Genomic DNA, 72089 nt, shown 5'->3' with positions numbered 1-72089 from the left:
GTGTCATTGGCAATGTATGTCACATGTCCTTGCCCTATAAGACCCAGCCATTTTCCACGTCACCATCATTTTCTCACTGCTGCAGCTGCGTGTTAGACGGCACCGCTGTTGCTGTGTGCGCTATACCTTGTTAATTTCAAGCCAATTTTCGCACAAATCTACAGATAGCTTAGGAGTAGGGAATAGTTGTGATTGCAGTCCTTTTAAGGACTAGGTTACAGCATTTCCTATGACTTTTATCAGGCAGGTCTGTGATCTTAAATAGATAGGTTGGGAGTAAAGACTAACTGTAATTGCAGTCCTTTTCAGGACTAAGTTAGATCAGTTCCTATCAGTTTTTGCCAGGCAGGTCTGTGCCAGTGCTGTGCAAGTTTTTTTCACAGCATTTGGCTAAATCTAGCAAAGCTAATCCTTTTTGGCCTATTGCAGAGTGTGTTAGTCAGTGGAGTAGCCTATCTGTGTTGCAAGCTACACCACCTGTGTATAGAATACCAATTTTTTTACTGCACCTAGTGAAGTAAAACCTTTTGGGCATAGCATCATTCTATTAGTCCATCTATACTGACCTGCATAAGGTTGCAAATTGAATATAATTTTTTTCTGCATCTACCTCTGAAAAAATATTTGGCCTTCTAGCAGTGTGTGGGACTTGTTCTATTAGTCCATCTATATTGACCTCCATCAGGTTGCAAATTGAATATAATATTTTTCTGCATCTAGGTCTGAAAAAATATTTGGCCTTCTAGCAGTGTGTGGGACTTGTTCTATTTCTCCATCTATACTGACCTCCATCACGTTGCAAACTGAATATAATTTTTTTCTGCATCTAGCTCTGAAAAAATATTTGGGCTTCTAGCTGTGTGTGGGACTTGTTCTATTAGTCCATCTATACTGACCTCCATCAGGCTGCAAACTGAATATAATTTTTTTCTGCATCTACCTCTGAAAAAATATTTGGGCTTCTAGCTGTGTGAGGTACTTGTTCTATTAGTCCATCTATACTGACCTCCATCAGGTTGCAAATTGAATATAATATTTTTCTGCATCTAGCTCTGAAAAAATTTTTGGGCTTCTAGCTGTGTGTGGGACTTGTTCTATTAGTCCATCTATACTGACCTCCATCAGGTTGCAAATTGAATAAAATATTCTTCTGCATCTAGCTCCGAAAAAATATTTGGCCTTCTCGCAGTGTGTGGGACTTGTTCTATTAGTCCATCTATTCTGACCTCCATCAGGTTGCAAATTGAATATAATATTTTTCTGCATCTAGCTCTGAAAAAATATTTGGCCTTCTAGCAGTGTGTGGGACTTGTTCTATTAGTCCATCTATACTGACCTCCATCAGGTTGCAAATTGAATATAATATTGTTCTGCATCTAGCTCTGAAAAAAATATTTGGCCTTCTAGCAGTGTGTGGGACTTGCTCTATTAGTTCATCTATACTGACCTCCATCAGGTTGCAAATTGAATATAATTTTTTTCTGCATCTAGCTCTGAAAAAATATTTGGCCTTCTAGAAGTGTGTGAGACTTGTTCTATTTGTCCATCTATACTGACCTCCATCAGGTTGCAAATTGAATATAATTTTTTTCTCCATCTAGCTCTGAAAAAATATTTGGCCTTCTAGCAGTGTGTGGGACTTGTTCTATTAGTCCATCTATACTGACCTCCATCAGGTTGCAAATTGAATATAATTTTTTTCTGCATCTACCTCTGAAAAAATATTTGGGCTTCTAGCTGTGTGTGGGACTTGTTCTATTAGTCCATCTATACTGACCTCCATCAGGTTGCAAATTGAATATAATTTTTTTCTGCATCTAGCTCTGAAAAAATATTTGCCTTCTAGCAGTGTGTGGGACTTGTTCTATTAGTCCATCCATACCGACCTCCATCAGGTTGCAAATTGAATATAATTTTTTTCTGCATCTACCTCTGAAAAAATATTTGGGCTTTTAGCTGTGTGTGGGACTTGTTCTATTAGTCCATCTATACTGACCTCCATCAGGTTGCAAATTGAATATAATATTTTTCTGCATCTAGCTCTGAAAAAATATTTGGCCTTCTAGCAGTGTGTGGGACTTGTTATATTAGTCCATCTATACTGACCTCCATCACGTTGCAAATTGAATATAATTTTTTTCTGCATCTAGCTGTGAAAAAATATTTGGGCTTCTAGCTGTGTGTGGGGCTTGTTCTAGTAGTCCATCTATACTGACCTCCATCAGGTTGCAAACTGAATATAATTTTTTTCTGCATCTACCTCTGAAAAAATATTTGGGCTTTTAGCTGTGTGTGGGACTTGTTCTATTAGTCCATCTATACTGATCTCCATCAGGTTGCAAATTGAATATAATATTTTTCTGCATCTAGCTCTGAAAAAATATTTGGCCTTCTAGCAGTGTTTGGGACTTGTTCTATTAGTCCATCTATACTGACCTCCATCAGGTTGCAAATTGAATATAATATTTTTATGCATCTAGCTCTGAAAAAATATTTGTCCTTCTAGCAGTGTGTGGGACTTGTTCTATTAGTCCATCTATACTGACCTCCATCAGGTTGCAAACTGAATATAATTTTTTTCTGCATCTAACCCTTACAATAGTTTTGGCCTAATACCACAGTTTGGCCACTCAGCTCTACTCGGTTCCCATCCATTGTTTTTTTGTGCAAACAACTCCAGAGTTGTGAATTAGTTAACCACCAAAATGAGTGGAAAAAGGCCTGCTGCTGGTGGAAAGGGGAATAGGCGTTTTGGGAAGGGGAAAAAAGGTTGTGTCCGTGGAGTAGGTGTTAAAGCAACAGTAACATCTGCAGAAGAAAGACCATCTTCCAGCCAAACTAAAATGTCTACTTCTTTTAGCGGACAATGTGATAAGATCCCATTCTTACGGCCACGCCAATCACTACAAATTCCAGATGAGGCACATAAACAGCAGGTGCTTCAACGAATATCAAGTGCTCCTTTAAGTGGGCTCTCCTCCACATCAACTTCAACATCACAAATACTCCAGTCCTCAGAGGTGTCACCCCAATCGCACTTGCTTCTTCACAGCTCCCAAATCTCCAGCTGCCTGTCTGAGTATGAGGTAGAACAGATGGTTGAGTCTGCAGAGCTGTTTACTCATACTATAGCCTGGGAATCAGAGGTCGGCTCCAGCGCTTCTGTGAATCCAGACGAGGAAATGATCTGCACTGATGCCCAGAATCTTTATGAGTCGGATCCAGGACCAGACGCAGAAGGTTCTGACCATAATGTAGACCCTCATTTCCAAACTGTAACTCCTGTTGGTGGAGACAATGAGGAAGACAATGATGAGACTCAAATACATGATTGGAGCGACAACTTTAGTTTTTTGTCAGGGCAGGAACAGGTTGGCTCTGAGGACGACGGGTGTGATAACACACAGGGTGATGGTGATGAGGTTGGAGATCCCACTTACTGTCAACCCACAGTCAGTCAAGAGATGAGGTCAGCAGAGGAGGTGGAGGAGGATGCTAGTGACGACGAGGTCAGGTTGCGCCTTCCTAGACAGAGACGTAGTAATGGAAGCACGTCAACAACTGCAACCTCAAACACAACTCTGCCTCTGACCACAAGTCGTGGTGGCTCTTCAGGTCGCACGGGTGCTAAGCCTTGCATAGCCTGAGCATTTTTTCAGATCGATAAAGATGATCCAACTCGTGTTATCTGTAACATTTGTCAACAAAAGCTAAGTAGAGGCCAAAAAATACATAGTTTGAGTACTTCATGCATGAACCGGCACATGGACATGAAGCATAAGTTGCAGTGGGAAGCTCACTGTGCTACAATGCGGCCTAGCCGGCCGGGCCAACCACAGTCTGCCCCATCTTGTGCATCTGCGGCCTCTTCATACTCTGTGACTGGGAGGACAGCAGTCACACCTGTTTTGGGACGCAGACCTGCCACCTCTTTACCCGCAACAGCCAGCGTGATTGGCAGGTCATCATTTTCTTTGGAGGTGGTAACACCAGCTGGTGTTGAGCGCTGTCCGACATCGATAGCACCACCTTTGGATCAAGGCAACCTAACATGTCCGCCTGCATCTTCCTCACAGACCGGCAGTTTGCCGGGGACACCCTTATCAACCCAGCCTAAGCACAACAGCCAGCCCTCAGTCCCTCAGATGTGGACAAGAAAAAGACCATTTCCTCCTAGCCATGAGAAAGCTAAGAGGTTAAATTTCACCATCTTCAAGCTCTTGGCTACAGAAATGCTGCCTTTCCGCCTGGTGGACAAAGAGGATTTTTGAGACCTTATGTCCGTCGCAGTGCCCCAGTACCAGATGCCCAGTCGGCACTACTTCTCAAAGAAAGGTGTGCCTGCGCTCCACCAGCATGTCGCACACAACATCACCGCTCCTTTGAGAAACTCTGTGTGTGACAGGGTGCATTTCACCACAGACACTTGGACAAGTAGGCATGGACAGGGGCGTTAAATGTCACTGACTGGGCACTGGGTAACTATGGTGACAGCAGGACAAGGGGCTGCTGTCAAAGTCTTGCCGTCCCCACGAGTTGCGCGTCAATCCTCTTTGTGTCAAAGTTCCTCCACTGCTTCTGCCTCCTCAACCTCCTCTCGATCCTCCACCTGCACCCAAAGCCTGTCTGGTCATGCCACAAGCTTTCTAACTGCGCAGAAGGGATCCTGCACACCTCCTTAGTATGCTGGCAGTAGGGCTCAATGTCAACGGGCGGTTTTTACATTGAAATGTCTGGGAAATGTGAGTCACACAGCTGAGGAGTTGTGGTCAGCTCTGGAGAACCAATTTCATGAATGGTTGTCTCCACTGGACCTGAAACCAGGGAAGGCCGTGTGCGACAATGCTGCAAACCTTGGTGCGGCCCTTCGCCGGGGCAATGTCACACACGTGCCTTGTATGGCTCACGTGTTGAACCTGGTTGTACAGCAATTTTTAGCCCACTATCCCGGACTAGATGGTCTTCTGCAGAGGGCACAGTCGCTGTGTGCTCACTTCCGCCGTTCGCATCCCGCAGCTCAGCGACTTACATCTCTACAGAAGTCGTTGGGCCTGCCACTTCACCGGCTAAAATGCGATGTGCCTACCCGGTGGAATTCAACTCTGCACATGTTGCAGCGACTGTGGCAGCACCGACAAGCCCTAGTGCAATACGTTCTGACGTATAGCCTGGGCCAACGAGATCCAGAGGTGGGGCAAATCACGCTGGAGGAGTGGTCTCAGATCAGGGACCAATGCACCCTTCTGCACAGTTTTGAAATGGCGAATAAGATGTTTAGTGGTGACGATGCCATTATCAGCATGACTATTCCGGTGATTTACATGCTGGAGCACATGTTAAACAGAATTCGGAGTCATGTGGTGGCACAAGAGGAGGTGGAGGAAGTAGAGGAGGAGGAGTTGTATGCGGAAGGGCTAACATCTGCAAGGTCCAGACGGTCGGCAGCACCAAGGCGGCAGGCATGTGAGGGTAGGGGAGATGGTTTTACCAGGGCGCATGGTAGCAGCCAAACTAGTGAGGAAGGTGCAGGAGCCCAGGAAGAGGTGGAGGACGAACTGATGGAAGACTCATCAGATGAGGGAGACCTTGATCACATTTCTGTTGTGCGAGGTTGGGGGGAGAGGACAGAGGAAGGAAGCATGATTGTTACCTCGCCACCAACACAACAGGGACTTGGTGCTCCTGGATGCGCAAGACACATGAATGCCTAATTGCTGCACTACCTGCAACATGACCCTCGAATTGGGAGAATTAGAAATAATCCAGACTACTGGGTTGCCACACTGTTAGATCCCCGGTACAAAAGTAAATTTGCAGAAATAATTCCTGCCATAGAAAGGGATGCACGCATGCAGGAGTATCAGCAGAGACTGTTGCAGAATCTTACATGTGCTTTTCCACAAAACACCAGTGGTGCACGTAGTGAATCTCACAGTTCCAACTTGCCAACCGTGGGACCGTCGAGTGTTCAGTAGTGTTGAGCCACCCCCGTAGTGTTCGAGTTCGGTTCGTCGAACACCCGTGTGTTCGCCGAACTGTTCGTCGAACTGTTCGTCGAACACCTTCGAACACCGTTAAAACCAATGGCAGGCAAACAAAAACACATAGAAACACATAGAAAACACCTTCAAAGGTGTCCAAAAGCTGACAAACTGCTCAGAAGACACAACTAACACATGGAAAAGTGACAAGTACATATAGTCATGCGAAAATAAAAGAGGTGGAGGAGTAAAAGGAGGGGGAGACACAGATATAGGCATGTCATGCCCTTCTAAAATCCAAAAAGTGAGAAGCCGACACAGCCAGTCCGCTCCTGCCCGTGCCACCTCCGTGTCGCCGGGTTTGTGCCAGAGCCGCGGTGAACCCTGATGGCCAGCCCCCCTCTCCCAATACTGGTGCCTGTCCGCTGGTGGGTCGAGCGAGCCCCCCTGTGGTGGAGGCAGCTCTAAGCTTTTTAATTTAAATTGTCCCTCTAATTTGAATGAATACACTTTAAATCCATTTACAAGGATCTATTGGAGGGCAAGTCTCATGCCAGCAGCCCCGTAATTCCAGCTCCAGTAGCGTCCACTAAAGCTGCTGCAGTTAAAAAGCTTTTATAAGGATCGAGCTCGGCTGTCCACCGCAAGGCATCCTACTGCCAGTCCCAGCCCCTATGCCTTGGGGTGCCTCCTGATGCTCTTCACTGAGTATCCCATGGTCCCGAAGCATTTACTTTGAAAAAATTAAGTGTCTAAACTACAGGTGGTGTAGCTTGCTTAACAGCCGGGATAATCCGCTGACTAGCAGACACTGCTACTAGGCACAAAGTATTTCCTGGGCTAGATGCAGTTAAAAATTTGTAATTAGATACTCTCGTTGGATGCTGAGAAAGCATTCCATAGAGTCTCCTGGCACGCCATATATGATTCTCTTAAAAAGCTTGGGGTAGGGGTCTAGGGGACCCTTTTATAGCCAAAATCACGGCCCTGTATCGCAATACGTCACCTAGGCTGAAGATAAATGGAACTGTAGCACCCTGAGGGCTCGGTTGCTACAGACGTACTGCACCTCACCCAGAGGTGTGATATCTCACTCTCAGGTAAGGATGGAGTGTGGATCAGGACCCGACACCTGCATGCATTACACCACATTGCCGTGGGGCAGGGCGACCAATATGCCCCTGAGATGGGCACGACAGTCCCTGTCCCTGGCTGGAGTGGGGGGAGGGAACACTGAGGAAGGGGAACCCTGTAGTGCAGGAGCAGGGAGGAAGCAGTTCCTGGGTGCATTGAGAAGGGAGTATAAAAGGTGGGCACCATCTTAGTTCAGTGCAGAGAAGTCTGAGCAGAAGTGGCAGGGAGCAGGGGCTCTGCATGAGTTCTGCTCCGGAGGCGGGCCTAGTAACAGAGGCCCAGGCCTGGAAGAGGGAGAAGGAAGGAAGAGGAGCGGAGAAGGCTCCAGGAACGAGGAATGAAGGGATCCCAGGGGTGCGGACGGGCGAGTCGCCACCGCACGCCCGAATCCACCTGCGTGGAGGGGTCAGGCCAAAGGGGGAGACCGGTCCCCGAACTAGTGGAGGCAGGAAACGACCCTCAGCTAGAAACCGGAGGCTCTGACATTTTATGTGGCGCAGCCCCTCGCTACACCCGCTAGGAAGGCACCACATAGGGTCAGGGAAACTGGCGCCAAGTTTACCAAGAGGAGGCCCGAGGCAGCCGGACAGAAGTGTTGGTAAGAAAGGCCAGACAAAGGACACACAAAGGGGGTCCTGTGAAGTGCTCCAAAGTTATCTGGGAGTTGTCTGAGCCCCTCACCTGGTGAGCACAGTACGACGTGGGCAGCCGTTACCTGCAGACGTGGTCTGGATAATAAGAACTGTGAGTAAAGGCCCTGGACTGCATCACTGACTCCGTGTCGTTACTGCTGCTGCCCTGCACCATCACCCCCATCCTCCGCATACACTGCCCTGAGGCTATACTCCTCCCGTGGGGAGTTATGCTACGCTCTGCTGCACCCACAACACCAGCCTCAGCGGTCTGCCCTGTAGCGGCGGTTCACTCTGACCGCAATCCACGGGTGGCGTAGTCGGACATTTAAACATCAAAACCACATAAATAGTTCCGCCACTGGTTTGACCGCCCTGAGCCACGGAACCGGGTCGCCGCCACGAAGACTACAACCACCAGCATCCACCAAAAAGGGTCCGGCTCCGGGTGTCCCAAGGCCCAGGGGGTGCGTCAGAACATTTTCATCACCTTTCACAATCACCAATGGGACAAGGCAGGGATGTCCTCTGTCCCCTCTCTTATACATCCTAGTGACGGAGCACCTGCTCTCATCAATTCGCCATAACCCCAATATTAGGTGGATTGAGGTGGGAGGCACCGAGTACAAGTGCTCTCTATTTGCTGATGATGTCCTAGTATATATCACTCAATCACATATATCCATCCATGCTGTTATGGCTGAAATAGATCACTTTGTTACATGGTAAAATTTTAAAATCAATGCAGCGAAGTCTGAGGCCCTCGATGTCTCCCTCCCCAAATCCATATAGGATTCCATCCAGTCCAACTTTCCCCTTGCCTGGCCCTCACAGGGTATCAAATACTTAGGAATTCCTATTCATAGAGACCTCTCCCATCTATGTTATCTTAATTTTGGGCCCTTTATTGAACAATTCCATACAGACCACGGTTGGCAAGTTAGAACTGTAAGATTCACTACGTGAACCGCTGGTGTTTTGTGGAAAAGCACATGTACACCGCGTTCCAAATTATTATGCAAAAAGTGTTTAGGAGTGATAAGGGAAGAATTTGTTTATTTGTCAGTTAAACTCATTGATGGTGATGTGTGTCAGGGCTCTTTATATCACTGTAAGCAATTGCAGACACCTGTGCTAATTAGTTTGGCAGGTGTGTCCAATGAAAGGCAAGACTACATTATTAAGCAGCCTACATTTTCTGCCAAAATGGGAAAGAAAAAGGATGTGTCGGCTGCTGAGAAGCAACAAATTGTGGAGTGTTTAGGTGAAGGCATGACTACAATCAACATTGTGCGATGATCAGGATGAAGTGTCTTGGCAATCAAGAAGTATGTAGCTGATTCACAGTACACACGTGTGCGTGCTGATAAGGGCAAATTGAGGACTCTTTCCTACAGGCAATTACGTCAGGTTGAAAGAGCAGCGGCAAAAAAGCCTTGTTATAGCAGCAGACAAGTTTTTGAAGCTGCTTGTGCCTCCAACGTCCCCCGAACAACAAGATGCAGGGTCCTTCAGAGGTTTGCAGCTGTGCATACGCCATCCTGTCGACCTCCTCTATCCACTTCACACAAGCAGAAACGGCTCCAGTGGGCCAAACATTACATGAAGACTGATTTCAAAACTGTTTTGTTCACGGATGAGTGCCGTGCAGCGCTCGATGGTCCAGATGGATGGAGTGGAGGATGGCTGGTTGATGGACACCCCACGCAAACACGGCTACAGCGCCAACAAGGAGGAGGTGGAGTAATGTTTTGGGCTGGAATCATGGGGAGAGAGATTGTCGGCCCCTTTAGGATCCCTGAAGGCGCTAAAGATGAACTCCATAATGTATGTGGATTTTCTCAAACAGCACTTCCTGCCATGGTTCAAGAAGAAGAACCGTGTATTTCACAGCAAGATCATTTTTCTGCATGATAATGCACCATCTCATGCTGCACATAAAACATCTGCATCTCTGGCTGATATGGGCATAAAAGGGGACAAACTTATGGTGTGACCCCCATGCTCCCCTGACCTCTACCCCATTCAGAACCTTTGGAGCATCATTAAAAGGAGTGTCTATGATGGCGGGAGGCAGTTCACATCTAAGCAACAGCTCTGGGAGGGTATTCTGTCCTCATGCAAAACAATTGAAGCAGAAACCATCCAAAACCTGACAAATTCAATGGACGAGAGAGTTCAGAAGCTCCTTTCGAACAAGGGGTCCTATGTGAAAATGTAACATCACCTAGAATAAAGTTTTGAGTTGAAAACTGTTTGATTTCAGTTTCTAACAACCTGCTAATGCTTATAATTTCAAAAATGACCATTTTTTTGGTCTTTATTAAAATGAAAAGGTTGATCGAAAAGTTTGGGGGATCTAAGAGTGTGGCAACCCAGTAGTCATGATTACTTCGAATTCTGACAATATGAGGGTCATGCTGCAGGTAGTGCAGCAAGAAGGCACTTATGTGTCTTGCGCATCTCGGAGCCCCAAAATTATTTTCCGGGCTAGATGCAGCTAAAAATTATTTTTAATTTTAAATCTGGTGGAGCTTATTATAGATGGCCTAATAGGATCAGTGCTGCACACTGCTACAAAGCCCAAATTATTTTCCAGTCAAGATACAGATAAACATGATTAGTAATTTGAAAGCTTAAAACGTTTGGTAGGGTGATTTTAACCAATCATCAAGCTTTTACTCTCCCCAGGATGACACAGGGGTAGAAAAGTCATTTCGGATCCATGATTTGTTCATCTTTATGAACGTGAGTCTGTCTACATTATCAGTGGAGAGCCGCGTGCGCTTATCTGTCAGCACACCACCAGCAGCGCTGAACACACGTTCAGACAGAACGCTGGCTGCGGGGCATGACAAGATCTCCAAGGCGTAAGTGGCTAGCTCCGGCCATTTATCCAGATTGGAAGCCCAAAAAGAGCAAGGGTCCAGTGACACAGTCGTGGCTTCAATGTTTACTTGGAGATACTCCTGTACCATCGTCTCTAGGCGTTGACTATGTGTCAGACTTCTTGTCTCCTGTGGCCTTGCAAAGGATGGGCTAAAAAAGTGGTGAAATGATTCCGCAAAATTGATGTTACCAGCAGATACTGTGGTTCTGTTACGGTTTGAGTGCTGAACACTTGACGGTCCCACGGTTGGCAAGTTGGAACTGTGAGATTCACTACGTGCACCACTGGTATTTTGTGGAAAAGCACATGTAAGATTCTGCAACAGTCTCTGCTGATACTCCTGCATGCGTGCATCCCTTTCTATGGCAGGAATAATATCTGCAAATTTACTTTTGTACCGGGGATCTAACAGTGTGGCAACCCAGTAGTCAGGATTATTTCTAATTCTCACAATTTGAGGGTCATGTTGCAGGTAGTGCAGCAAGAAGGCACTCATGTGTGTTGCGCATCCAGGAGCACCAAGTCCCTGTTGTGTTGGTGGCGAGGTAACAATCATGCTTCCTTCCTCTGTCCTCTCCCCCCAACCTCGCACAACAGAAATGTGATCAAGGTCTCCCTCATCTGATGAGTCTTCCATCAGTTCGTCCTCCACTTCTTCCTGGGCTCCTGCACCTTCCTCACTAGTTTGGCTGCTACCATGCGCCCTGGTAAAACCATCTCCCCCACCCTCACATGCCTGCCGCCTTGGTGCTGCCGACCTTCTGGACCTTGCAGATGTTAGCCCTTCCGCATACAACTCCTCCTCCTCTACTTCCTCCACCTCCTCTTGTGCCACCACCTGACTCCGAATTCTGTTTAACATGTGCTCCAGCATGTAAATCACCGGAATAGTCATGCTGATAATGGCATCGTCAGCACTAAACATCTTCGTCGCCATTTCAAAACTGTGCAGAAGGGTGCATAGGTCCCTGATCTGAGACCACTCCTCCAGCGTGATTTGCCCCACCTCTGAATCTCGTTGGCCCAGGCTATACGTCAGAACGTATTGCACCAGGGCTTGTCGGTGCTGCCACAGTCGCTGCAACATGTGCAGAGTTGAATTCCACCGGGTAGGCACATCGCATTTTAGCCGGTGAAGTGGCAGGCCCAACGACTTCTGTAGAGATGTAAGTCGCTGAGCTGCGGGATGCGAACGGCGGAAGTGAGCACACAGCGACCGTGCCCTCTGCAGAAGGCCATCTAGTCTGGGATAGTGGGCTAAAAATTGCTGGACAACCAGGTTCAACACGTGAGCCATACAAGGCACGTGTGTGATATTGCCCCGGCGAAGGGCCGCACCCATGTTTGCAGCATTGTCGCACATGGCCTTCCCTGGTTTCAGGTCCAGTGGAGACAACCATTCATGAAATTGGTTCTCCAGAGCTGACCACAACTCCTCAGCTGTGTGACTCACATTTCCCAGACATTTCAATGTAAAAACCGCCTGATGACGTTGAGCCCTACTGCCAGCATAGTAAGGAGGTGTGCAGGATCCCTTCTGCGCAGTTAGAAAGCTTGTGGCATGACCAGACAGGCTTTGGGTGCAGGTGGAAGACCGAGAGGAGGTTGAGGAGGCAGAAGCAGTGGAGGAACTTTGACATAAAGAGGATTGACGCACAACTCGTGGGGACGGCAAGACTTGGACAGCAGCCCCTTGTCCTGCTGTCACCATAGTTACCCAGTGCCCAGTCAGCGACATGTAACGCCCCTGTCCATGCCTACTCGTCCAAGTGTCTGTGGTGAAATGCACCCTGTCACACACAGAGTTTCTCAAAGAAGCGGTGATGTTGTGTGCGACATGCTGGTGGAGCGCAGGCACACCTTTCTTTGAGAAGTAGTGCCGACTGGGCATCTGGTACTGGGGCACTGCGATGGACATAAGGTCTCGAAAATCCTCTGTGTCCACCAGGCGGAAAGGCAGCATTTCTGTAGCCAAGAGCTTGCAGATGGTGAAATTCAACCTCTTAGCTTTCTCATGGCTAGGAGGAAATGGTCTTTTACTTGTCCACATCTGAGGGACCGAGGGCTGGCTATTGTGCTTAGACGTGGTTGATAAGGGTGTCCCCGGCAAACTGCCGGTCTGTGAGGAAGATGCAGGCGGACATGTTAGGTTGCCTTCATCCAAAGGTGGTGCTATCGATGTCGGACAGCGCTCAACACCAGCTGGTGTTACCACCTCCAAAGAAAATGATGACCTGCCAATCACTCTGGCTGTTGCGGGTAAAGAGGTGGCAGGTCTGCGCCCCAAAACAGGTGTGACTGCTGTCCCCCCAGTCACAGAGGATGAAGAGGCCGCGGATGCACAAGATATGGCAGACGGTGGTTGGCCCGGCCGGCTAGGCCGCATTGTAGCACACTGAGCTTCCCACTGCAACTTATGCTTCATGTCCATGTGCCGGTTCATGCATGAAGTACTCAAACTATGTATTTTTTGGCCTCTACTTAGCTTTTGCTGACAAATGTTACAGATAACACGAGTTGGGTCATCTTTATCGATCTGAAAAAATGCCCAGGCTATGCAAGGCTTAGCACCCATGCGACCTGAAGAGCCACCACGACTTGTGGTGAGAGGCAGAGTTGTGTTTGAGGATGCAGTTGTTGACGTGCTTCCAGTACTACGTCTCTGTCCAGGAAGGCGCAACCTGACCTCGTCGTCACTAGCATCTTCCTCCACCTCCTCTGCTGACCTCATCTCTTGGCTGACTGTGGGTTGACAGTAAGTGGGATCTCCGACCTCATCATCATCACCCTGTGCGTTATCACACCCGTCGTCCTCAGAGCCAACCTGTTCCTGCCCTGACAAAAAACTAAAGTTGTCGCTCCAATCAGGTATTTGAGTCTTATCATAGTCTTCCTCATTGTCTCCACCAACAGGAGTTACAGTTTGGGAATGAGGGTCTACATTATGGTCAGAACCTTCTGCGTCTGGTCCTGGATCCGACTCATAAAGATTCTGGGCATCAGTGCAGATCATTTCCTCGTCTGGATTCACAGAAGCGCTGGAGTCGACCTCTGATTCCCAGGCTATAGTATGAGTAAACAGCTCTGCAGACTCAACCATCTGTTCTACCTCATACTCAGACGGGCAGCTGGAGATTTGGGAGCTGTGAGGAAGCAAGTGCGATTTGGGTGACACCTTTGAGGACTGGAGTATTTGTGATGTTGAAGTTGATGTGGAGGAGAGCCCACTTAAAGGAGCACTTGATATCCGTTGAAGCACCTGCTGTTTTTGTGCCTCATCTGGAATTTGTAGCGATTGGCGTGGCCGTAAGAAAGGGATCTTATCACATTGTCCGCTAAAAGAAGTAGACATTTTAGTTTGGCTGGAAGATGGTCTTTCTTCTGCAGATGTTACTGTTGCTTTAACACCTACCCCACGGACACAACCTTTTTTCCCCTTCCCAACACGCCTATTCCCCTTTCCACCAGCAGCAGGCCTTTTTCCATTCATTTTGGTGGTTAACTAATTCACAACTCTGGAGTTGTTTGCACAAAAAAACAATGGATGGTAACCGAGCAGAGCTGAGTGGCCAAACTGTGGTATTAGGCCAAAACTATTGGCTGGGTTAGATGCAGAAAAAAATTATTTTGAATTTGCAACCTAATGGAGGTCAGTATAGATGGACTAATAGAGAAAGTCCGACACACTAATAGAAGGAAAAAATATTTTTTCAGAGGTAGATGCAGAAAAAAATATATTCAGTTTGCAACCTGATGGAGGTCAGTATAGATGGATTAATAGAACAAGACCCACACACAGCTAGAAGCCCAATATTTTTTCAGAGGTAGATGCAGAAAAAACTATATTCAGTTTGCAACCTGATGGAGGTCAGTATAGATGGACTAATAGAACAAGTCCCACACACTGCTAGAAGCCCAAATATTTTTTCAGAGGTACTGTAGATGCAGATAAAAATTAGTTTTAATTTACAACCTGATGGAGGTCAGTATAGATGGACTAATAGAGAAAGTCCGACACACTACTAGAAGGCCAAATATTTTTTCAGAGGTAGATGCAGAAAAAAATATATTCAGTTTGCAACCTGATGGAGGTCAGTATAGATGGACTAATACAACAAGTCCCGCACACAGCTAGAAGCCCAAATATTTTTTCAGAGGTACTGTAGATGCAGATAAAAATTATTTTTAATTTGCAACCTGATGGAGGTCAGTATAGATGGACTAATAGAGAAAGTCCGACACACTACTAGAAGGCCAAATATTTTTTCAGAGGTAGATGCAGAAAAAAATATATTCAGTTTGCAACCTGATGGAGGTCAGTATAGATGGACTAATACAACAAGTCCCACACACAGCTAGAAGCCCAATATTTTTTCAGAGGTACTGTAGATGCAGATAAAAATTACTTTTAATTTGCAACCTGATGGAGGTCAGTATAGATGGACTAATAGAGAAAGTCCGACACACTACTAGAAGGCCAAATATTTTTTCAGAGCTAGATGCAGAAAAAAATTATATTCAGTTTGCAACCTGATGGAGGTCATTATAGATGGATTAATAGAACAAGACCCACACACAGCTAGAAGCCCAATATTTTTTCAGAGGTAGATGCAGAAAAAAATATATTCAGTTTGCAACCTGATGGAGGTCAGTGTAGATGGACTAATAGAACAAGTCCCACACACTGCTAGAAGCCCAAATATTTTTTCAGAGGTACTGTAGATGCAGATAAAAATTAGTTTTAATTTGCAACCTGATGGAGGTCAGTATAGATGGACTAATAGAGAAAGTCCGACACACTACTAGAAGGCCAAATATTTTTTCAGAGCTAGATGCAGAAAAAAATTATATTCAGTTTGCAACCTGATGGAGGTCAGTATAGATGGATTAATAGAACAAGACCCACACACAGCTAGAAGCCCAATATTTTTTCAGAGGTAGATGCAGAAAAAAATATATTCAGTTTACAACCTGATGGAGGTCAGTATAGATGGACTAATAGAACAAGTCCCACACACTGCTAGAAGCCCAAATATTTTTTCAGAGGTACTGTAGATGCAGATAAAAATTAGTTTTAATTTGCAACCTGATGGAGGTCAGTATAGATGGACTAATAGAGAAAGTCCGAAACACTACTAGAAGGCCAAATATTTTTTCAGAGCTAGATGCAGAAAAAAATTATATTCAGTTTGCAACCTGATGGAGGTCAGTATAAATGGACTAATACAACAAGTCCCGCACACAGCTAGAAGCCCAAATATTTTTTTAGAGTTACTGTAGATGCAGATAAAAATTATTTTTAATTTGCAACCTGATGGAGGTCAATATAGATGGACTAATAGAGAAAATCCGACACACTACTAGAAGGCCAAATATTTTTTCAGAGGTAGATGCAGAAAAAAATATATTCAGTTTGCAACCTGATGGAGGTCAGTATAGATGGACTAATACAACAAGTCCCACACACAGCTAGAAGCCCAAATATTTTTTCAGAGGTACTGTAGATGCAGATAAAAATTAGTTTTAATTTGCAACCTGATGGAGGTCAGTATAGATGGACTAATAGAGAAAGTCCGACACACTACTAGAAGGCCAAATATTTTTTCAGAGATAGATGCAGAAAAAAATATATTCAGTTTGCAACCTGATGGAGGTCAGTATAGATGGATTAATAGAACAAGACCCACACACAGCTAGAAGCCCAATATTTTTTCAGAGGTAGATGCAGAAAAAAATATATTCAGTTTGCAACCTGATGGAGGTCAGTATAGATGGACTAATAGAACAAGTCCCACACACTGCTAGAAGCCCAAATATTTTTTCAGAGGTACTGTAGATGCAGATAAAAATTAGTTTTAATTTGCAACCTGATGGAGGTCAGTATAGATGGACTAATAGAGAAAGTCCGACACACTACTAGAAGGCCAAATATTTTTTCAGAGGTAGATGCAGAAAAAAATATATTCAGTTTGCAACCTGATGGAGGTCAGTATAGATGGATTAATAGAACAAGACCCACACACAGCTAGAAGCCCAATATTTTTTCAGAAGTAGATGCAGAAAAAAATATATTCAGTTTGCAACCTGATGGAGGTCAGTATAGATGGACTAATAGAACAAGTCCCACACACTGCTAGAAGCCCAAATATTTTTTCAGAGGTACTGTAGATGCAGATAAAAATTAGTTTTAATTTGCAACCTGATGGAGGTCAGTATAGATGGACTAATAGAATGATGCTATGCCCAAAAGATTTTACTTCACTAGGTGCAGTAAAAAAATTGGTATTCTATACACAGGTGGTATATCTTGCAACACAGATAGGCTACTCCACTGACTAACACACTCTGCAATAGGCCAAAAAGGATTAGCTTTGCTAGATTCAGCCAAATGCTGTGAAAAAAACTTGCACAGCACTGGCACATACCTGCCTGGCAAAAACTGAAAGGAACTCATGTAACCTAGTCCTGAAAAGGACTGCAATTACAATTAGTCTTTACTCCCACAACCGATCTATTTAAGAGCACAGACCTCCCTGATAAAAGTCGCAGGAAATGCTGTAACCTAGTCCTTAAAAGGACTGCAATCACAACTATTCCCTACTCCCAAGCTATCTGTATATTTGTGCGAAAATTGGCTTGAAATTAACAAGGTATAGCGCACACAGCAACAGCGGTGCCGTCTAACACGCAGCTGCAGCAGTGAGAAAATGGTGGCGACGGGGAAAATGGCTTGGTCTTATAGGGCAAGGACATGTGACATACACTGCCAATGACACATGCCCTTGCTTGTGTGAAAAAAAGCACTTCGCTCCGTGTGTGCGCTGCTGATAGGCTGACAGATTGCACCTCCCCACTGTAAATGCGGGAAAGAGAAAAAAAAATGGAGATCTTCATTGTTCCTGCAGAGATCCATCCCTTGCCCCTCCCCCCACCCCGCTGTACACTCAAACTGAGTATTAACATTAATTTTCATCATTACTGAGAAAAAATCCAGTTATGATTTTGGTGCACGAACAGTTATCGAACATAACCTCGAACAGCCGAATTTTTCTCAAATTGTTCGTGTTCGCCGAACGGCTCGAACACCGCCCAAAACAGCTCGAATTTGAGATTGGCGAACAGTTCGAGTTGAACAACGCTCATCTCTAGTGTTCAGCACTCAAACCATAACAGAAACACAGTATCTGCTGGTAAAATCAATTTTGCGAAATCATTTCACCACTTTTTTAGCTCATCCTTTGCAAGGCCACAGGAGACAAGAAGTCTGACACATAGTCAACGCCTAGAGACGATGGTACAGGAGTATCTCCAAGTAAACATTGAAGCCATGACTGTGTCACTGGACCCTTGCTCTTTTTGGGCTTCAAATCTGGATCAATGGCTGGAGCTCGCCACTTACTCCTTGGAGATCTTGTCATGCCCCGCAGCCAGCATTCTGTCTGAACGTGTGTTCATCGCTGCTGGTGGTGTGCTGACAGATAAGCGCACGCGGCTCTCCACTGATAATGTAGACAGACTCAAGTTCATAAAGATGAACAAATCATGGATCCGAAACAACTTTTCTACCCCTGTGTCATCCTGGGGAGAGTAAAAGCTTGATGATTGGTTAAAATCACCTCACCAACCGTTTTAAGCTTTCAAATTACTAATCATGTTTATCTGTATCTTGGCTGGAAAATAATTTGGGCTTTGTATCAGTGTGCAGTACTGATTCTATTAGGCCATCTATACTAAGCTCCACCAGATTTAAAATTAATAATAATTTTTAGCTGCATCTAGCCAGGAAAATAATTTTGGGGCACCGAGATGCGCAAGACACATAAGTGCCTTCTTGCTTCACTACCTGCAACATGACCCTCAGATTGTCAGAATTCGAAGTAATCCTGACTACTGGGTTGCCAGACTCTTAGATCCCCCACACTCTTCGATCAACCTTTTCTTTTTAATAAAGACCAAAAAAATGGTCATTTTTGAAATTATAAGCATTAGCAGGTTATTAGAAACTGAAATCAAACAGTTTTCAACTCAAAACTTTATTCTAGGTTATGTTACATTTGCACATAGGACCCCTTGTTCGAAAGGAGCTTCTGAACTCTCTCGTCCATTGAATTTGTCAGGATTTGGATGGTTTCTGCTTCAATTATTTGCATGAGGACAGAATACCCTCCCAGAGCTGTTGCTTAGATGTGAACTGCCTCCCGCCATCATAGACACTCCTTTTGATGATGCTCCAGAGGTTCTGAATGGGGTAGAGGTCAGGGGAGCATGGGGGTCACACCATAAGTTTGTCCCCTTTTATGCCCATATCAGCCAGAGATGCAGATGTGTTATGTGCAGCATGAGACGGTGCATTATCATGCATGAAAATGATCTTGCTGCGGAATACACGGTTCTTCTTCTTGAAGGCAGGAAGTGCTGTTTGAGAAACTCCACATACATTATGGAGTACTCTCTCCCCATGATTCCAGCCCAAAACATTACTCCACCTCCTCCTTGATGGCGCTGTAGCCGTGTTTGCGTGGGGTGTCCATCAACCAGCCATCCTCCACTCCATCCATCTGGACCATCGAGTGTTGCACGGCACTCATCCGTGAACAAAACAGTTTTGAAATCAGTCTTCATGTAATGTTTGGCCCACTGGAGCCGTTTCTGCTTGTGTGCAGTGGATAGAGGAGGTCGACAGGATGGCGTACGCACAGCTGCAAACCTCTGAAGGCCCCTGCATCTTGTTGTTCGGGGGACGTTGGAGGCACCAGCAGCTTCAAAAACTTGTCTGCTGCTATGACAAGGCTTTTTTGCCGCTGCTCTTTTAACCTGACGTAATTGCCTGTAGGAAAGAGTCTTCAATTTGCCCTTATCAGCACGCACACGTGTGTACTGTGAATCAGCTACATACTTCTTGATTGCCAAGACACTTCATCCTGATCATCGCACCATGTTGATTGTAGTCATGCCTTGACCTAAACACTCCACAATTTGTTGCTTCTCAGCAGCCGACACATCCTTTTTCTTTCCCATTTTGGCAGAAAATGTAGGCTGCTTAATAATGTGGGACAGCCTTCTTAAGTAGTCTTGTCATTCATTGGACACACCTGCCAAACTAATTAGCACAGGTGTCTGCAATTGCTTACAGTGATATAAAGAGCCCTGACACACATCACCATCAATAAGTTTAACTGACAAACAAACAAATTCTTCCCTTATCACTCCTAAACACTTTTTGCATAATAATTTGGAACACAGTGTACATGTGCTTTTCCACAAAACACCAGTGGTTCACGTAGTGAATCTTACAGTTCTAACTTGCCAACCGTGGTCTCTATGGAGTTGTTCAATAAAGGGCCCAAAATTAAGATAACATAGACGGGAGAGGTCTCTATGAATAGGAATTCCTAAGAATTTGATACCCTGTGAGGGCCAGGCAAAGGGAAAGTTGGACTGTATGGAATCCTGTATGGATTTGGGGAGGGAGACATCGAGGGCCTCAGACTTCGCTGTATTGATTTTAAAATTTGACCATGTAACAAAGTGATCTATTTCAGCCATAACAGCAGGGATGGATATATGTGATTGAGTGATGTATACTAGGACATCATCAGCAAATAGAGAGCACTTGAACTCGGTGCCTCCCACCTCAATCCACCTAATATTGGGGTTATGGCGAATTGATGAGAGCAGGGGCTCCGTCACTAGGATGTATAAGAGAGGGGACAGAGGACATCCCTGCCTTGTCCCATTGGTGATTATGAAAGGTGATGAAAATGTTCTGACGCGCCCCCTGGGCCTTTGGACATCCGGAGCCGGACCCTTTTGGTGGATGCTGGTGGTTGTAGTCTCCGTGGCGGCGACCCGATTCCGTGGCTCAGGGCGGTCAAACCAGTGGCGGAACTATTTTTGTGGTTTTGATTTTTTAATGTCCGACCACGCCACCTGTGGACTGCGGTCAGAGTGAACCGCCGCTGCAGGGCAGACCGCTGAGGCTGGTGTTGTGGGTGCAGCAGAGCGTAACATAACTCTCCACGGGAGGAGTATAGCCTCAGGGCAGTGTATGCGGAGGATGGGGGTGATGGTGCAGGGCAGCAGCAGTAAAGACACGGAGTCAGTGATGCAGTCCAGGGCCTTTACTCACAGTTCTTATTATCCAGACCACTTCTGCAGGTAACGGCTGCCCACGTCGTACTGTGCTCACCAGGTGAGGGGCTCAGACAACTCCCAGATAACTTTGGAGCGCTTCACAGGACCCCCTTTGTGTGTCCTTTGTCTGGCCTTTCTTACCAACCCTTCTGTCTGGCTGCCTCGGGCCTCCTCTTGGTAAACTTGGCGCCAGTTTCCCTGACCCTATGTGCTGCCCTCCTAGCGGGTGTAGCGAGGGGCTGTGCCACATAAAATGTCACGGCTTCCGGTTTCTAGCTGAGGGTCATTTCCCGCCTCCACTAGTTTCGGGGACGGGTCTCCCCCTTTAGCCTGACCCCTCCACGCAGGTGGATTCGGGCGTGAGGTGGCGACTCGCCCGTCCATACCCCTGGGATCCCTTCGCTCCTCATTCCTGAAGCCTTCTCCGCTCCTCTTCCTTCCTTCTCCCTCTTCCAGGCCTGGGCCTCTGTTACTAGGCCCGCCTCTGGAGCAGAGCTCATGCAGAGCCCCTGCTCCCTGTCACTTCTGCTCAGACTTCTCTGCACTGAACTAAGACGGTGCCCACCTTTTATACTCCCTTCTCGATGCACCCAGGAACTGATTCCTCCCTGCTCCTGCACTACAGGGTTCCCCTTCCTCAGTGTTCCCTCCCCCCACTCCAGCCAGGGACAGGGACTGTCGTGCCCATCTCAGGGGCATATTGGTCGCCCTGCCCCACGGCAATGTGGTGTAATGCATGCAGGTGTCGGGGCCCTGATCCACACTCCATCCTTACCTGAGAGTGAGATATCACACCTCTGGGTGAGGTGCAATACCTCTGCAGCAACCGAGCCCTCGGGGTGCTACAGTTCCATTTATCTTCAGCCTAGGTGACACATTGCGATACAGGGCAGTGATTTTGGCTAGAAAAGGGTCCCCTAGACCCCTACCCCAAGCTTTTTAAGAGAATCATATATGGCGTGCCAGGAGACTCTTTGGAATGCTTTCTCAGCATCCAACGAGAGTATCTAATTACAAATTTTTAACTGCATCTAGCCCAGGAAAAGTCTTTGTGCCTAGTAGCAGTGTCTGCTAGTCAGCGGATTATCCCGGCTGTTAAGCAAGCTACACCACCTGTAGTTTGGACACTTAATTTTTGTCAAAGGAAATGCTTCGGGACCACGGGATACTCAGTGAAGAGCATCAGGAGGCACCCCAAGGCATAGGGGCTGGGACTGGCGGTAGGACGCCTTGCGGTGGACAGCCGAGCTCGATCCTTATAAAAGCTTTTTAACTGCAGCAGCTTTAGTGGACGCTACTGGAGCTGGAATTACGCGGCTGCTGGCATGAGACTTGCCCTTCAATAGATCCTTGTAAAAGGATTTAAAGTGTATTCATTCAAATTAGAGAGACAATTTAAATTAAAAAGCTTAGAGCTGCCTCCACCACAGGGGGGCTCGCTCGACCCACCAGCAGACAGGCACCAGTATTGGGAGAGGGGGGCTGGCCGTCAGGGTCCACCGTGGCTCTGGCACAAACGGAGGTGGCACGGGCAGGAACGGACTGGCCGTGTCGGCTTCTCACTTTTTGGATTTTAGAAGGGCATGACATGCCTATATCTGTGTCTCCCCCTCCCATTACTCCTCCACCTCTTTTCTTTTCGCATGACTATATGTACTTGTCACTTTTCCATGTGTTAGTTATGTCTTCTGAGCAGTTTGTCAGCTTTTGGACACCTTTGAAGGTGTTTTCTATGTGTTTCTATTTGTTTTTGTTTGCCTGCCATTGGTTTTAACAGTGTTCGAAGGTGTTCGACGAACAGTTCGACGAACAGTTCGGCGAACACAAGGGTGTTCGACGAACCGAACCGAACTCGAACACTACGGGGGTGGCTCAACACTACTGAGGAGTGCCTGGAGGGGCGCAACTAAGTTTCAACCCGATCCGACCAAGGTTGCACGGCAGCTTAATCGACTCCGTGAACCAAGGAGGAACCGAGCAGATGGACCAGGTGCTACTCCAGGTCAGACCCCGGTCACAGTGGTTGACCCACACCGGGTAATGCAGGAACAGGCAGGTTAGACTGGAATACAGGCAGGTGGGTATTGGCAGGAACGGCTGGTATGCAGACAGGTGGATACTGGTAAGCACGGCTGGTATGCCGGCAGGTGGGCACTGGCAAGCACGACTGGTATGCAGACAGGTGGGCACTGGCAAGCACGGCTGGTATGCAGACAGGTGGACACTGGCAAGCACGGCTGGAGTGCAGACAAGGAGGTACTAGCAGGTTGGAGAGCAGGCTGGATAGGGTCCAGTACAGACTGGGAGACAGGTTCAGAGCCGCAGATGCGGTAGTCAAGCAGAGTAAAGCGAAACCGCCGTAGAGCGGAGGACAAGGCAGAGCAGAGAGGAACTGCTGGTGCGGTGAGCAAGCAGAATGGAGAGAAAACTGCAGGTGCGGTCGGCAAGGCAGAGCAGAGCGGAACCGCCAGAGCAGTGGACAAGGCAGAGCAGAGAGGAACCGCCGGAGCGGTGGACAAGGCAGAGCAGAGCGAAACCGCAGGTGCGGTGGACAAGGCAGAGCAGAGCGGAACCGCTGGAGTGGTGGGCAAGACAGAGCAGAGAGAAGCCGCCGGAGCGGTGGGTAAGGCAGAGCAAAGAGAAACCGCTGGCGCGGTGAGCAAGTCAGAGCAGAGAGAAGCCGCCGGAGCGGTGGGTAAGGCAGAGCAGAGAGATACCGCTGGCGCGGTGAGCAAGTCAGAGGAGAGGGAAGCCGCCGGAGCGGTGGGCAAGTCAGGGCAGATGGAAACCGCTGGCGTGGTGAGCAAGTCAGAGCAGAGAGAAGCCGCCAGAGCGGTGGGCAAGTCAGAGCAGAGGGAAACCGCTGGCATGGTGAGCAAGCAGAGCCGAACAGGGCTGAAGGTGCAGGCAGAGAGGACAGGGCTCTGTTCAAATGGAACAGACTGGAAAACACAGGAAGATGGCTAGAACACAGGAGGAAGATACAGAGGAAGGTAAAAGGGACAAGCAGAACCAGATACACACAAGGTACTTACTATGAAGTAGCGAGTGGACACAAAACTCACAAACAGAAGTACAGAGACAACGAGTAGGAGTTAGGTGCAGGTTCAGATACTGCAGGAAAAGGGAAGGTACGGACATAGAGACAAACAGGTAACAGGCTAGGATACAGTTCAGACAGGAACTGCTACTGCAATGAGATACAAGAATGAGCCTGGGTATACAGCCCCCAGAGTGGCAGAAACAGACTAGATGTCAGAGATAACAGGTCTGGGTATGCAGCCCCCAGAGTGGCAGAAACAGACAAGATACAGGACAGGACCTGGCAATTCAGTTGCAAAGACAAAATGAGTGAAGGTGTTGCCCAGGCACCTCCTTCTGGGTGGAGGGTGTTAAATATCCAGTGACGCACAGCAATAGGCTGGAGATGCATTAGGGGTGCGCCCACAGCCGCTATAAGAATCAGGAAGTAAACGGGCCGTCGCCCTAAGCAGTCAGTCAAGAGACATGCACACAGCATGAACTGGAGCAAGGTTTGCAGGCTGTACTGACAGGTAAGATTGCGGTCTTGCAAGCACGCCACCAGGGATGTTACAAAAACATTAGCCGTGCCCTCAACAATGCAGTTACTGGAAAAGTCCAACTAACCATGGACACGTGGACAAGTGTTTGTGGGCAGGGACGGTATATCTCGCTGATGGCACACTGGGTTAATATAGTGGAAGCTGGGACCCAGTCGGACCTTGGGATGGAACACGTCCTCCCGACACCAAGGATTGCGGGCCATAGGTCAATTAGGGTTGCCCCCGCAGTCTACAGCTCCTGCACCTCATCCTCCTCAGCCGCCTCCTCCTCTTCTGCCTCCATCTCCAAAATGACCACATCAGTCACAAGCTGGAAACAAAGCAGCACTGCCTTGGCCAAGCGACAACAGGCTGCTAATATGCTTAGGTGACAAACCGCACAATGCTGAAGAGTTGTGGACAGCTCTGAAAGAGCAGACAGATCTGTGGCTCACACCGCTGAACTTACAGCCAGGCATGGTCGTGTGTGACAATGGCAGGAACCTGGTGGCAGCTCTGAGGCGAGGTGAGCTCACACAGCGTTTGCAGCTTCCGGCTCACAGACTGGTGTGTGAAGTCCCCACGCGTTGGAACTGCAGATGTTGGGAAGGATTTGTGAGCAGAAGAGGGCAGTTGTTGAGTACCAGCATCAACAACACTGTCGGCATTCAGTTCAGACTCCACACATAAGACCTCAAGAGTGGACATGGATGTCAGACATATGTACCATCCTCCAAAATTTTGAGGACTCCACCAAGATGGTGAGCGGCGATGACGCCATAATTAGCGTCACCATCCCACTTCTCTGTCTTCTGAAATGCTCTCTTCTCACAATCAAAGAGGATGCATTGCAGACGGAGCATGATGAGGTGGAGAAGGAACCATACAGAGTGATTACACACAGCCCAGCCTCATCTCATCCCAACGTGGATTGGGTGACAATGAGGAAGAGGAGGAGGAAGAACAGGAGCTAGTTTCAAGCGCTATAGACGGTACTACCTGCATAACTGTCATACCGTCTGTTCAGCGTGGATGGCCAGAGAACAGAGAGGAGGAGAAAGAGGAGGAGGAGAGCATGGTCAGTCATCCTCTTGGTGAGGACACAGAACATAGTTTATGTTACTATGCCTTTCCCATGACCCTCGCGTTCTCAAAATTTTGAGTGACAGTCATTACTGGTTAGTGACACTTCTAGACCCACGCTACAAGGAGAATTTTATATCTCTTATTCCTGAGGCGGACAAGTCTACAAAAATGGGGTTGTACCAGAAGGCCCTTGTTGCGAAACTATTAGAAAAATTCCCATCTGAAAACGCTAGCGGCAGAGGTCACAGTTCGTTGGACAACCAAGAAGTACAGGCGAGAGAGACACAACTTCAATACAGCAGAGGCAGCGGAACATTGTCAAAGTTCTAGGAGAATTTTCTCAGCCCTTCCCATCGCACAAGTCCTGAGGAGCGGGGAACTGTCACAAGGAGTGCAAAGTTTGGGAAGATGCTGAGGGAGTACCTTGCCGACCGTACCAACGTCCTCCGTGATTCCTCTGTGCCTTATAATTATTGTTTATCCAAGCTGGATACTTGGAATGAACTGGCTCTCTATGCCTTGGATGTCCTGGCCTGCCCTGCCGCCAGCGTTTTATCAGAGCCGATTTTTAGTGCCGCTGGTGGAATTATAACTGATAAGCGCATCCGCCTGTCAACTGAAAATGCTGACAGGCTGACTCTTATATAAATGAACAAGGGCTGGATTGGGCCCGACTTCTCAACATCACTGAATGATAGCAGCGTAACATAAACCCAAATACAGTGTCTTTTTTTTGGGAGGTCTATCTCTATTCCCATGCACCTCTATCTTCACACCCAGACATGGGTATACGTCTCCTGATTTTGTCTATTTGTTCTTGTCCTCCTTCTTCTCCTCATCCTCATCCTCCACCACCATATCACCACCATATCTACGTCTCTTGCAAGGTACATTAAAGCTCCTATAAATTTTTGGCAGCTGTTGCATTCTCTTCATAGGCAAACATTATGGGACACCCACTTCCTAATAATGGGAACATTGTTTTCAGGAGGCCCTCTGACCTCTACATCTCTTGCACCGGACATTGGAGTTCCTCCAAATTTTTGGCAGCCTTTGCATTCACTGCATATGTAAACAGTATGGGAGACCCACTCCTTTCTAATGGGAACATGTCATTACTGTGGCCCCTCTATGTGACTTTAAATTGTTAGTGGGGTTTTTCCTAAATCTTGGCAGCCTTAGGACTCACTGCATACCTTATAACTGTATCGCAGACCCTCTCCTTTCTAATGGGAACATGTCGTTACTGTGGCCACGCTCTATGTGTCTTTAAATTGTTAGTGGGGCTTTTCCCAAATTTTGGCAGCCGTTGGACTCACTGCATACCCTATACCAGTCTAGCAGACCCTCTCCTTTCTAATAGGAACATGTCGCTACTATGGCCCAGCTCTATGTGTCTTTAAATTGTTAGTAGGGTTTTTCCTAAATTTTGGCAGCCATTTTACCCACTACATACCCTATAACTGTATAACAGACCCTCTCCTTTCTAATGGGAACATGTAATTACTGTGGTCCAGCTTTATGTGTCTTTAAATTGTTATTGGGGTTTTTCCCAAATTTTGGCACCCCTTGCAGTCACTGCATGGGCATTACCACTTTGGAGATCCCTTCCTTTATAATGGGAACATTTTTTTTACTGAGACCCTCCTCTATGTTTCTTCAAAGGGGTATTGGGGTGCCTTCAAATTTTGGGCAGCCCTTGCACCTACTGCATACGCAACAACAGTATAGGAGACCCACTCTTTAATAATGGGAACAACAAAGCATAGCAGACTGCTGGCCCTTTAAGTATAGTAAGGTCTGCGTGATTGCCCTATAAAAATAGTGTTTGTGACTTTCAGAGTCCCTCCTTCATAAATGAAACAGAATGTGTCTGATGATGCCTCACACCACATGGCCAGATAAGGTAGTAAAATGTTAAAATGAGATTTCCACTGAATGCATTTTTCAAAGCAATGAAAGCAATTTTTCACCTCTGAAAGTGCAAAAACACATAAAAAACGCTATGTGTGAATATAGCCAAAGGTGTGGAGGAGAATTTTGGTTTTTGTATATTTATTGTGCCTTATAAACAAGTCAATAACCTGGAAAGGATGTTCCTTAACATATTTCCCAGGAAAATCCATTTTGGTTTCGTTTTTGTATGTTTTATTGTGAGTCCGTAAAAGTGGCATAATACCTCTGACAACATTGTTGACAACAGTGACCTGGGAGTCAGAAATGCTTCCAGGGCTCTTCCGCATGCTGTTCCCATGTCATTTAAGCACTGTTCTCATCTATTTGGGCAATTGTTAGGCCTTCTGCAGACCGCCGGGGGGGGTCGCTGTAAAAATGCTAAAGTTTCCCATATACTTACATTGGGCTTGTTTCTCGGACCAAGCACTCCAGCATTCCAATTTGATCGACCCGATCAACGAGTACCCGAACATTTTAGTGTTCCTTCATCACTATCTGTGATCAATGTGATTCTGGAACTTGTGGTTGCATCTTGGAAATATTTTGACCACACGCTTGCTTTCCAATTTTGTCTCCAACTTGACCACTTGGTAATGATTAGTGTTGAGCAAATTTGTTCAGCATTTCAAATTCGTGTTCGTGTTCGGGGTTCTGACTTGTTTGCATCAAAAAATCAGCTTCGCCAATGAACATCACTGATTTGCCATGCTGTCACGCAGATAACATCAACAGCGTGACAGCGTGGCAAATGAGCAAAGTTCATTGGCAGAGCCGATTTTTTGGTGCGAACAAGTCGGAGCCCTGAACATGAATTTGAAATGCCGAACAAATTCGCTCAACACTAGTAATGATCCTGTGTAATGATCTTTCTTTTCATCAGCTTGCTCCACCAGCTAGCTGCCAAGGGTCTCTGTGTAAGTCCATATCTTTGTTAAGGAATTAAAAGGTGAAGTCCAGGGCGATCCCTGGGATCTGGGAAATGGAGTGGCTAGTGATAAGCCTTTACATGTAAGCCCTCTTAAGAGTTGTAAGGTTACAATGAAAAAATGTCCCAAACGACATGTTTCCATTAGAAAGGAGAGGGTCTGTTATCCAGTTTTAGGGTATCAGTGAGTTCAATGGCTGCCAAAATTTAGGAAAACCAAAATTTAGAAAAAAAAACAATAGCAATTTAAAGACACATAGAGCTGGGCCACAGTAACGACATGTTTCCATTAGAAAGGAGAGGGTCTGCTATCCAGTTATAGGGTATGCAGTGAGTCCAATGACTGCCAAAATTTAGGAAAACCTTCTTCCCATTGAAAAAAATAAAGTTGGATCCAAAATGGCCAACTTCAAAATGGCCGCCATGGTCACCACCCATCTGGAAAAGTTTTCCCCCTCCCATATACTAATGTGCAACAAACAGGAAGTTGATATCACCAACCATTCCCATTTAATTCAGGTGTATCCATATAAATGGCCCACCCTGTATATATAGGTATATATATACATATATATATATGTGTATAGATATATAGATATCTGCATACATGGGCTAACATGCAATACATATACAGTGGGTATGGAAATTATTCAGACCCCTTTACATTTTTCACTCTTTGGTTCATTGCAGCCATTTGGTAAATTCTAAAAAGTTATTTTTTTTCTCATTAAAGTACACTCTTCATCCCATCTTGACTGAAAAAAAACAGAAATGTAGAAATTTTTGCAAATTTATTAAAAAAGAAAAACTGAAATATCACATGGTCATAAGCATTCAGACCCTTTCCTCAGACACTCATATTTAAGTCACATGCTGTCCATTTCCTTGTGGTCTCCTTGAGATAGTTCTACTCCTTCATTGGAGTCCAGCTGTGTTTAATTAAACTGAAAGGACTTGATTTGGAAAGGTACACACCTGTCTATATAAGACCTCACAGCTCACAGTGCATGTCAGACCAAATGAGAATCATGAGCTCAAAGGAACTGCCCAAGGACCTCAGAGACAGAATTGCGGCAAGGCACAGATCTGGCCAAGGTTACAAAAGAATTTCTGCATTACTCAAGGTTCCTAGGAGCACAGAGGCCTCCATAATCCTTAAATGGAAGAAGTTTGTGACTACCAGAAGTCTTCCTAGACCTGTCCATCCAGCCAAACTGAGCAATCGTGGGAGAAGACCCTGGGTGAGAGAGGTAAAGAAGAAACCCAAGATCACTGTGGCTGAGCTCCAGAGATGCAGTAGAGAGATGGGAAAAAGTTCCACAAAGTCAACTATCACTGCAGCCCTCCACTAGTCAGGCCTTTATGGCAGAGTGTCCCGACGGAAGCCTCTTCTCAGTGCAAGACATATAAAAACCCGCATAGAGTTTGCACAAAAATACATGAAGGACTCCCAGACTGTGAGAAATAAGATTTTCTGGTCTGATAAGACAAAGATAGAACTTTTTGGTAATAATTCTAAGCGGTATGTGTGGAGAAAACCAGGCACTGCTCATCACCTGCCCAATACAATCCCAACAGTGAAACATGGTGGTGGCAGCATTATGCTATGGGGGTGTTTTTCAGCTGCAGGGACTGGACGACTGGTTGCAATTGAAATAAACATGAATGCGGCCAAGTACAGAGATATCCTGGATAAAAACCTCTTCCAGAGTGCTCTGGACCTCAGACTTGGCCGAAGGTTCACCTTCCAACAAGACAATGACCCTATGCACACAGCTAAAATAACAAAGGAGTGGCTTCAGAACAACTCTGTGACCATTTTTGACTGGCCCAGCCAGAGCCCTGACCTAAACCCAATTGAGCATCTCTGGAGAGACCTGAAAATGGCTGTCCACAAACGTTTACCATCCAACCTGACGGAACTGGAGAGAATCTGCAAGGAAGAATGGTAGAGGATCCCCAAATCCAGGTGTGAAAAACTTGTTGCATCATTCCCAAGAAGACTCATGGCTGTACTAGCTCAAAAGGGTGGGTCTATTCAATACTGAGCAAAGAGTCTGACGACTTATGACCATGTAATATTACAGTTTTTCTTTTTTAATAAATTTGCAAAAATGTCTACATTTATGTTTTTTTTCAGTCAAGATGGGGTGCACAGTGTCCTTTAATGAGAAAAATAAAAATGAACTTTTTAGAACTTACCAAATGGCTGCAATGAAACAAAGAGTGAAAAATTTAAAAGCGTCAGAATACTTTCTGTACCCACTGTATATATTTCCATATACATACATATCTCTATACATATACATATGTATATCTACAGTCATGGAAAAAAGTATTGACAATGAGACAAATAGTAATTTTTCCAAAGTTTACTGCTTCATTTTTTGTAATGGCAATTTGCATATACTCCTGAATGTCAAAGAGTGATCAGCTTAACAGCAATTACTGTACTTGCAAAGTCAATATTTGCCCAGAAAATGAACTTTAACCCCCAAAAAACATTTCGACATCATTGCAGTCCTGCCTTAAAAGGAGCAGCTAACATCGTTTTAGTGATTGATCCATTAACACAGGTGTGGGTGTTGATGAGGACAGGGCTGGTGATCAATCAGTCATGATTAAGTAAGAATGACATCACTGGACACTTTAAAAGGAGGCTGGTTCTTGGTATCATTGTTTCTCTTCAGTTAACCATGGTTATCTCTAAAGAAACACGTGCAGTCATCATTGCACTGCACAAAAATGGCCTAACAGGGAAGAGTATCGCAGCTTCAAAGATTGCACCTCAGTCAACAATCTATCGCATCATCAAGAACTTCAAGGAGAGAGCTTCCATTGTTGTCAAAAAGGCTCCAGGGCGCCCAAGAAAGACCAGCAAGCGCCAGGACCGTATCTTAAAACTGTTTCAGCTGCGGGATCGGACTACCAGCAGTGCCGAGCTTGCTCAGGAATGGCAGCAGGCTGGTGTGAGTGCTTCTGCACGCACTGTGAGGCGGAGACTCTTTGAGCAAGGGCTGGTTTCAAGGAGGGCAGCAAAGAAGCCACTTCTCTCCAGAAAAAACATCAGGGACCGACTGATATTATGCAAAAGGTACAGGGAGTGGACTGTAGAGGACTGGGGCAAAGTCATTTTCTCTAATGAATCCCTTTTTCGATTGTTTGGGACATCTGGAAAACAGCTTATTCGGAGAAGAAGAGGTGAGCGCTACCACCAGTCTTGTCTCATGCCAACTGTAAAGCATCCTGAAACCATTCATGTGTGGGGTTGCTTCTCAGCCAAGGGAATCGGCTCACTCACAGTCTTGCCTAAAAACACAGCCATGAATAAAGAATGGTACCAGAATGCCCTCCAAGAGCAACTTCTCCCAACCGTCCAAGAGCAGTTTGGCGCCCAACAATGCCTTTTCCAGCATGATGGAGCACCTTGCCATAAAGCAAAGGTGATTACTAAATGGCTCATGGAACAAAACATAGAGATTTTGGGTCCATGGCCTGGAAACTCCCCAGATCTTAATCCCATTGAAAACTTGTGGTCAATCATCAAGAGACGGGTGGACAAACAAAAACCAACAAATTCTGGCAAAATGCAAGCATTGATTATGCAAGAATGGACTGCTATCAGTCAGGATTTGGTCCAAAAGTTGATTGAGAGCATGCCAGGGAGAATTACAGAGGTCTTGAAGAAGAAGGGGCAACACTGCAAATATTGACTTGCTGCATTAACTCATTCTAACTGTCAATATAACCTATTGGTACTCATAATATGATTGCAATTATATTTCTGTATGTGATATAAACATCAGACAAACACTAATAAAAACCAGAGGCCAGCAGATCATGTGAAAATATAATTTTGGTGTCATTCTCAAAACTTTTGGCCATGACTGTATATATGTACATACAGTTGTGCTCAAAAGTTTACATACCCCAGCAGAATTTTTCCTTTCTTGGTCTTGTCTCAGAGAATATGAGAATATGAATGACAACACAAAAACTTTTTCTCCACTCATGGTTATTGGTTGGATGAAGCCATTTATTGTCAAACTACTGTGTTTTCTCTTCTTAAATATTAATGACAACCAAAAACATCCAAATGACCCTAATCAAAAGTTCACATACCCCAGTTCTTAATACCGTGTATTTCCCCCTTTAACTTCAATGACAGCTTGAAGTCTTTTGTAGTAGTTGTGGATGAAGTTCTTTATTTTCTCAGATGGTAAAGCTGTCCATTCTTCTTGGCAAAAAGCCTTTAATTCCTGTAAATTCCTGGGCTGTCTAGCATGAACTGCACGCTTGAAATCTCCCCAGAGCAGCTCAATGATATTGAGGCCAGGAGATTGAGGTGGCCACTCCAGAACATTCACTTTATTCTGCTATAGCAAATGACAGGTATATTTGGCTTTGTGTTTTGGATCGTTGTCATATTGGAACGTCCAAGTACGTCCCATGTGCAGCTTCCGGGCTGATGAGTGCAAATTTGCCTCCAGTATTTGCTGATAACGTGCTGTATTCATCTTTCCTTCAACTTTTACCAAGTTTCCTGTGCCTTTGCAGCTCACATATCCCCAAAACATCAGCGATCCATCTCCGTGCTTTACAGTAGGAATGGAGTTCCTTTCATCATGGGTCTCTTCAAATGTAACTTTCATGGTTTCTGCCAAAAAGTTCAACTTTGGTCTCATCATTACAAATTACCTTGTTCCAGAAGTTTTGAGGCTTGTTTCTGTGCTGTTTGGCATATTGTAGGCGAAATACTTTGTGGCATTTGTGCAATAATGGCTTTCTTCTGGTGACTCGACCATGCAGCGGATTTTTCTTCAATTGCCTACTTATTGTGCATCTTGAAACAGCCACACCGCTAGTTTTCAGAGAGTCTTGAATTTAATCTGATGTTATTTGTGGGTTTATCTTTGCATCCCGAACCACGTTGCAGCACGTTATCAGAAAATACTGTATGCAAATTTGCACTCATTAGCCTGGAAGCTGCGCATGGGACGTACTTGGACGTTCCAATATGACAACGATCCAAAACACAAAGCCAAGTATACCGGTCATTTGCTATAGCAGAATAAAGTGAATGTTCTGGAGTGGCCACCTCAATCTCCTGGCCTCAATATCATTGAGCTGCTCTGGGGAGATTTCAAGCACGCAGTTCATGCTAGACAGCCCAGGAATTAACAGGAATTGAAGGCTTTTTGCCAAGAAGAATGGACAGCTTTACCATCTGAGAAAATAAAGAACCTCATCCACAACTACTACAAAAGACTTGAAGCTGTCATTGATTTTAGAGTGGGCAATACACGGTATTAAGAACTGGGGTATGTGAACTTTTGATCAGGGTCATTTGAATGTTTTTGGTTGTCATTAAGATTTAAAAAGAGATAACACAGTAGTTTGACAATAAATGGCTTCACCCAACCAACAACCATGAGTGGAGAAAAAGTTTTTTTGTTATCATTCATATTCTCTGAAACAAGGCGAAGAAAGCAAAAATTCTTCCGGGGTATGTAAACTTTTGAGCACAACTGTATATATATATACACTGCTCAAAAAAATAAAGGGAACACTCAAATAACACATCCTAGATCTGAATGAATTAAATATTTTCATTAAATACTTTGTTCTGTACAAAGTTGAATGTGCTGATAACAAAATCACACAAAAATCATCAATGGAAATCAAATGTATTAACCAATGGAGGCCTGGATTTGGAGTCACCCCTAAAATTAAAGTGGAAAAACACACTACAGGCTGATCCAACTTTGATGTAATGTCTTAAAACAGGTCAAAATGAGGCTCAGTATTGTGTGTGGCCTCCATGTGCCTGTATGACTTCCCTACAACGCCTGGGCATGCTCCTGATGAGGTTGCGGATGGTCTCCTGTGGGATCTCCTCCCAGACCTAGACTAAAGCATCCACCAACTCCTGGACCGTCTGTGGGGCAACGTGATGTTGGTGGCTGGAGAGAGACAAAATGTCCCAGATGTGCTCAATTGAATTCAGGTCTGGGGAATGGGTGGGCCAGTCCATAGCTTCAATGCCTTCATCTTGCAGGAACTGCTGACACACTCCAGCCACATGAGGTCTGGCATTGTCCTGCATTAGGAGGAACCCAGGGCCATCCGCACCAGCATATGGTCTCACAAGGGGTCTGAGGATTTCATCTCGGTACCTAATGGCAGTCAGGCTACCTCTGGCGAGCACATGGAGGCCTGTGCGGCCAGGGCCGGCTCCAGGTTTTTGTGGGCCCCGGGCGAAAGAGTCTCAGTGGGCCCCTATAACACATACCACGATTCATGATGCACAGATACCGAAGAGAAATATATATATAGTACAATGCAAAGATTTCACTTCTTACATTACATGAGTGATATCTATTGTAAATTCCACAATAGCTCAGAAACCAGCGAATCGCTCCACACAGTATACTGGCCCCCATAAAATGCTCCATACAGGATACTGGTCCCCATATAACGCTCCATACAATATACTGGCCCCCATATAACGCTCCATACAGAATACTGGCCCCCATATAATGCTCCATACAGAATACTGGCTCCCATATAATGCTCCATACAGGATACTGGCCCCCATATAACGCGCCATACAGAATACTGGCCCCCATATAACGCTCCATAATGAATACTGGCACGCATATAACGCTCCATGCAGGATACTGGCCCCCATATAACGCTCCATGCAGGATACTGGCCCCCATATAATGCTCCATACAGAATACTGGCCCCCATATAACGCTCCATGCAGGCTGTTCCCCACACATAATGCCTCATGCAGGCTGTTCCCCCCACATAATGCCACATACAGGCTGTACCCCCCACATAATGCCCCACGCAGGCAGTTCCCCCCACATAATGCCCCATGCAGGCTGTTCCCACCCATATAATGCCCCAAGTAGGATGTCACCCCCCCTTATAATGCCCCATGCAGGATGACACACACCCCCTTCCTTATAATGCAACATGCAGGATGTCACACATCCCCTCTCCCTTATAATGCCCCATGCAGGATGTCACACACCCCCCCTCCCTTATAATGCCCCATGCAGGATTTCACCCCTCCCCTTACAATGCCCCATGCAGCATGTCACCCCCCCTCGCTTATAATGCCCCATGCAGGTTGTCACCCCCCCTCCCTTATAATGCCCCATGCAGGACATCACACACACCCTCTCCCTTATAATGCCCCATGCAGGATGTCACACACCCCCCTCCCTTATAATGCCCCATGCAGGATGTCACACAACCCCCTCCCATATAATGCCCCATGCAGGATGTCACACCCCCTGTCCCTTATAATGCCCCATGCAGGATGTCACACACACCCCCTCCCTTATAATGCCCCATGCAGGATGTCACCCCCCCTTATAATGCCCCATGCAGGATGTCACCCCCCCCTTATAATGCCCCATGCAGGATGTCACCTCTCCCCCCATATAATGCCCCATGCAGGATGTCACCTCTCCCCCCATATAATGCCCCATGCAGGATGTCACACACCCCCCTCCCTTATACTGACCCATGCAGGATGTCACACAACCACCCCATATAATGCCCCATGCAGGATGTCACACAACCACCCCCCTTATAATGCCCCATACAGGATGTCACACCCCCCTCCCTTACAATGCCCCATGCAGGATGTCACCCCCCCTTATAATGCCCCATGCAGGATGTCACACACCCCCACCTCACCCCCTCCCTTATAGTGCCACAGACCTCCGTACAATAAAAATAAAATAAAATACTCGCCTCACGTCTCACCTGCTGCCGCTGCTCCAGACTCCAGCGTCGCCGGCCTCATCCCGCTCTGCGCTGTGACTGCTCAGGAGAGAGCGCGGTGTAAAGATGTCACCGCTCCCTCTGACCTGAGACGTCACAGTGCAGCAGCCGCGGAGGATGCAGGAGCTGCTGCGGAGGCACAGGGAGGGGTAAGTATTGTGCCGGGTGCCGGGGCCCTGAGCAAGCGGGGGGAGCGTGTGCTGACACCGCTCTCCTCCGCTCACGGGTCCCATAGCGCGCGGAGTGCCTGACGGTGAGGGGGCCCCCCCACCTGCTCAGGGCCCCGGCATTTGCCTGGGTGCACCGGGTGCTGACGCCGGCCCTGTGTGCGGCCCTCCAAAGAAATGCCACCCCACACTATTACTGACCCACTGCCAAACCGGTCATGCTGAAGGATGTTGCAGGCAGCAGATTGCTCTCCACGGCGTCTCCAGACTCTGCCACGTCTGTCACATGTACTCAGTGTGAACCTGCTTTCATCTCTGAAGAGCACAGGGAGCCAGTGGCGACTTAGCCAATTATGGTGTTCTGTGGCAAATGGCAAGCGTCCTGCACGGTGTTGCGCTGTGAGCACAACCCCCATCTGTGGACGTCGGACCCTCATACCACCCTCATGGAGTTGGCTTCTAACTGTTTGTGTAGACACATGCACATTAGTGTCCTGCTGGAGGTCATTTTGCAGGGCTCTGGCAGTGCTCCTCCTGTTCCTCCTTGCACAAAGGCGGAGGTAGAAGTCCTGCTGCTGGGTTGTTGCCCTCCTACGGCCCCCTCCACGTCTTCTGGTGTACTGGCCAGTCTCCTGGTAGCGCCTCCAGCTTCTGGACACTATGCTGACAGACACAGCAAACCTTCTTGCCACAGCTTGCATTGATGTGCCATCCTGGATGAGCTGCACTACCTGAGCAACATTTGTGGATTGTAGAGTCCGTCTCATGCTACCACGAGTGTGAAAGCACAACCAACATTCAAAAGTGACCAAAATATCAGCCAGAAAGCATTGGTACTGAGATGTGGTCTGTGGTCCCCTCCTGCAGAACCACTCCTTTATTGAGCATGTCTTGATAATTGCGAATAATTTCCATCGATTGTCTATTCCATTTGTACAACAGCATGTGAAATTGATTGTCAATCAGTGTTGCTTCCTAAGTGGACAGTTTGATTTCACAGAAGTTTGATTTACTTGGAGTTATATTCTGTTCCCTTTATTTTAAAGTGTTCCCTTTATTTTTTTGAGCAGTGTATATATATACAGTTTGGGGTACTTTACTTCTACAGTAACGCATTGACTTGCATTGCTGGGTGGCCTGTTGATCCGCCCTAAATTAATATTGTACTGATGGATAATGATGTATATGCCATGTTTCCTATTTATGGAAACCTAAAATCATAATAGGAAATATGGCATTTACTGCATATCTCATGCCTGGGAAATCCAGGTGAGCAGATATCCTGAAAATTGGTGATCTAATAATTTGTTGGGGGCTAGCCACATCCCATTGACCAGCCCCAATCTAAAGTCACCCAGGGGAGGTATGTGGGCATGACTTTTATAAATACAGATTCTGAATTATAATCATTGTCAGTCCAGGAAGACACTGTTCTCTGAAGTTCTGTATCATTTTCCAAAAAGAAGAGCTTCCCTCCATACAGATCAGAGACATTTCTGTGACCACAGGTTTAGTACTTTTTTTTCGTTATCCCTTAATATTTTATGTACATGAATTTACTGTATTGTTTGTCCCCTTTTGTAACATCTTTTGTATATTTTTTTAAACACTGCCTATTTTTCGGATAAAATATATAACATTTAATAACTTTGTTCCTCTTGCTCTATAAACTGCTTCCCTGAAGCCATATGCTACCAGTAACGGGTATCCAATTGGCCTGTATAAATGATTGGTGGTGGCAGCTAGTTTTTCTTGGGCTATTGCAGAGCTTGGCAATGACCGTATCAGAGTATAAACAAATATATATATACCATATGTTCACTGTGAGTTCCCCAATAGCCGGCCTAGTAGTGAAAGCAGCCATGGCCTCGTCCATCACGCATCAGTCAATTTCATTATTGTCCTGTTCATTGAAGGCGGCGGAGTGCTGGTTCATGACAAATTGGTGGCAGTGGTGGGATATATGCGAGATCCCCCGGCTGTTCCCTTAACAGTATTACAGAAGATTGACTTATATGGATCTATGTCTTTACTTACAATGAGATACATCAAGGCCTTACCTGTGCATAACTGACAAGTATTCGGATTCCATATGTCAATGCATAACTTGTGCATAACAAACATAAATACAGATTACTAGGGTCTCTTTAAAGCCCCTTATGACATTTCTTCAACTGGCACATTCCGACTGGAGGAATGCTGATTATTGTATATCTGTTTACTAAGCCTTGATGGTGTGACAAGTAGAGATGAGCGTTGTTCTACTCGAACTGTTCGCCAATCTCAAATTCGAGCTGTTTTGGCGGTGTTCGAGCCGTTTGGCGAACACGAACAATTTGAGAAAAATTCAGCTGTTCGAGGATATGTTCGATAACTGTTCGTGCACCAAAATCATAACTGGATTTTTCTCAGTAATGATGAAAATTAATGTTAATACGCAGTTTGAGTGTACAGCGGGGTGGGGGGAGGGGCAGGGGATGGATCTCTGCAGGAACAATGAAGATCTCCATTTTTTTTTCTCTTTCCCGCATTTACAGTGGGGAGGTGCAATCTGTCAGCCTATCAGCAGCGCACACACGGAGCGAAGTGCTTTTTTTCACACAAGCAAGGGCATGTGTCATTGGCAGTGTATGTCACATGTCCTTGCCCTATAAGACCAAGCCATTTTCCCCGTCGCCACCATTTTCTCACTGCTGCAGCTGCGTGTTAGACGGCACCGCTGTTGCTGTGTGCGCTATACCTTGTTAATTTCAAGCCAATTTTCGCACAAATATACAGATAACTTGGGAGTAGGGAATAGTTGTGATTGCAGTCCTTTTAAGGAGTAGGTTACAGCATTTCCTACGACTTTTATCAGGCAGGTCTGTGCTCTTAAATAGATAAGATGTGGGAGTAAAGACTAATTGTAATTGGAGTCCTTTTCAGGATTAGGTTACATCAGTTCCTATCAGTTTTTGCCAGGCAGGTCTGTGCCAGTGCTGTGCAAGTTTTTTTCACAGCATTTGGCTGAATCTAGCAAAGCTAATCCTTTTTGGCCTATTGCAGAGTGTGTTAGTCAGTGGAGTAGCCTATCTGTGTTGCAAGATATACCACCTGTGTATAGAATACCAATTTTTTTACTGCACCTAGTGAAGTAAAATCTTTTGGGCATAGCATCATTCTATTAGTCCATCTATACAGACCTCCATCAGGTTGCAAACTGAATCTAATTTTTTTCTGCATCTAGCTCTGAAAAAATATTTGGCCTTCTAGTAGTGTGTCGGACTTTCTCTATTAGTCCATCTATACTGACCTCCATCAGGTTGCAAATTCAAAATAATTTTTATCTGCATCTACAGTACCTTTGAAAAAATATTTGGGCTTCTAGCTGTGTGTGGGACTTGTTGTATTAGTCCATCTATACTGACCTCCATCAGGTTGCAAACTGAATATATTTTTTTCTGCATCTACCTCTGAAAAAATATTGGGCTTCTAGCTGTGTGTGGGTCTTGTTATATTAATATATCTATACAGACCTCCATCAGGTTGCAAACTGAATATAATTTTCTTCTGCATCTAGCTCTGAAAAAATATTTGGCCTTCTAGTAGTGTGTGGGACTTTCTCTGTTAGTCCATCTATACTGACCTCCATCAGGTTGCAAACTGAATATATTTTTTTCTGCATCTACCTCTGAAAAAATATTGGGCTTCTAGCTGTGTGTGGGTCTTGTTCTATTAATCCATCTATACAGACCTCCATCAGGTTGCAAACTGAATATAATTTTTTTCTGCATCTAGCTGTGAAAAAATATTTGGCCTTCTAGCAGTGTGTCGGACTTTCTCTATTAGTCCATCTATACTGACCTCCATCAGGTTGCAAATTCAAAATAATTTTTATCTGCATCTACAGTACCTCTGAAAAAATATTTGGGCTTCTAGCTGTGTGTGGGACTTGTTGTATTAGTCCATCTATACTGACCTCCATCAGGTTGCAAACTGAATATATTTTTTTCTGCATCTACCTCTGAAAAAATATTGGGCTTCTAGCTGTGTGTGGGACTTGTTGTATTAGTCCATCTATACTGACCTCCATCAGGTTGCAAACTGAATATAATTTTTTTCTGCATCTAGCTCTGAAAAAAAATTTGGCCTTCTAGTAGTGTGTCGGACTTTCTCTATTATGCCATCTATACTGACCTCCATCAGGTTGCAAATTAAAAATAATTTTTATCTGCATCTACAGTACCTCTGAAAAAATATTTGGCCTTTTAGCAGTGTGTCGGACTTTCTCTATTAGTCCATCTATACTGACCTCCATCAGGTTGCAAATTCAAAATAATTTTTATCTGCATCTACAGTACCTCTGAAAAAATATTTGGGCTTCTAGCTGTGTGTGGGACTTGTTGTATTAGTCCATCTATACTGACCTCCATCAGGTTGCAAACTGAATATATTTTTTTCTGCATCTACCTCTGAAAAAATATTGGGCTTCTAGCTGTGTGTGGGTCTTGTTCTATTAATCCATCTATACAGACCTCCATCAGGTTGCAAACTGAATATAATTTTTTTCTGCATCTAGCTCTGAAAAAATATTTGGCCTTCTAGTAGTGTGTGGGACTTTCTCTGTTAGTCCATCTATACTGACCTCCATCAGGTTGCAAACTGAATATATTTTTTTCTGCATCTACCTCTGAAAAAATATTGGGCTTCTAGCTGTGTGTGGGTCTTGTTCTATTAATCCATCTATACTGACCTCCATCAGGTTGCAAACTGAATATAATTTTTTTCTGCATCTAGCTCTGAAAAAATATTTGGCCTTCTAGTAGTGTGTGGGACTTTCTCTGTTAGTCCATCTATACTGACCTCCATCAGGTTGCAAACTGAATATATTTTTTTCTGCATCTACCTCTGAAAAAATATTGGGCTTCTAGCTGTGTGTGGGTCTTGTTCTATTCATCCATCTATACAGACCTCCATCAGGTTGCAAACTGAATATAATTTTTTTCTGCATCTAGCTGTGAAAAAATATTTGGCCTTCTAGCAGTGTGTCGGACTTTCTCTATTAGTCCATCTATACTGACCTCCATTAGGTTGCAAATTCAAAATAATTTTTATCTGCATCTACAGTACCTCTGAAAAAATATTTGGGCTTCTAGCTGTGTGTGTGACTTGTTGTATTAGTCCATCTATACTGACCTCCATCAGGTTGCAAACTGAATATATTTTTTTCTGCATCTACCTCTGAAAAAATATTGGGCTTCTAGCTGTGTGTGGGACTTGTTGTATTAGTCCATCTATACTGACCTCCATCAGGTTGCAAACTGAATATAATTTTTTTCTGCATCTAGCTCTGAAAAAAAATTTGGCCTTCTAGTAGTGTGTCGGACTTTCTCTATTATGCCATCTATACTGACCTCCATCAGGTTGCAAATTAAAAATAATTTTTATCTGCATCTACAGTACCTCTGAAAAAATATTTGGCCTTTTAGCAGTGTGTCGGATTTTCTCTATTAGTCCATCTATACTGACCTCCATCAGGTTGCAAATTCAAAATAATTTTTATCTGCATCTACAGTACCTCTGAAAAAATATTTGGGCTTCTAGCTGTGTGTGGGACTTGTTGTATTAGTCCATCTATACTGACCTCCATCAGGTTGCAAACTGAATATATTTTTTTCTGCATCTACCTCTGAAAAAATATTGGGCTTCTAGCTGTGTGTGGGTCTTGTTCTATTAATCCATCTATACAGACCTCCATCAGGTTGCAAACTGAATATAATTTTTTTCTGCATCTAGCTCTGAAAAAATATTTGGCCTTCTAGTAGTGTGTGGGACTTTCTCTGTTAGTCCATCTATACTGACCTCCATCAGGTTGCAAACTGAATATATTTTTTTCTGCATCTACCTCTGAAAAAATATTGGGCTTCTAGCTGTGTGTGGGTCTTGTTCTATTAATCCATCTATACTGACCTCCATCAGGTTGCAAACTGAATATAATTTTTTTCTGCATCTAGCTCTGAAAAAATATTTGGCCTTCTAGTAGTGTGTGGGACTTTCTCTGTTAGTCCATCTATACTGACCTCCATCAGGTTGCAAACTGAATATATTTTTTTCTGCATCTACCTCTGAAAAAATATTGGGCTTCTAGCTGTGTGTGGGTCTTGTTCTATTCATCCATCTATACAGACCTCCATCAGGTTGCAAACTGAATCTAATTTTTTTCTGCATCTAGCTCTGAAAAAATATTTGGCCTTCTAGCAGTGTGTCGGACTTTCTCTATTAGTCCATCTATACTGACCTCCATCAGGTTGCAAATTAAAAATAATTTTTATCTGCATCTACAGTACCTCTGAAAAAATATTTGGGCTTCTAGCTGTGTGTGGGACTTGTTGTATTAGTCCATCTATACTGACCTCCATCAGGTTGCAAACTGAATATATTTTTTTCTGCATCTACCTCTGAAAAAATATTGGGCTTCTAGCTGTGTGTGGGACTTGTTGTATTAGTCCATCTATACTGACCTCCATCAGGTTGCAAACTGAATATGTTTTTTTCTGCATCTACCTCTGAAAAAATATTGGGCTTCTAGCTGTGTGTGGGTCTTGTTCTATTCATCCATCTATACAGACCTCCATCAGGTTGCAAACTGAATCTAATTTTTTTCTGCATCTAGCTCTGAAAAAATATTTGGCCTTCTAGCAGTGTGTCGGACTTTCTCTATTAGTCCATCTATACTGACCTCCATCAGGTTGCAAATTAAAAATAATTTTTATCTGCATCTACAGTACCTCTGAAAAAATATTTGGGCTTCTAGCTGTGTGTGGGACTTGTTGTATTAGTCCATCTATACTGACCTCCATCAGGTTGCAAATTGAATATAATTTTTTTCTGCATCTAACCCAGCCAATAGTTTTGGCCTAATACCACAGTTTGGCCACCCAGCTCTGCTCGGTTACCATCCATTGTTTTTTTGTGCAAACAACTCCAGAGTTGTGAATTAGTTAACCACCAAAATGAGTGGAAAAAGGCCTGCTGCTGGTGGAAAGGGGAATAGGCGTGTTGGGAAGGGGAAAAAAGGTTGTGTCCGTGGGGTAGGTGTTAAAGCAACAGTAATATCTGCAGAAGAAAGACCATCTTCCAGCCAAACTAAAATGTCTACTTCTTTTAGCGGACAATGTGATAAGATCCCTTTCTTACGGCCACGCCAATCGCTACAAATTCCAGATGAGGCACAAAAACAGCAGGTGGTTCAACGGATATCAAGTGCTCCTTTAAGTGGGCTCTCCTCCACATCAACTTCAACATCACAAATACTCCAGTCCTCAAAGGTGTCACCCAAATCGCACTTGCTTCCTCACAGCTCCCAAATCTCCAGCTGCCCGTCTGAGTATGAGGTAGAACAGATGGTTGAGTCTGCAGAGCTGTTTACTCATACTATAGCTTGGGAATCAGAGGTCGACTCCAGCGCTTCTGTGAATCCAGACGAGGAAATGATCTGCACTGATGCCCAGAATCTTTATGAGTCGGATCCAGGACCAGATGTAGAAGGTTCTGACCATAATGTAGACACTCATTCCCAAACTGTAACTCCTGTTGGTGGAGACAATGAGGAAGACGATGATAAGACTCAAATACCTGATTGGAGCGACAACTTTAGTTTTTTGTCAGGGCAGGAACAGGTTGGCTCTGAGGACGACGGGTGTGATAACACACAGGGTGATGATGATGAGGTTGGAGATCCCACTTACTGTCAACCCACAGTCAGCCAAGAGATGAGGTCAGCAGAGGAGGTGGAGGAAGATGCTAGTGACGACGAGGTCAGGTTGCGCCTTCCTGGACAGAGACGTAGTACTGGAAGCACGTCAACAACTGCATCCTCAAACACAACTCTGCCTCTCACCACAAGTCGTGGTGGCTCTTCAGGTCGCATGGGTGCTAAGCCTTGCATAGCCTGGGCATTTTTTCAGATCGATAAAGATGACCCAACTTGTGTTATCTGTAACATTTGTCAGCAAAAGCTAAGTAGAGGCCAAAAAATACATAGTTTGAGTACTTCATGCATGAACCGGCACATGGACATGAAGCATAAGTTGCAGTGGGAAGCTCAGTGTGCTACAATGCGGCCTAGCCGGCCGGGCCAACCACCGTCTGCCATATCTTGTGCATCCGCATCCTCTGTGACTGGGGGGACAGCAATCACACCTGTTTTGGGGCGCAGACCTGCCACCTCTTTACCCGCAACAGCCAGCGTGATTGGCAGGTTATCATTTTCTTTGGAGGTGGTAACACCAGCTGGTGTTGAGCGCTGTCCGACATCGATAGCACCACCTTTGGATCAAGGCAACCTAACATGTCCGCCTGCATCTTCCTCACAGACCGGCAGTTTGCCGGGGACACCCTTATCAACCCCGTCTAAGCACAATAGCCAGCCCTCGGTCCCTCAGATGTGGACAAGTAAAAGACCATTTCCTCCTAGCCATGAGAAAGCTAAGAGGTTGAATTTCACCATCTGCAAGCTCTTGGCTACAGAAATGCTGCCTTTCCGCCTGGTGGACACAGAGGATTTTCGAGACCTTATGTCCGTCGCAGTGCCCCAGTACCAGATGCCCAGTCGGCACTACTTCTCAAAGAAAGGTGTGCCTGCGCTCCACCAGCATGTCGCACACAACATCACCGCTTCTTTGAGAAACTCTGTGTGTGACAGGGTGCATTTCACCACAGACACTTGGACGAGTAGGCATGGACAGGGGCGTTACATGTCGCTGACTGGGCACTGGGTAACTATGGTGACAGCAGGACAAGGGGCTGCTGTCCAAGTCTTGCCGTCCCCACGAGTTGTGCGTCAATCCTCTTTATGTCAAAGTTCCTCCACTGCTTCTGCCTCCTCAACCTCCTCTCGGTCTTCCACCTGCACCCAAAGCCTGTCTGGTCATGCCACAAGCTTTCTAACTGCGCAGAAGGGATCCTGCACACCTCCTTACTATGCTGGCAGTAGGGCTCAACGTCATCAGGCGGTTTTTACTTTGAAATGTCTGGGAAATGTGAGTCACACAGCTGAGGAGTTGTGCTCAGCTCTGGAGAACCAATTTCATGAATGGTTGTCTCCACTGGACCTGAAACCAGGGAAGGCCGTGTGCGACAATGCTGCAAACCTGGGTGCGGCCCTTCGCCGGGGCAATGTCACACATGTGCCTTGTATGGCTCACGTGTTGAACCTGGTTGTCCAGCAATTTTTAGCCCACTATCCCAGACTAGATGGCCTTCTGCAGAGGGCACGGTCGCTGTGTGCTCACTTCCGCCGTTCGCATCCCGCAGCTCAGCGACTTACATCTCTACAGAAGTCGTTGGGCCTGCCACTTCACCGGCTAAAATGCGATGTGCCTACCCGGTGGAATTCAACTCTGCACATGTTGCAGCGACTGTGGCAGCACCGACAAGCCCTGGTGCAATACGTTCTGACGTATAGCCTGGGCCAACGAGATTCAGAGGTGGGGCAAATCACGCTGGAGAAGTGGTCTCAGATCAGGGACCTATGCACCCTTCTGCACAGTTTTGAAATGGCGACGAAGATGTTTAGTGCTGACGATGCCATTATCAGCATGACTATTCCGGTGATTTACATGCTGGAGCACATGTTAAACAGAATTCGGAGTCAGGTGGTGGAACAAGAGGAGGTGGAGGAAGTAGAGGAGGAGGAGTTGTATGCGGAAGGGCTAACATCTGCAAGGTCCAGACGGTCGGCAGCACCAAGGCGGCAGGAATTTGAGGGTGGGGGAGATGGTTTTACCAGGGCGCATGGTAGCAGCCAAACTAGTGAGGAAGGTGCAGGAGCCCAGAAAGAAGTGGAGGACGAACTGATGGAAGACTCATCAGATGAGGGAGACCTTGATCACATTTCTGTTGTGCGAGGTTGGGGGGAGAGGACAGAGGAAGGAAGCATGATTGTTACCTCGCCACCAACACAACAGGGACTTGGTGCTCCTGGATGCGCAACACACATGAGTGCCTTCTTGCTGCACTACCTGCAACATGACCCTCGAATTGTGAGAATTAGAAATAATCCTGACTACTGGGTTGCCACACTGTTAGATCCCCGGTACAAAAGTAAATTTGCAGAAATAATTCCTGCCATAGAAAGGGATGCACGCATGCAGGAGTATCAGCAGAGACTCTTGCAGAATCTTACATGTGCTTTTCCACAAAATACCAGTGGTGCACGTAGTGAATCTCACAGTTCCAACTTGCCAACCGTGGGACCGTCAAGTGTTCAGCACTCAAACCGTAACAGAACCACAGTATCTGCTGGTAACATCAATTTTGCGGAATCATTTCACCACTTTTTTAGCCCATCCTTTGCAAGGCCACAGGAGAAAAGAAGTCTGACACATAGTCAACGCCTAGAGACGATGGTACAGGAGTATCTCCAAGTAAACATTGAAGCCACGACTGTGTCACTGGACCCTTGCTCTTTTTGGGCTTCCAATCTGGATAAATGGCCGGAGCTAGCCACTTACGCCTTGGAGATCTTGTCATGCCCCGCAGCCAGCGTTCTGTCTGAACGTGTGTTCAGCGCTGCTGGTGGTGTGCTGACAGATAAGCGCACGCGGCTCTCCACTGATAATGTAGACAGACTCACGTTCATAAAGATGAACAAATCATGGATCCGAAACGACTTTTCTACCCCTGTGTCATCCTGGGGAGAGTAAAAGCTTGATGATTGGTTAAAATCACCCTACCAACCGTTTTAAGCTTTCAAATTACTAATCATGTTTATCTGTATCTTGACTGGAAAATAATTTGGGCTTTGTAGCAGTGTGCAGCACTGATCCTATTAGGCCATCTATAATAAGCTCCACCAGATTTAAAATTAAAAATAATTTTTAGCTGCATCTAGCCCGGAAAATAATTTTGGGGCTCCGAGATGCGCAAGACACATAAGTGCCTTCTTGCTGCACTACCTGCAGCATGACCCTCATATTGTCAGAATTCGAAGTAATCATGACTACTGGGTTGCCACACTCTTAGATCCCCCAAACTTTTCGATCAACCTTTTCATTTTAATAAAGACCAAAAAAATGGTCATTTTTGAAATTATAAGCATTAGCAGGTTGTTAGAAACTGAAATCAAACAGTGTTCAACTCAAAACTTTATTGTAGGTGATGTTACATTTTCACATAGGACCCCTTGTTCGAAAGGAGCTTCTGAACTCTCTCGTCCATTGAATTTGTCAGGTTTTGGATGGTTTCTGCTTCAATTGTTTTGCATGAGGATAGAATACCCTCCCAGAGCTGTTGCTAAGATGTAAACTGCCTCCCGCCATCATAGACACTCCTTTTAATGATGCTCCAAAGGTTCTGAATGGGGTAGAGGTCAGGGGAGCATGGGGGTCACACCATAAGTTTGTCCCCTTTTATGCCCATATCAGCCAGAGATGCAGATGTTTTATGTGCAGCATGAGATGGTGCATTATCATGCAGAAAAATGATCTTGCTGTGAAATACACGGTTCTTCTTCTTGAACCATGGCAGGAAGTGCTGTTTGAGAAAATCCACATACATTATGGAGTTCATCTTTAGCACCTTCAGGGATCCTAAAGGGGCCGACAATCTCTCTCCCCATGATTCCAGCCCAAAACATTACTCCACCTCCTCCTTGTTGGCGCTGTAGCCGTGTTTGCGTGAGGTGTCCATCAACCAGCCATCCTCCACTCCATCCATCTGGACCATCGAGCGCTGCACGGCACTCATCCGTGAACAAAACAGTTTTGAAATCAGTCTTCATGTAATGTTTGGCCCACTGGAGCCGTTTCTGCTTGTGTGAAGTGGATAGAGGAGGTCGACAGGATGGCGTATGCACAGCTGCAAACCTCTGAAGGACCCTGCATCTTGTTGTTCGGGGGACGTTGGAGGCACCAGCAGCTTCAAAAACTTGTCTGCTGCTATGACAAGGCTTTGTTGCCGCTGCTCTTTTAACCTGACGTAATTGCCTGTAGGAAAGAGTCCTCAATTTGCCCTTATCAGCACGCACACGTGTGTACTGTGAATCAGCTACATACTTCTTGATTGCCAAGACACTTCATCCTGATCATCGCACAATGTTGATTGTAGTCATGCCTTGACCTAAACACTCCACAATTTGTTGCTTCTCAGCAGCCGACACATCCTTTTTCTTTCCCATTTTGGCAGAGAATGTAGGCTGCTTAATAATGTGAGAGAGCCTTCTTAAGTAGTCTTGCCTTTCATTGGACACACCTGCCAAACTAATTAGCACAGGTGTCTGCAATTGCTTACAGTGATATAAAGAGCCCTGACACACATCACCATCAATGAGTTTAACTGATAAACAAACAAATTCTTCCCTTATCACTCCTAAACACTTTTTGCATAATAATTTGGAACGCAGTGTACATGTGCTTTTCCACAAAACACCAGTGGTTCACGTAGTGAATCTTACAGTTCTAACTTGCCAACCGTGGTCTGTATGGAATTGTTCAATAAAGGGCCCAAAATTAAGATAACATAGATGGGAGAGGTCTCTATGAATAGGAATTCCTAAGTATTTGATACCCTGTGAGGGCCAGGCAAAGGGAAAGTTGGACTGGATGGAATCCTATATGGATTTGGGGAGGGAGACATCGAGGGCCTCAGACTTCGCTGCATTGATTTTAAAATTTGACCATGTAACAAAGTGATCTATTTCAGCCATAACAGCAGGGATGGATATATGTGATTGAGTGATATATACTAGGACATCATCAGCAAATAGAGAGCACTTGTACTCGACGCCTCCCACCTCAATCCACCTAATATTGGGGTTATGGCGAATTGATGAGAGCAGGTGCTCCGTCACTAGGATGTTTAAGAGAGGGGACAGAGGACATCCCTGCCTTGTCCCATTGGTGATTGTGAAAGGTGATGAAAATGTTCTGACGCACCCCCTGGGCCTCGGGACACCCGGAGCCGGACCCTTTTTGGTGGATGCTGGTGGTTGTAGTCTTCATGGCGGCGACCCGGTTCCATGGCTCAGGGCGGTCAAACCAGTGGCGGAACTATTTATGTGGTTTTGATGTTTAAATGTCCGACTACGCCACCCGTGGATTGCGGTCAGAGTGAACCGCCGCTACAGGGCAGACCGCTGAGGCTGGTGTTGTGGGTGCAGCAGAGCGTAGCATAACTCCCCACGGGAGGAGTATAGCCTCAGGGCAGTGTATGCGGAGGATGGGGGTGATGGTGCAGGGCAGCAGCAGTAACGACACGGAGTCAGTGATGCAGTCCAGGGCCTTTACTCACAGTTCTTATTATCCAGACCACGTCTGCAGGTAACGGCTGCCCACGTCGTACTGTGCTCACCAGGTGAGGGGCTCAGACAGCTCCCAGATAACTTTGGAGCACTTCACAGAAACCCCTTTGTGTGTCCTTTGTCTGGCCTTTCTTACCAACACTTCTGTCCGGCTGCCGCGGGCCTCCTCTTGGTAAACTTGGCGGCAGTTTCCCTGACCCTATGTGGTGCCTTCCTAGCTGGTGTAGCGAGGGGCTGCGCCACATAAAATGTCAGAGCCTCCGGTTTCTAGCTGAGGGTCGTTTCCTGCCTCCACTAGTTCGGGGACCGGTCTCCCCCTTTGGCCTGACCCCTCCACGCAGGTGGATTCGGGCGTGCGGTGGCGACTCGCCCGTCCGCACCCCTGGGATCCCTTCATTCCTCGTTCCTGGAGCCTTCTCCGCTCCTCTTCCTTCCTTCTCCCTCTTCCAGGCCTGGGCCTCTGTTACTAGGCCCGCCTCTGGAGCAGAGCTCATGCAGAGCCCCTGCTCCCTGCCACTTCTGCTCAGACTTCTCTGCACTGAACTAAGATGGTGCCCACCTTTTATACTCCCTTCTCAATGCACCCAGGAACTGCTTCCTCCCTGCTCCTGCACTACAGGGTTCCCCTTCCTCAGTGTTCCCTCCCCCCACTCCAGCCAGGGACAGGGACTGTCGTGCCCATCTCAGGGGCATATTGGTCGCCCTGCCCCACGGCAATGTGGTGTAATGCATGCAGGTGTCGGGTCCTGATCCACACTCCATCCTTACCTGAGAGTGAGATATCACACCTCCGGGTGAGGTGCAATACGTCTGTAGCAACCGAGCCCTCAGGGTGCTACAGTTCCATTTATCTTCAGCCTAGGTGACGTATTGCGATACAGGGCCGTGATTTTGGCTATAAAAGGGTCCCCTAGACCCCTACCCCAAGCTTTTTAAGAGAATCATATATGGCGTGCCAGGAGACTCTATGGAATGCTTTCTCAGCATCCAACGAGAGTATCTAATTACAAATTTTTAACTGCATCTAGCCCAGGAAATACTTTGTGCCTAGTAGCAGTGTCTGCTAGTCAGCGGATTATCCCGGCTGTTAAGCAAGCTACACCACCTGTAGTTTAGACACTTAATTTTTTCAAAGGAAATGCTTCGGGACCATGGGATACTTAGTGAAGAGCATCAGGAGGCACCCCAAGGCATAGGGGCTGGGACTGGCAGTAGGATGCCTTGCGGTGGACAGCCGAGCTCGATCCTTATAAAAGCTTTTTAACTGCATAAGCTTTAGTGGACGCTACTGGAGCTGGAATTACCGCGGCTGCTGGCATGAGACTTGCCCTCCAATAGATCCTTGTAAATGGATTTAAAGTGTATTCATTCAAATTAGAGAGACAATTTAAATTAAAAAGCTTAGAGCTGCCTCCACCACAGGGGGGCTCGCTCGACCCACCAGCGGACAGGCACCAGTATTGGGAGAGGGGGGCTGGCCATCAGGGTTCACCGCGGCTCTGGCACAAACCCGGCGACATGGAGGTGGCACGGGCAGGAGCGGACTGGCCGTGTCGGCTTCTCACTTTTTGGATTTTAGAAGGGCATGACATGCCTATATCTGTGTCTCCCCCTCCTTTTACTCCTCCACCTCTTTTATTTTCGCATGACTATATGTACTTGTCACTTTTCCATGTGTTAGTTATGTCTTCTGAGCAGTTTGTCAGCTTTTGGACACCTTTGAAGGTGTTTTCTATGTGTTTCTATGTGTTTTTGTTTGCCTGCCATTGGTTTTAACGGTGTTCGAAGGTGTTCGACGAACAGTTCGACGAACAGTTCGGCGAACACACGGGTGTTCGACGAACCGAACCGAACTCTACGGGGGTGGCTCAACACTAGTGACAAGGACATTTCCTATTTTGCTGATCTTCTGATCCCCCATTATAAGGAACTTATTACATGTGTATGGTATTTCCATAATTATACTTATCTTTTTTATTTCCTTTTGTGTGTTCTGTCCCTTATCAAATGGTTCATTTTTAAAGCATATCTAATAAATACTATGATTTAATGAGGTTATTTTTCTGTGAATTTGTGAGCTCCACTCCCTAAATAGCAAAAGCATAAAATGGTGTTCCTTGGCCAGCTGCTATATTTTATACTGGCTATGATGGGGAAACACAGCTGTGCCTGACACCATTAGCTAACTCAGTGAGTCTTCAGCATTGTGTAAAATTATGCTGGGCATTTTTTTGTTTTGTCAATCCTCACTAATTAAATTGCAGAGTTTTTGAATTTACGCAGAAATGCTAATGTTAGGAAATTCAACTCACCCTTGATATTCCACAGATTGATCTGCTATAGTGTTTATCCCACACCACCCGCTGACCCAGCAATGTTACTAGCAACTTAGTGCACAATTCTTAATGGACAAGTGCAACTCTCATGCCAAATGACCAGCACCTCAGTTCTCCTTAACCGCTTCATGATATATGACATAAACTTATGTCGTATGCCGTGTCCCTGCTTTGGAAGTGGGCTTACATGCTGAGCCCACATCTTTCCCAGCACATGATGACTGATTTAATCAGCCATCAATCACTAGAAAGTGAATTTTTTTTATAAAATTTATAAAAAAAAAAAACACAAAAGTTAAATTCACCACCTTTTGCCTCATTAAAAATAAAACAATAAAAAACAATAAAACAATAAAAAAATACACATATTTGGTATTTCTGTGTTTGTAAAAGTCCAATCTATCAAAATATAACAGAATTTAATCCAATCGATATACGGTGTGACAAGAAAAAAATCAAAACCCCAAAATTATGTTTATTGACTGCCGCAACATTGCGATAAAATCCAATAAGAAGTAATCAAAAAATTGTATTTACCCCAAAATGGTATCATTAAAAATTTTAACTCAAGGCATAAAAAATAAGCCATTACCATATCCGAAGAATGAAAACATTATGGGTCTCGGAAAATGGTGACAAAAGCAAATCATTTTTTTTTTTACAAATTTCCGATTTTTTTTTAGCACTTGAAAAAAAAACTATACTTGTTTGGTATCTCTGTACTCATATTGACCTGGAGAATCATATTGCCAGGTTAGTTTTAGTGAACATGGTAAACAAAAATCCCAAAAAACAATTGTAAAATTGCAATTTTTTCAATTGCAACACACTTGGAATGTTTTCCCTTTTTACAGTACATTATATGGTAGAATGAATGGCATCATTCATAAGTACAACTCATTCTGCAAAACACAAGCCTTCATACGACTATATAGACAGTAAAATAAAAAAGTTATGGCTCTTGGAATAAGGCGAGGAAAAAAAGAAAACGAAAAAATGGAAAATGGCCATGTCATAAAGGGGTTAATGCTGTCAGTGACATTCCACCTGGACATTATCTTCGCAGACCATATTTCATACATACTTATCATTCTTTTGCATGACAAGGTAACCTTATTCCTAGCATTAAGTAGTATATACATTTCCATAACAACCACAATTATAATATACATTGGCCCCTTTCTCTTCAAAGAGACTTTAAGTTAATAGTGGTATAAAACAGATTTTAGATAAAAACATTAGGAAAGAAAGAAAGAAAGAAAGAAAGAAAGACTTAGAAGAGAAGTATTTTGTGGATCCATCACAGGAGAGGAAATACAAAACAGCTAGAATATTTTACAAGTTTTCCAGAGCCATATTTTTGCAATAAACATCTATTTGCTTTAATGAAAGAAATTTTCAGAGAATCACATCTGACAAGCCAGGGAAATATGTTATTCCTAATGAACTAAAGACTCTGCGGGATATTAAACCACGCTTGAAAAAAAAAAATGAAATTGTGCAAAGGAACTAAAGAGATTATTTAAAGTGTGCTGCTTTAAAAAGCTCTTTGTAGCAAATTGGAGAGTGGAAGTATAAGTAGGCGGTGATCACTTTATGTTCTGCTTGCTAATATCACACATTTATTTTACTGTGTTTGCTTGCTGCTGAAAGTACATCTACCTCTCTAATATGTCACTTTCTTTAAAGGCACAGTTTTGATTAGTCATTCAATTGTCTGTCTGCATCTAATCATCAGTATGATTTTCATTACATAAATAACAAGAAAGGACTTTATGAAACACCCTGCATATCTCTTGTGTAAGGAAGGAAACTCAAGATTCTTATTGCTTTACTTCACTTCACAGTTCTTAATATTTTCTTTTACCTTTTTACTGTTTTGCAAAAAAAAGTTTTCTTAATCACTGAATTCATTTTTCAATAATTCTTTCTTTAACTTTTCAAAAAGAAAAACAACACATCAATACAATATCCATCAATTAATTTGTCTCATTTGTCTCATTTATTTGTTAAATCATAATAATACTAGCAAGGGATTCCTTCATCAAGGGCAAAGGTTTACTTCACTGCCCTAACCCTGTATTTGAATACTTTCAGTAGGGCAATACTTGTTGGCTTCCCACATCTCCACTGCTCCTTGAAAATGGGAAATACAGTACAGGTGCTTCTCACTAAATTAGAATTTAAATCAAAAATGTAATTTATTTCAGTTCTTCAATACAAAAAGTCAAACTCATATATTATATAGAGTCATTACAAACAGAATGATCTACTTCAAGTGTTTATTTCTGTTAATGTTGATGATTATGGCTTACAGCCAATGAAAACACAAAAGTCATTATCTCAGTAATTTAGAATACTTTATAACACCAGCTTGAAAAATTATTTAAAAATCCGAAATGTTGGCCTACTGAAATGTATGTTCAGAAAATGCACTCAATACTTGTTTGGGGCTCCTTTTGCATCAATTACTGCATCAATGCGGCGTTGCATAGAGGCGATCAGCCTGTGGCACTTCTGAAGTGTTATGGAAGCCCAGGTTGCTTGGATAGCAGCCTTCAACTTGTCTGCATTGTTGGGTCTGGTGTCTCTCATCTTCCTCTTGACAATACCCCATAAATTCTCTATGGGGGTAAGGTCAGGCGAGTTTGCTGGCCAATCAAGCACAGTGATACTGTTGTTTTTAAACCAGGTATTGGTACTTTTGGCAGTGTGGACAGGTGTCAAGTGCTGGAGAATGAAATTTACATCTCCAAAAAGCTTGTCGGCAGAGGGAAGCATGTAGTGCTCTAAAATTTCCTGGTAGACGGTTGCGCTGACTTTGGTCTTCATAAAACACAGTGGACCTACACCAGCAGATGACATGGTTTCCCAAACCATCACTGATGGTGGAAAATTCACACTAGACCTCAAGCAGCTTGGATTATGTGACTCTCCGCTCTTCCTCCAGACTCTGGGACATTGATTTCCAAATGAAATGCAAAATTTACTTTCATCTGAAATCAACACCTTGGACCACTGAGCAACAGTGCAGGTCTTTTTCAACTTGGCCCAGGTAAGATGCTTCTGGTGTTTTCTATTGTTCATGAGTGGCTTGACACAAGGAATGCGACACTTGTAGCCCATGTCCTGGATACGTCTGTGTATGGTGGCTCTTGAAGCAATGCCTCCAGCAGCAGTGCACTCCTTGTGAATTTCCCCAAAATTTTTGAATGGCCTTTCAAGGCTGCGGTTATCCCGGTTGCTTGTGCACCTTTTTCTATCACACTTTTTCCTTCCATTCAACTTTCCATTAATATTCTAGGATACAGCACTCTGTAAACAGCCAGCTTCTATAGCAGTGACCTTTTGTGGCTTACTCTCCTTGTGGAGTGTGTCAATGACTGCCTTTTGGACATCTGTCAAGTCAGCAGTCTTCAACATGATTGTGGAGCCTACTGAAAAAGACTAAGGGACCTTTTTAAACGCGCAGGAAACCTTTGCAAGTGTCTTTTGTTAATTATTCTAATTTACTAAGATAATGACTTTTGTGTTTTCATTGGCTGCAAGCCATAATCATCAACAATAACAGAATTAAACATTTCAAATAGATCACTCTGTTCGTAATGACTCTATATAAAATATGAGTTTCATATTTTGCATTGAAGAACTGAAATAAATAAACTTTTTGATGATATTCTAATTTTGTGAGAAGCACCTGTATGTCTTGTCTGTGTCCCCTGTAGCTACCTTCTTAGTATGAGATGAATGTATTAAAACTTGGTCTTACGCTGTTAGTAATGTACCAATTTTCTAAAAAGTCTCAAGACCACCTGTATATGCGATAAACTATAGCTAATAAACGAGACATTTCCGTTTAAAATTGCAAACAGACCAAAAAATACATAATTAATAGTGATGGGCGAGCACTAAAATGCTCGGGTGCTCGATGCTCAGGTCGAGCACATTGGATTACTCGGACACTGGACCCGAGCAACGAGCCCAATGTAAGTCTATGTGAAACTCGAGCATTTTTCAGGTGGCTCCCCTCGGCGGTCTGCAGAGGGCCTAAAAATTGCCCAAATCGATGGGAACAGTGCTCAAATGACAAGGGAACAGCATAGGGAAGACCCCTGGAAGCATTTCTCACTCCCAGGTCACTTCTGTCAACAACGTTGTCAGAGGTGTTACGCCACTTTTACGGACTCACAATAAAACATACAAAAACGAAGCCAAAATGGATTTTCCTTGGAAATATGTTAAAGAGCATCCTGTTAGGGGGACGGTTGCAAACACTTTATTAAATAGGAATGCAACCGACCCCGGGGTCCGCGATGCAGCCTGGTGGACTGCTGCCGAACTCTTCCCGGGTGAGAAGGGAAGACAACCAACTAAAGATAACCCTTCCGTGTTAACTTCACACCAGACAGGGTATAGCAGAACGCTCTATCTCCGTTAACTGAACGGAGGGAGAGCAACCAGCGACGCACCTTACAAAATCTTAGCCATTCGTGTTAAAGCACACGGAAGGGTAAGATGGCTCGCACAATCTCCAAGAACCGCAGGGAGACGTGCGACCGTGGGAACAGCAGTAGCCCTGTCTGCGGTACAGGCGCTACGCTATAGGAGACGACGCTAGTGTGTGGGAGTGATTTCCGCCAGGTACTCGTGCACTCAGCCGGCGTGCTACCGGGCTGAGCCGACCCGCTCAATATGGCTCTTATAGGAGCTCAGGAGAGAAGCGTGCACAACCAAGCAACTAGCTCAAATGATCTGAGCGCGCAACCATGTTTGTGGGCGGACCTTTTAAAAACTAAGCCCTGCCCCACTGTCGCACCATTGGTGACGTCGCCTGTGACCAATCAGGCGGTGCCAGGTCCCCGGGTCAGCTGGTTCCTGAACCACCAATCACGGTGCGCCATGTCACGGGCATGCTCAGTGTGATGCATTTTAGACTTAGGCTGCGGTGGCCTAGTCTCTCTCTCCGCAACCTGTGCTTCACGTTGCTAGGCACAAATACATGAGGTACCACTTGTACCTCTCGTGCATTGGCTAGGCGTTGGGACCGATGGCAATGCTGAGCAGCACCAGCCCTGGCTGAACCAGAATGGGAGACCACAGAATCCACTGATGATTCAGAACCCATTTCTTATCCAGCAAGTGCCCAGCGCCTAACATTGTTCCCCCTTCTAACCTCCCCCTCCACTTGACGCTCATATTCCTCAATGAGCAGGGGGACATGAATGTGGTCCACATGCTCCAAGGAGCGATCCTCAGATCCATGACCTCTCCAGTGTACGAGGTAAAATTTTTTCCCCCGAAGTATCTTAGACCCCACAATCGCCTGTACCTCAAAATCATCACCCTTGGTGTCTGGAGCAGATTGGGGTTCCGAAAATTTGGTCAGACGAACTGGCTTGAGAAGCAACGCATGAAAGGTGTCGTGAATCCTCATGTGTCGAGGTAATTGTAACCGGTACACTACGGGGTTTATTTGGGCCAGGATTCTGAAAGGACCAATAAAACGGGGAGCAAACTTAGCGGATTCCCCGCGTACCCCAATGTTGCGAGCCGCGAGCCACAATCTGTCGCCTCAGGAGAATACGGGGGCTGGACGACGATGAGCGTCAGCCGGCTCTCTCATCCGATTCTTGGAAGCCAAAATAGCCTCCTTGGTATGATCCCAAACCTCCCGCGCCTCCTGAGCCCAATCTCTGACCCAAGGTTCCACAGAAGAAACCAGCATAGGAATCGGGACTCGCAGATGTTGGCCATTATTTAGGAGAAACGATGTCTGACCCGTGGAATCCGCCACTGCATTATTTAAGGCAAACTCAGCCCAGGGAAGCAATATCGACCAGTCATTCGGGTTGGCCGAAACGAAATGGCGCAAGTATGTCACCAGCATCTGGTTAGTGCGTTCCACCAGACCATTGGTTTCTGGGTGATAAGCAGTGGAAAGATTTAGTTCAATGTCGAGCAAATTACACAATTCTCTCCAAAACCGGGAGGAAAACTGTGGTCCCCGATCACAGACAATCCTATCAGGCATCCCGTGGAGACGGAAAACGTGACGAATGAACAATGATGCCAGAACCAGGGAGGAAGGAACCCTAGGCAGAGGGACCAGGTGAACCATCTTAGAGAAATGGTCAGACACCACCCATATAGTCGTGTTTCCCAGGGACTTAGGCAACTCCACAATAAAATCCATCCCAAACATCTCCCAAGGTCTATCCGCCACAGGTAACGGATGAAGAAGATCAGCCGGCTTCTGACGGGATGGTGTATTTCTCGCACAGGAGACACATGCATGGACATACTCCTTGTTATGCACACGCCCGGGCTAAGCGGCGTGTGCGTGTGATTGGTAGTGATTCCACTGGACCGTGCCGGAGAGTGAATGCCTGGAGGGGCGTAACTAGGTATTCACCCGATCCGACCAGGGTCGCACGACGGCATACGACGCCAGTGCACCAAGGAGGAACCGAGCAGAGGGACCAGGTGCTACTCCAGGACAGACCCCGGACACGGCTGTTGACCCACACAGGGGAATACAGGAACAGACTGGTAGGCTGGCACACTGACTGGTGGGTATAGGCAGGCACGACTGGTATGCAGGCAGGCGGGTAAGCAGGCAGGGGGGTATAGGCAAGCACAGCAAGAGTGCAGACAGGGAGGCACTAGCAGGTAGGAACACAGGCGGGATAGGACCCAGTACACACCAGGACTCAGGAACAATACAGGCAGAAGGGTACAGGCAGGGCAGGACAGGACTGCCGGAGCAGCGGGCAGAAGCAGGGCAGGACAGGACTGCCGGAGCAGCGGGCAGAAGCAGGGCAGGACAGGACTGCCGGAGCAGCGGGCAGAAGCAGGGCAGGACAGGACTGCCGGAGCAGCGGGCAGAAGCAGGGCAGGACAGGACTGCCGGAGCAGCGGGCAGAAGCAGGGCAGGACAGGACTGCCGGAGCAGCGGGCAGAAGCTGGGCAGGACAGGACTGCCGGAGCAGCGGGCAGAAGCAGGGCAGGACAGGACTCTGTTCACACGGAACAGACAGGAAGGGAAAGACAGAGCCAGACACCCACAGGGTACTTGCAGTGAAGTAGCGAGTGGACCACAAACTCACAAACGGGAGTACAGAGACAACAGGCAGGAGTTAGGTACGAGTTCAGACTCTGCAGAAAAAGGAAGGGAACGGACATAGAGGAAAAACAGGTAAAGGATAGGAGAGAGTTCAGACTGGAACTGAGTGTACGGAGGAGACCGACACTGCAGCGGGATACAGGAGCGGGTCTGGGAATACTGCCCCCAGAGAGGCGGGAAGAACAGGCAAGGAGCGTGTTCAGACAGGACAGACAAGATACACAGAAAGGACTCAGTTCAGACACGGGAACTAATACCGCAAAGCAGGAGACATACAGGACTAAGTTCAGACAGGCCTGGAAATACAGCCTCCAGGAAAGGCAGACAAGGAAACAAAGACGGGACCTGGCACCTTCAGAGTGCAAACACACACTGAAGGAAAACACTATGCTCAGGCAGGGATAGAAGGGAGCTGCTGAGCTATATACCAAGTGTCAGACAGCAATAGGCTGAGGACGCACAAGGGGTGTGACCCACAGCAGGTACAAAAAGCAGGAAGTGATCGGGCGCCGCCCTTAAGCAGCAGAGACAGACACAAACAGACAGCATGGAGGGAAGCCAGAGAGACATTCTGGACAGGAGATCAAGTGCGCGCTCCTGCACAGTGGGAGATGGACCACTATGCAAGGACGCCGCCAGGTATGTTACAGTACCTCCCCCCTTACGCCCCCTCTTCTTCAGGCCTGCCAGAATCTTCCGCAGGGAATTCGAGGACCAGTCGTTCACTGGGTTGGAGGGGGACAGAGACTTGAGGGTAATCTCTGCTTCGAGGTACATCTTGTCAAGCTCACAGGAAAAAATAGACGGGTTATCAGGTACATAATGAGGAAAAGTCACTGTCTCTTTGTTATCTGGTGGTACCCCGGAGGCTTCAGGAAACAACTGGAGGTCCTCCGCCGGGTCAGAAGAGTGCAGAGGCTCAGAGAAAACAACTGCTTCAGAGTACACTAGGTCGGACTCACTGGAGGAAGCAGGCGAGGTATCGGGTACCGAGTATAGGAAAGTCTCTGTCCATTCACCACCAGGTGGCACCCCGAAGGGTTCTGAACACAACTGGAGGTCCTCCGCCTGGTCGGAGGGGTGTAGAGACTCACAGGTAACCTCTGCTTCAGAGTACACTAGGTCGGACTCACTGGACGAAGCAAGCGAGGTATCAGATCCAGGATATAGGAAAGTCTCTGTCCATTCACCACCAGGTGGCACCCCGAAGGATTCTGAACACAACTGGAGGTCCTCCGCCTGGTCGGAGGGGTGTAGAGACTCAGGAGTAACCTCTGCTTCGGAGTATACTAAGTTGGACTCACTGGACGAAGCGAGCGAGGTATCAGGTACAGAGTATAGGAGAGTCTCTGTCCTTTCGCTACCAGGTAGCACCCCGAAGGGTTCAGGAGACAACTGGAGATCCTCCGCCTGGTCGGAGGGGTGTAGAGACTCGGAGGTAACTACCACTTTGGGGTACCCATTGTCAGGCTCACAGGACGAAGCGGACAAAGTATTGAGTACCGGGTGTAGAGAAGTCTCTCTCCATTTGTCATCGAGTGGTATCCCGGAGGATTCAGGAGGCAACAGGGGATCCTCCGCCAGGTAGTAGAGGTGCACAGACTCAGAGGTAACCACAGCTTTGGAGCATCCTTGGACATGCACACCGGTTAAAGAGAGAGAAGCATCTGATGCCGGGTGCAGGAAGTTCTCCTGTGTGGAGTCTGGATGGGCAGAAGTCTCTTCGGGCAGGAGAACTGGTGCACTACCCACGCACATTACCCATTGGGGTTTCTCCGGGATACAGGGAGGTGAAGCTTCAGTAGGGACTTCAAGGTTGGGGTCAGGAGGTCTCAGGGAGGACAGACCCTGGCGTGACGGCTTGCCTCTAAGTCTAGCACGTCTGGACTGCCTCTTGAGGTTGGGAGAAGTATTCCGGAAAGCGTAGTCACCCTGAGAGGATTCTGGGTGGGCAGTAGTCTCATCGGGCTGGAGAACTATTGCGCTACCCACACACATTACCTGACGGGACTGCTCCGGGATATTGGGAAGTGAAGCTTCAGCAGGGGCTTCAGAGTTAGGGTCCTCGAAGACCATACGAAAGGCCACCAGGAAGGCCTGCAGGTCAAGGATGACAGGATCCCATGCTTCCCATAGGGGGGTGACCCATTTCAAGGCATCACCCGCTAGGTAGTCAATCATAAAGGCCACTTTAGCCCAATCGGAAGGAAAATAGAGAGGGTAGGCCTTAAAGTGTAGCATGCATTGCTCCACAAATGCACGACACTGTCTTGGATCCCCATAGTAACGTGGCGGATCCGCAGGAACGAGAGCTGATAGATCCATCTGGACGGGTGCGTAATTCGCCTGGAACTCAGCTAAAGGGAAAAAAAAATTATTTATTTATTTTAATGCATGTATTTGCTGGAAAAACTTCTCAGAGAGCGAAGGCCGTGGGGCTCAACGGGAACCATGGCCTGAGCATGCTGTTATGCACACGCCCGGGCTAAGCGGCGTGTGCGTGTGATTGGTAGTGATTCCACTGGACCGTGCCGGAGAGTGAATGCCTGGAGGGGCGTAACTAGGTATTCACCCGATCCGACCAGGGTCGCACGACGGCATACGACGCCAGTGCACCAAGGAGGAACCGAGCAGAGGGACCAGGTGCTACTCCAGGACAGACCCCGGACACGGCTGTTGACCCACACAGGGGAATACAGGAACAGACTGGTAGGCTGGCACACTGACTGGTGGGTATAGGCAGGCACGACTGGTATGCAGGCAGGCGGGTAAGCAGGCAGGGGGGTATAGGCAAGCACAGCAAGAGTACAGACAGGGAGGCACTAGCAGGTAGGAACACAGGCGGGATAGGACCCAGTACACACCAGGACTCAGGAACAATACAGGCAGAAGGGTACAGGCAGGGCAGGACAGGACTGCCGGAGCAGCGGGCAGAAGCAGGGCAGGACAGGACTGCCGGAGCAGCGGGCAGAAGCAGGGCAGGACAGGACTGCCGGAGCAGCGGGCAGAAGCAGGGCAGGACAGGACTGCCGGAGCAGCGGGCAGAAGCAGGGCAGGACAGGACTGCCGGAGCAGCGGGCAGAAGCAGGGCAGGACAGGACTGCCGGAGCAGCGGGCAGAAGCTGGGCAGGACAGGACTGCCGGAGCAGCGGGCAGAAGCAGGGCAGGACAGGACTCTGTTCACACGGAACAGACAGGAAGGGAAAGACAGAGCCAGACACCCACAGGGTACTTGCAGTGAAGTAGCGAGTGGACCACAAACTCACAAACGGGAGTACAGAGACAACAGGCAGGAGTTAGGTACGAGTTCAGACTCTGCAGAAAAAGGAAGGGAACGGACATAGAGGAAAAACAGGTAAAGGATAGGAGAGAGTTCAGACTGGAACTGAGTGTACGGAGGAGACCGACACTGCAGCGGGATACAGGAGCGGGTCTGGGAATACTGCCCCCAGAGAGGCGGGAAGAACAGGCAAGGAGCGTGTTCAGACAGGACAGACAAGATACACAGAAAGGACTCAGTTCAGACACGGGAACTAATACCGCAAAGCAGGAGACATACAGGACTAAGTTCAGACAGGCCTGGAAATACAGCCTCCAGGAAAGGCAGACAAGGAAACAAAGACGGGACCTGGCACCTTCAGAGTGCAAACACACACTGAAGGAAAACACTATGCTCAGGCAGGGATAGAAGGGAGCTGCTGAGCTATATACCAAGTGTCAGACAGCAATAGGCTGAGGACGCACAAGGGGTGTGACCCACAGCAGGTACAAAAAGCAGGAAGTGATCGGGCGCCGCCCTTAAGCAGCAGAGACAGACACAAACAGACAGCATGGAGGGAAGCCAGAGAGACATTCTGGACAGGAGATCAAGTGCGCGCTCCTGCACAGTGGGAGATGGACCACTATGCAAGGACGCCGCCAGGTATGTTACAGTACCTCCCCCCTTACGCCCCCTCTTCTTCAGGCCTGCCAGAATCTTCCGCAGGGAATTCGAGGACCAGTCGTTCACTGGGTTGGAGGGGGACAGAGACTTGAGGGTAATCTCTGCTTCGAGGTACATCTTGTCAAGCTCACAGGAAAAAATAGACGGGTTATCAGGTACATAATGAGGAAAAGTCACTGTCTCTTTGTTATCTGGTGGTACCCCGGAGGCTTCAGGAAACAACTGGAGGTCCTCCGCCGGGTCAGAAGAGTGCAGAGGCTCAGAGAAAACAACTGCTTCAGAGTACACTAGGTCGGACTCACTGGAGGAAGCAGGCGAGGTATCGGGTACCGAGTATAGGAAAGTCTCTGTCCATTCACCACCAGGTGGCACCCCGAAGGGTTCTGAACACAACTGGAGGTCCTCCGCCTGGTCGGAGGGGTGTAGAGACTCACAGGTAACCTCTGCTTCAGAGTACACTAGGTCGGACTCACTGGACGAAGCAAGCGAGGTATCAGATCCAGGATATAGGAAAGTCTCTGTCCATTCACCACCAGGTGGCACCCCGAAGGATTCTGAACACAACTGGAGGTCCTCCGCCTGGTCGGAGGGGTGTAGAGACTCAGGAGTAACCTCTGCTTCGGAGTATACTAAGTTGGACTCACTGGACGAAGCGAGCGAGGTATCAGGTACAGAGTATAGGAGAGTCTCTGTCCTTTCGCTACCAGGTAGCACCCCGAAGGGTTCAGGAGACAACTGGAGATCCTCCGCCTGGTCGGAGGGGTGTAGAGACTCGGAGGTAACTACCACTTTGGGGTACCCATTGTCAGGCTCACAGGACGAAGCGGACAAAGTATTGAGTACCGGGTGTAGAGAAGTCTCTCTCCATTTGTCATCGAGTGGTATCCCGGAGGATTCAGGAGGCAACAGGGGATCCTCCGCCAGGTAGTAGAGGTGCACAGACTCAGAGGTAACCACAGCTTTGGAGCATCCTTGGACATGCACACCGGTTAAAGAGAGAGAAGCATCTGATGCCGGGTGCAGGAAGTTCTCCTGTGTGGAGTCTGGATGGGCAGAAGTCTCTTCGGGCAGGAGAACTGGTGCACTACCCACGCACATTACCCATTGGGGTTTCTCCGGGATACAGGGAGGTGAAGCTTCAGTAGGGACTTCAAGGTTGGGGTCAGGAGGTCTCAGGGAGGACAGACCCTGGCGTGACGGCTTGCCTCTAAGTCTAGCACGTCTGGACTGCCTCTTGAGGTTGGGAGAAGTATTCCGGAAAGCGTAGTCACCCTGAGAGGATTCTGGGTGGGCAGTAGTCTCATCGGGCTGGAGAACTATTGCGCTACCCACACACATTACCTGACGGGACTGCTCCGGGATATTGGGAAGTGAAGCTTCAGCAGGGGCTTCAGAGTTAGGGTCCTCGAAGACCATACGAAAGGCCACCAGGAAGGCCTGCAGGTCAAGGATGACAGGATCCCATGCTTCCCATAGGGGGGTGACCCATTTCAAGGCATCACCCGCTAGGTAGTCAATCATAAAGGCCACTTTAGCCCAATCGGAAGGAAAATAGAGAGGGTAGGCCTTAAAGTGTAGCATGCATTGCTCCACAAATGCACGACACTGTCTTGGATCCCCATAGTAACGTGGCGGATCCGCAGGAACGAGAGCTGATAGATCCATCTGGACGGGTGCGTAATTCGCCTGGAACTCAGCTAAAGGGAAAAAAAAATTATTTATTTATTTTAATGCATGTATTTGCTGGAAAAACTTCTCAGAGAGCGAAGGCCGTGGGGCTCAACGGGAACCATGGCCTGAGCATGCTGTTATGCACACGCCCGGGCTAAGCGGCGTGTGCGTGTGATTGGTAGTGATTCCACTGGACCGTGCCGGAGAGTGAATGCCTGGAGGGGCGTAACTAGGTATTCACCCGATCCGACCAGGGTCGCACGACGGCATACGACGCCAGTGCACCAAGGAGGAACCGAGCAGAGGGACCAGGTGCTACTCCAGGACAGACCCCGGACACGGCTGTTGACCCACACAGGGGAATACAGGAACAGACTGGTAGGCTGGCACACTGACTGGTGGGTATAGGCAGGCACGACTGGTATGCAGGCAGGCGGGTAAGCAGGCAGGGGGGTATAGGCAAGCACAGCAAGAGTACAGACAGGGAGGCACTAGCAGGTAGGAACACAGGCGGGATAGGACCCAGTACACACCAGGACTCAGGAACAATACAGGCAGAAGGGTACAGGCAGGGCAGGACAGGACTGCCGGAGCAGCGGGCAGAAGCAGGGCAGGACAGGACTGCCGGAGCAGCGGGCAGAAGCAGGGCAGGACAGGACTGCCGGAGCAGCGGGCAGAAGCAGGGCAGGACAGGACTGCCGGAGCAGCGGGCAGAAGCAGGGCAGGACAGGACTGCCGGAGCAGCGGGCAGAAGCAGGGCAGGACAGGACTGCCGGAGCAGCGGGCAGAAGCTGGGCAGGACAGGACTGCCGGAGCAGCGGGCAGAAGCAGGGCAGGACAGGACTCTGTTCACACGGAACAGACAGGAAGGGAAAGACAGAGCCAGACACCCACAGGGTACTTGCAGTGAAGTAGCGAGTGGACCACAAACTCACAAACGGGAGTACAGAGACAACAGGCAGGAGTTAGGTACGAGTTCAGACTCTGCAGAAAAAGGAAGGGAACGGACATAGAGGAAAAACAGGTAAAGGATAGGAGAGAGTTCAGACTGGAACTGAGTGTACGGAGGAGACCGACACTGCAGCGGGATACAGGAGCGGGTCTGGGAATACTGCCCCCAGAGAGGCGGGAAGAACAGGCAAGGAGCGTGTTCAGACAGGACAGACAAGATACACAGAAAGGACTCAGTTCAGACACGGGAACTAATACCGCAAAGCAGGAGACATACAGGACTAAGTTCAGACAGGCCTGGAAATACAGCCTCCAGGAAAGGCAGACAAGGAAACAAAGACGGGACCTGGCACCTTCAGAGTGCAAACACACACTGAAGGAAAACACTATGCTCAGGCAGGGATAGAAGGGAGCTGCTGAGCTATATACCAAGTGTCAGACAGCAATAGGCTGAGGACGCACAAGGGGTGTGACCCACAGCAGGTACAAAAAGCAGGAAGTGATCGGGCGCCGCCCTTAAGCAGCAGAGACAGACACAAACAGACAGCATGGAGGGAAGCCAGAGAGACATTCTGGACAGGAGATCAAGTGCGCGCTCCTGCACAGTGGGAGATGGACCACTATGCAAGGACGCCGCCAGGTATGTTACACTCCTTAACGTCCTGGGCTAACCGAGGCCACCAATATGAGCGTTGGAGAAGCTCTGTGGTACACTTGACCCCAAAATGACCTCCAATCTAAGAGGCATGTGCCCAGGACAGTACCTCGTTCTGTAAATTTGGTGGAACAAACGTCCTCCAGGGAGGAACCTGGTTCAGGGACACTGGAGCCAGCGTCCGCATACATTTTGGCGGAACAATGAGCCTTGGCTCGTCCTCATCCTCAGCCATATCCATGGACCGGGACAAAGCGTCCGCCCGAAGGTTCTTCTCTCCTTTTAAGAAATGAATGGACAAATTGAGCCGAGAAAAGAAAAGAGACCACCTGGCCTGCCTCGGGTTAAGACGCTGCGCCGTCTGTAGGTATAACAGAATTTTGTGATCAGAATATACCACAAACGGATGTTTAGCTCCCTCCAAGAGGTACCTCCATTCAGAAAAAGCCATTTTAATGGCCAGCAATTCTTTGTCACCAATAGTATAATTCCTCTCTGCTGGAGAGAAGGTCTTGGAGAAGAAAAAACATGGTCTTGTCCGACCCTGTTCATTCTTTTGGGAGAGAACCGCTTCTGCTCCGACAGAAGAGGCATCAACCTCCAGGAAGAATGGCTTGTCCACATCCAGGCGATGGAGAATGGGAGCTCTTGCAAAGTTGGATTTAATCTCCCTTAACTCCTCGGATGTCTCCTGAGACCAGTCCTTTGGATTGGCACCCTTTCGGGTTAAAGCGGCTAAGGGAGCCACCAGGGTGGAAAAATGTGGTATAAACTGCCGGTAGTAGTTAATAAAGCCCATGAAGCGTTGTACCGCTTTAAGAGAATGGGCTCCAGCCAGTTCTGTACCGCCACCAACTTTTGTGGATCCATAGCCAATCCCTTACTGGAAATGATGTAGCCCAGGAACGGTAACGACTCTCGTTCAAATTGACACTTCTCCAGCTTACAGTACAAGGAATTTGCTCGCAAACGCTCGAAAACCCTGCGAACATCCACTCGGTGTGTGGAGAGGTCCGGGGAAAAAATAAGAATATCATCAAGATAGACTACCATGGAAGATAGCAGCAAATCCCGAAAGATATCGTTGACAAAATCTTGAAAAACCGCGGGGGCATTGCATAATCCGAAAGGCATAACGAGATACTCGTAATGGCCATCACGAGTGTTAAAGGCTGTTTTCCACTCGTCGCCCTAACGGATTCGCACCAGATTATATGCCCCTTGCAGGTCCAGTTTAGTGAAAATATGAGCCCCTCGCAACCTGTCAAACAGCTCAGAAATAAGGGGCAGAGGATATTTATTCTTGATGGTGATGGCATTTAATCCTCTGTAATCAATGCAGGGACGCAAATCACCCCCTTTTTTCTGAACGAAGAAAAACCCCGCTCCCGCAGGAGAGACCGATTTTCTGATAAACCCCCGAGCCAGATTCTCTTGGACATAATCAGACATGGCCTGGGTCTCGGGTACAGACAGAGGGTAGACCCTACCGCGAGGTGGCTCAGTACCGGGGACCAGGTCAATAGGGCAGTCATATGGTCGGTGGGGAGGTAAAGTCTCAGCAGCCTTTTTAGAAAAGACATCCGCAAAGCTCCGGTATTGTACAGGCAGAGCGGACAAGTCGGAAAGAGGCTCAGAGACGGCTCCTCGGGCAGCTGTAACCATACACTGGGGCACACAGTCTTTACCCCAGGATGAAATTCTCCCTGTACACCAGTCAATGTGTGGAGAGTGATGGCGTAGCCAAGGAAGGCCCAATAACACCTCATCTAATCCCCCGGGGATAATAAGGAAGGAGATAACCTCCCGGTGACCCTGAGGAAGTGACATGGTGAGAGGAACAGACTGGTGGGTAATTTGTGTATCCAGCAGGGACCCATTGACCACACTGATGTTCATTGGCCTAGGTAGTAATTCCATAGGAATGGCATGTCTCAGGGCAAATGCTGCAGACAAAAAGTTGCCATCAGCTCCAGAATCCACCCACGCCTTGGCTGTGACCATGGTTGTTCCGAAGGACAACGTCACCTCATAAAGTAATTTGGAGGACGAGACCCCTGAATCTAACACACCCCCTCCAACGGCGGTTAGACACTCTCGTTTCCCGACTGCTTGGAGACCTTATTAACAGGGTACTCCAGGGGATGTGTGAGTCGGGAAAGAGGGGACATAGACTTAGTTCAGGATATGTCCATAGCCTCAGGCTCCGGATTGGAAACCGCGGGTTTGGAGATAGGCCTAGAGAAAGCGGGTGCCAACCGAAACCGAGGTCTGGAAAGCTCCAGCTCTAACTTGCGTTCAGAATGACGCAGATCAATTCGGTTAGCAAGTGTAATTAACTCTTCCAGAGAGGTTGGAATCTCTCTGGTAGCTAGAGCATATTTAATGTGCCCAGCCAGCCCCCTCCAAAACACCGGGATCAGCGACCGCTCCGGCCAATCTAGTTCAGCCTTGAAGGTTCTGAACTGAATGGCATAGTGGCTGGTGGTGACCGAACCCTGGGTCAACGCAAGCAGCTTAAGAGCCGTGTCATGCGTGACCTGAGGCCCCAGAAAGACGCTTTTTAAGGTCCTACGAAAAAAACCTGCATTAGCCACAACCGGGTCATTCCGCTCCCACAGTGGAGTAGCCCACTCCAGAGCCCTGTGGGAGAGCAACGAGATAACATAACCCACTTTGGCTCTCTCGGAAGGAAATCATGCCTCCATCATCTCCAAGTGAATGGAGCATAAATTTATAAAACCCCTGCAAAATATACTGTCCCCAGAAAATTTCTCCGGGAGAGCAAAGTGGGGTAATGGAGCACTTGCAGCTGTGGCAGCCGAGTTTATCATGTTGGCTGCTAGAGAAGTCGCCTGGATAGCTACTGCAGTGGTATCAGCAACTGGGACCGTTTGCTCCAGAGACCTGAGTCTGGTCTCCAGTTGCTGTATATAACGCTGCAGCTGCTGGTTGTCGGCCATGTTCGGCAAGACCCTGGCGCTCAGATACTGTAAGGGGGACGGTTGCAAACACTTTATTAAATAGGAACGCAACCGACCCCGGGGCCTGCAATGCAGCCTGGTGGACTGACTGTTAGGGGGACGGTTGCAAACACTTTATTAAATAGGAACGCAACTGACCCCAGGGTCCGCGATGCAGCCTGGTGGACTGCTGCCGAACTCTTCCCGGGTGAGAAGGGAAGACAACCAACTAAAGATAACCCTTCCATGTTAACTTCACACCGGACAGGGTATAGCGGTATGCTCTATCTCCGTTAACTGCATGGTGGGAGAGCGACCAGCGACGCACCTAACAAAATCTTAGCCCTTCGTGTTAAAGCACACGGAAGGGTAAGACGGTTCGCACAATCTCCAAGAACCGCAGGGAGACGTGTGACCGGACTAGGAGCAGTAGCCCTGTCTGCGGTACAGGCACTATGCTATAGGAGACGACGCTAGTGTGTGTGAGTGATTTCTGCCAGGTACTCGTGCACTCAGCCGGCATGCTACCGGGCTGATCCGACCCGCTCAATATGGCTCTTAGAGGAGCTCAGGAGAGAAGCGTGCACAACCAATCAACTAGCTCAAATGATCTGAGCGTGCCACCATGTTTGTGGGCGGACCTTTTAAAAACTAAGCCCTGCCCCACTGTCGCACCATTGGTGACGTCGCCTGTGACCAATCAGGCGGTGCCAGGTCACCGGGTCAGCGGGTCCCTGAACCACCGATCACGGTGCGCCATGTCACGGGCATGCTCAGTGCGATGCATTTTAGACTTAGGCTGCGGTGGCCTAGTCTCTCTCCGCAACCTGTGCTTCACATTGCTAGGCACAAATACATGAGATACCCCTTGTACCTCTCGTGCATTGGCTAGGCGTTGGGACTGATGGTGATGCTGAGCAGCATCAGCCCTGGCTGAACCAGAATGGGAGACCACAGAATCCACTGATGATTCAGAACCCATTTCTGATCCAGCAAGTGCCTGGTGCCTAAAACATCCTTTCCAGGGTAATGACTTGTATATAAAGCAAAATAAATAACTAAAAACTAAAATGCTCCTCAACACCTTGGGATATGTTCACACGTAGCGTTTTTGCACTTTTGCATTGCTTTCTAATGCATTCACCAGGAAATCTCATTTTAACATTTTACAACCTTATCTGGCCATGTGGTGTGTGACATATCATCAGACACATTGTGTTTCATTTATGAAGGAGGGACTCTGAAAGTCACAAAGCCTATTTTTATAGGGCCATCAGGTGGCCTTTACTATTCTTAAAGAGCCAGCAGTCGGCTCTCAGCCGACTATGTTTTATTGTTCCCATTACTAAAGAGAGGGTCTCCTATACTGTTATTGCGTATGCAGTGAGTGGCAGGGCTGCCAAAAATTTGGATGCACACCAATACCACTTTGAAAATTTGGACGCACCCCAATACCCCTTTGAAGAGACTTAGAGCAGGGCCTCCTGAAAACAATGTTCCCATTATTTGGAAGGGGGTCTCCCATTGCGTTTGCTTATGCAGTGAATGCAAGGGTTGTCAAAAATTTGGAGGCACTCCAATGCCCCTTGGAAGAGACGTGGAGGAGGGCCTCATAAAAAATTGTGTATGGGCTGACAAACATTTACCCCTGGGGGGTATGCATGAACATACTGTATAAAAAATATTTTCTACAGGCATCATAAACACCCTTTGAAAAAATTATGTGGGTGTTGCATCACGGACCACGGTCACCCTGGTGATATGGTGGTGGAGGATGAGGATGAGGAGAAGGAGGAGGACAAGAGCAAATAGCCAAAATCAGAAAGTGTATACCCATGTGTGGGTGTGAAGAGGTGCATGGGAATACACTTCCAAAAAAAGACACACATCACGAAGGACATCCCACACCTTATTGCCAGGATTCTTATCACCTTACTAAGGGAAAAACTAGTAACTGTCGATCTGACCAATGGGAAAAAAGCTAAGCACTGCATCATCAGTTGTCATTCTCCATGGGTAGAGAAGAAAAGGGACGCTGTGGAGTGGGTCAAATTGACATTTAAACACGTAAATAGGGTCAAATACTAATTGAAAAGAATGAAGAAGCTAAAACCAAATAGGGGGATAAAAAAAGGAGAATAATAAATATATGAGTTAATAACTTCCACAATTGTTATCTTTAATGGGGATATCTTCAATAAAAATTATCTGAAGCCCCCCTCCTACTTGCCATTTACTTGTATTACAGTTCCTACAGTGTTGAAGACAAAAAAAACAAGTCAAAAATACGAAAGGGGAAAAAACTGGGGGCAACAAAGGGGGGAAGGAGAAAGAAAACAATGTGTATTTCTGTGGCTGGGGAAAGACAGACCAGTATTTGTATAACCCTGAATGTTTTCTTCTATTGGTCTGTGGAACAATGAATGTTTGTTAATATGCTACATATTATACTAAGCTAGCTAGAGGTTGATTTAAAGAGTCCCTCCAACTATACCAACTATGTAAATAGATTAGTTCAAACAATGATACAGGAGCCCTGTGAGAAATGCCCTCCCTAACCCTTTACCTGTGAATGTGTACTTGAAGGACAACTGTAAATATTTTAAGGGACATGTGCTTTTGTAGCAGGAAGACTTGAAACACAGATTGAAAAGAGACGTTACAAGGAGAATCAATGGTCAGACTCGCTTCACATCATCAGCTTGGTAGGATGGCGTTACCCAAAGAAGCACAGATTTGGATTCTACATGATTGTAGCTTAAGGGTGTATAGCCCTGACTGGAAAGATGCGGATCTGCTCCATTGATCATCAGAAAGACCATGGATACATTTGAGGAGAACAGGTTGGGACTATGAAGTCACCTGGACCCATGGATATGTTGTTTTGGGTTGCCAGG

This window comes from Phyllobates terribilis, unplaced genomic scaffold, assembly GCF_046119375.1.
Source record: "Phyllobates terribilis strain yellow unplaced genomic scaffold, ASM4611937v1 Scaffold_11__3_contigs__length_659146591, whole genome shotgun sequence".
In the NCBI taxonomy this organism is placed as follows: Eukaryota; Metazoa; Chordata; class Amphibia; order Anura; family Dendrobatidae; genus Phyllobates; species Phyllobates terribilis.
Note: the sequence above shows the minus strand (reverse complement) of the source record.